Here is a 72,089-nt window from a genome sequence, read left to right on the forward strand (position 1 = left end):
ATACACTGAGGCAAGAAAATGTAAAATATAAAACATGAATATTATTCAGTCACATTTCAGTCGCCGGTTTACATGTTTTGTTTAACTGTTTTGGCTGCATACATGTTTCATCTTAGCTGAGTACTAACCACGGTATCAATGAGCCTCAGAGCACGATAGAAATATCATGTAAATATGTAAATAAAGATATTATATATATATATATATATAAAAAATACAGTATGAAGTTGAACACATGTATTAAAGTAAAATCTTAGTCAAAGTTTAAAAAGTCTTGCTTTACTGGTGATTTCAAATGCCAGTGCATATGAACACAAGAACATTATGTTACAAACATTTTGGAGTAATTAAATTATAACGCAAATAAAAAAAGGTATAGTAATGTCATATTTCCAAAACTTCGCATACAAATAGACATACATGTAATGTCTTATCAAAAAGTAAAACAGGTAGGGGTCGCATCCCAAAAATTTGAGATATAGCATGAAATAAGCTAAATTTAGGCCAATATTGGAGTTAATTTATTCTTAACTTCTATGAAATATAAGCTTAATATGCCAAAATATACCAATAGAAATACTACTTACTAAGTTCTGTAAAAATGTAATTTCTTTTAAACAATTTTATTCAACAAAGTTCATTTGCAATTGTTCAATACAAATATAATGCTAGAATTAATATGTGATGCAAAATTTTCAGACTAGCGGGGACCCAAAATGGCTACCCAAAACATAAGGAGCGATCTTCTTTAATACAATTGTGATGCATTTTTTCATAACCTGTTAGTAATGACCCTCATAGATCCTCATAGATACCTTAATAATTCAAAATAGAAACGAAAAATGATCTAGCAGACGATATCCTAGATAATAAAGCAAATACTTATTAAATAACGGGCGATCTCTAGTTCTTAGGAAAACTAAGTATGCATAATGAAAACATTAATTGTAAGGAAGTTTTTAAACTATAAAACACTGCTAGTAACGAAATAATCCTAGAAATTCAAAATACGAAACGATGGCTAACATAAGACTCTACAGGAAAAACTGGCAGCGGGATGTAAACAATATACCAAGCTTAAGGAATACATCGCTTTTACAAGTGCAGAAGACAACGAATCGCAAGGAATAAAGATGCATACATGTAGGTATAAATAACATGCATAATTTCCTCGCATACATTATGGAATTTACAATGTTATGGTTAAAAATGCAAACTGATGAAAACAAAAATACACGTGCTAAAATAGATTTTTGCAGATACTGTAAACATGGAAGAGATCAAACCCAATAAACTGTATTAGGTATGTAATGATGCAAAAATCATAAAATTCACCCACCCTTACCATTTATTAATTAGACCTATAGTCAATATACGTAAAATGATAAAATTATTCCTATCCCGGATCATTACATTATTTCGTTTGTTTCGGTGTAACTTTCTGTCATCACAGGAAGTTCTTTAAAATTGATATTTTTCAGGGTTTGTTTTCTTCAAATTGTAGATAGGATGAATAAATCAGTATCAAACCTTACACTTGTTCTTTATTCAATGTTTAAAAAAAAAGCATTTTATTTTCGGTGAGATATTACAAATATCTCAAGTTGCATTGAATTCCTTTATTCAGATTTTGTACTCACAAGATCTAATAAGTAGGGCAGGAAAAGACACTTTTATGGATGATAGACATTTGATTAAAGGTGTGTTTGATAGATGTCCTTTTGCCAACCGTCACTTCCTGTTCTCACCAGTACGTTTCAAACAAATGAAGTTTTTAAAAGTTTATTTTTTTTCCTTTTATTATTTAATTAACACAGATACAATAATATACAAATAGTAAATATTCTACAAATGCATACTATGAATTTCATTGATCACTTCCGTTTGACCGTGCCTAGACAAAAAACCTTGTCTCAAAACTTACCGAGACTTGAACAATAAAACTTGGAGGAAAGACAAACCTATGTTTGAAGATATCTTTGACATGTTCCGCTTGAATTGGCGTAAGTTCCAGTCATCACGTTCCAGTCATCACCGAAAGTACCTGAACATGGATTTTTTTCATATTCGTTGTTTTTCATGGAAGTTATATAAAAGCTCTACGATTTACGTGCATGTAACAATTTGTTGTTTACCCGTTGCCAAGTGTGTTGCTAACGCTAAGGGTAATAGAACGGATTATCAACTGCGCCTTAACCAATCAGAATTGAGTATTTTAACATGAAAGTATAATAAAAGAGTTTAACATCACAGTCTGTTAAATAGTTACATTTTCATGGCCACGAATACTAGTACACACTTATCCTAGTTTATCCTTATAAAGTCATAGAAGGATCCGCTCTCATGATAATATTGCCTGTACTAGCTGTTGTGATCAATAAAACAGACTTTAATCTGGGTTGGTAAATACTTATACCAAACTTAAAACAAATAGAAGGCAATGCGTTCCTTTACTTATACATGTTTACATAACAGTCCTCTCAAGTTAAGGTTTTTTAATGTTAAGATTTCCTGAACGGGTGTTTAGTTTAGTTTTAAAAGTTTAGAACCAACTCTAAAATACAATGTGTATAATACAAGGCACAAAGTTATATATAAATCATTTTACATTTTAACAAAGTCTACTATACATTCAACTCCGCCAGTTTTTCAAAACTTAAGCCCTGCAATTGATATTTTATGTCAAGTTTCAGAAATTATTAAAAACTAATTTTAGAGTGTATCCACAACTCCCTAAAAAGCTCCCATTAAAACATGCGCACGCATCAGGAATCCAGGTTTTATCCGGCGGCCGCGAGATAATTATGTGGCGGCCGCAAGAAAATTTTGTTTTCCCATGGACTGAAATGTCACATTTTCATTGGTTTAAACATAGCACGTGATTGCCTCATATATCTCAATATTTGTTCTGTGAGAAATAATATTAAGCAATATGGCCGTCATTGGTCGACGCTTCGCTTACTCATTTCGACATTTCATAGTATTTTATACATAAACTGCATGCTGTTAGTTCTTAAAGTATTTGGAGTTGTTGCCCTTTGAAATTCTTTAAAATTAGAGTAGTTGCCCTTAGAATATTGACGTCACATTGTTTTGTCTGGAGCAGAACAAAATGGCAGCGTCGAAATTTGCTCAAATCTCTGCAGAGGAAAGGGAGAAAACATTTGAAATTGAATAGCCACAAAACATTGTAAGTAAACATGGGTAAAGCAAAGATTTTGAAAGAGTATTTGAAAGGTGAGATGAAAATTTTGAAGAGTTTAAATGAGTTAAATTGGAAGAGATGTAAGGCATCTTGTACATGGCTTTGCGTAGATCATCGCTATTTGTGAATAAATATGTCGCTTGATAGTCCTCGAGAAAACAAAACACTTATTAGGTTAGTTACTGACTCACTACGGAAATATATTGGGTTGATCAATCTCATAGAAGGCTCGGCTTCGCCTCGCCATCTATGAGATTGATCAACCCAATATATTTCCGTAGTGAGTCAGTAACTAACCTAATAAGTAATAATATGGCGGCCGCCAGAAAAGTATGGCGGCCGCCAGATAATTAAGTTGCGGCAGCCAAATTATAATTATCTGGCGGCCGCCAGATAAAATATTTTTCTAAGTTGCACCAAAGGGCTTCCGTACAAGACAGTAACGATGCATTTTATATTAATGACCCTTAACATGTGAGGTTTACGTTTACAAATAGACAAACATTATATATTAATTACTTACACTGGTTACACTAATATTAATACTATTAAGTTCATCATTTCCGCCTTTGTCAAATAAAAAATAGCCATTATCTGACAAATCTAGAAAATTGGGCGCGCAAAAAAAACCCAAAAAAACAAACCTTGATAAGATCCAAGGAACAAACCAGGAGGTAAAAGGGTTTTTTTTTTTGTTTTTTATTTGACCATTTGGTGCCTTTTAGCAATAAATTTCATAGTTAGAACAGAAAAAGAAATCTCTGGGACAGAAGTTTAAAAAAATAGTAAAAAAAAAAAAAAAAAAAAATGTGCAAAATTGATTCATTTCAAGCAAAATCACATAGGATCCTATGTTAAAAATTAGTCAACTTTGAATTATTTCTGTAGAAAATCATGTAAAAAAATCATTACAAAATCTAGGGCAGAACAAATTAGACCCGGCCTCGTTAATTAATTTGATGGGTCTATAAATCAGTCATTTTGCTGGTCAACTCTTATGAGTTGGTCATTGCACAACTTGACTCGATGTCTACTACTTTTACCCAGTCCTCTATTCTTGTTGTAGGTAGTGGAAAGTCCCGAGGTTCACCGAAGACCAGGCTTGCACAATCGGAAGGCCTCGGGAACGAATTATTGACGTTTAGGCCCCAAGATGTTTCGGCCCAAGCAAAGACATTTAAGATCCAAGATGTTTAGGCCAGGGTTGGAAATTCACTAAAAATAGCAGCCAGCCACAGGGCTGGCTACTTTTAAAAGTTACCAGCCCTGCCGAAAATCTGCCAGCCCTGATAAAAACGTTCACTTTTATGAATGAACTACACACAAAGCGTAATATGTAAATCGTCACCTTTTACACAGTATTTGAAACTACATCTAAGCATAACTCAAAGAATGCTTATTATTAAGGTTTACATGTGTAAAAAATTAAACTATTCATCTACTTGTTTATAATTACAAACTTTTTTTTGGTAGGCAGCTAACAATGTCATTATCATGAACTTTCACAACAATTTCGACAATAAATAGATCCAAAACATTGAAAGGCAATAAAAAAACAACAGTTTTTGTTTAAGGTATTTTCCGCCGATGACCGGGCCTGTATTATTTTAAGTGATGAAAAACAACATGTAAAATGCCTGAGTTTCCCACTTTTGTAAAAATACGAGGTCACTTGATTTTTTATGCCCACTGTTTCGACAGGGGATGGAAATGCTCGTACTTTAATTTAAAACATGTGTAGTTTTGTTGTAAACAAACTTTCATGCCTTTGTCAGTTTGTGGATGGCTCTGTGTTTGTTACTAAATTGTTTTTGTTTTAAAAGTTGTAACGAGGGGTTTCCAAAGAAGTTTGTTTAAAATCAATCACCCACATCTAAATTTGCGTAATTTTGGTAAGAATAAATAGTAAAATTAATAGTGGTCACCCCGACATGGTTTACAATACAGCTTCCCATGTGTTTCGCCACTTGTCAGCCATTCAAATTCTACTTTCCATCCCGGAACTATTGGTCGGCGTGTTTTGTTTTTGTCGTACACTGGTTTTTTTTCTCGTATATACACATCCTGCGTCAATCAAGTAACGCTTTTTGGGAGTGACAACCTCAGAAACTTGCGCATCATCTAACAAGTTGCTTCACTTTGTAATATTGCCGAACAAAATTGTATTGCGAACGCTGGTTGGCTATAACAATCATTCAGACCAATGCGCGAATAGATTACAATTTCTAGATTTTACCTAATTCTCAACGATACCTAACAACCTGACGGCGTCTGTACTTTTTGTGAATGAGGTAATTAACTGTCGGTTTAAAAATAGAAACTGGATATTAAAAATAGCCCGACCGCCGGGCTGTCTTTTAAAGTTTTGCCCCCGCCCGCCTTAAAAACAGGCCGCCTCGGGCGGTCGGGCGGGCTATTATTTCCAACCCTGTTTAGGCACCAATTTCAAGATGTTTAGGCACCTGTTGTTTTTAATAAACTATTTAATTATGTATCTCTTGAGCAGTTTTAAGCAAATAAATGCATTTTTGTTAAATTTGGAGAAAATTAATTACATAAAAATTGCGATGTCAGAGCTGCCATTATGAGATTCATGACTAGAACATGAGTGTATGCATAGAGTATTCATATTTGAAAATTGGTTTGTTGCATACAAAGTTTGAATATTTAAAAAAACAATCTTTTATCATTGATATTCTTCACACAGCAGCAGATTTACCGATATATAACTACATGTAAGAATAAAATCCCTGCAGCAACTCTCTACTTAAACACAAGTTATTTCTCTAATCATTCCATTAGAAAGATATCTCGACAATTGTACAACTTGGCTGTTATAATTACGCTTATTCTAAATTATAGATGCAGGTGATGAATATATTTCTTAGGGATATTTTTGATATATTCTTTTGATGAAGTTTAATTAACAGGCATGCGAGTTTCAGCAAATACACATTAAATTCATGTTTCAGTTAATTTATTATTTTCAATGAAAAAACCCATACATGTATAGAATATATGATATTTATAACATATTTAGATAAATCATTGCTATTTAAGGAAATTTAAGACTTGTCTCTTCATAATTTACTTCTCTAGAGTGGTATGAAAACCCCATATTGTATTGCAGGATCTCTTCATTATCTCTCCTTATTAGCACCTATCCACAGAAGGAGCAGTATATTGGGGTGGAAGGTGGATGCTGTTTTAACAATTTATTTAATGGTAGTGGTGGTTTAACACATGGTAAAGAAATGCTCATTATTTTATCTTTGTTGATTAAAAATTATACAAATATTCAAATATTCTTTGAGTGGAATTATGATCTATGGCGGCATAGATCTGCCACCACTTGTCAGATAATTATATTAACTTCTCATATGATAATGTCGACTTGTCAGATATTTATGTCAACTTGTCAGATCTTTGTGTTGACTTGTCAGAAAATAACCATAGTGACTAGAAACTCAACATTTTGTTGTCAAAGCGTGTTAGTGCCACAAACTGCCATTTACTTGTCATCAAAATATCATATAAGTCGACATAAATATCTGACAAGTTTACATAATCATCTGACAAGTCGACATAAAGATCTGACAAGTTATCATAATTATCTGACAGAAAAAAATAATATGGCCACTAGTTTAAAGAAAATTATCATTCATAGTGTAAGTCGACTTGTCAGATAGTGATGTTGTCTTGTCAGATGATTTGTCGTCCTGTCAAATAATTATGTCGACTTGTCAGATAATTATGTCGACTTGTCAAATAATTATGTCGACTTAAAACATGATTATGTCGACTTGTGAAGTTGTCAGATCCCTGTGTCGACTTATGAGAAAATATTTTTTCAAATGGATGGCACAAATTGGGCATGGAAAGGTTAAAGTGTTGAATTCTTAAACACGTGAATAAGTGACAAGTCGACTTAAAGAACTGACAAGTGAACATAATTATCTGACAAGTCGACATCAAGATCTGACAAGTCGACATAATTATCTGACAAGTGGTGGCAGATCTATGCCACCATAATGATCAAATAAAATTAAGATTCTTAATTTGAAAATAATTTGATAATTAATTAAAGATAAGACACATAATATGGACTTTTAATGTAGATTTTATTTAATAAAAATTAAGTAAGGAAAACATCTTTTTAAATTTATATAAATACAATAAAAGATTTGTTAGAGATAAATCTCAGTCTCAGTCTATTAATTTAGTCAATAATGTTAAACAAAAAAAAAAGAGGTTGGTGCCTAAACATCTTAAGATAGGTGCCTAAACGTCTTGGGGACTAAACATCTTGGGGACCAAAAGTCCTGCTACCTCTGGAACCATGCTAGCCTAGCTTGACGCTTTGAATATTGTAAGTATCAGATACGAATTATGGTCATTCATTCATGTACTTTATCATATATTGTTGCAGAGATGGGATTTATTTTTGATAATTCTATGTGCACAATAATAAATCGCACCGAGCATAATTTCATTGTGAGTAAACAAAGAAATAGAAGGACCGAATTTCCTCTACATTTCAAAGAAAAGGAAGTGTCTGATTGGTCTGTCTGTTGCATAGGATTTCCTATAGAACCCGACATTCTTTCCTACATGCAGTGTTCTGGGTGAAATGAGTTAATATTTTTTTTAAATTAGACGGTAAATAATCACAAAGTAAGACTAAACGCTTACAAATAAAATGCTACGCATGTCGGCCAGTGGAACAATAAGTTTAAAAGTCAAAAGTGAATCGGTAAGATTTTGAAATATGATCTCCAGAGCAAATAGAAAGTATTGTTTCAGATGTAGTTTATACAATCATTTTTTGTTAAGAATTAGGAAGGAAAACATGTGTTGTAGAGCAGTGTGTACACATGACTATACTCCTGACTTGTCATCATATCAATTGCAAATAAAAAAAAAATGCAACACATTTTCGCAAAGTTTTGGCACTAAAAAAAGCAGGATATATGGCAACAAAATCCTGGGGTACATGTAGCTCAGTGGTAATTGGTAAAGCTCCTGACTAGAGTTACAGGGCCCAAGGCTCGAGCTTTTGATCCAGCTACCTATTTTCATTGTGTATTTGCTCATTCCTCCACCTCAGACTCACCCTTTACAATTAGGACTAAATCATATAAATAAAAAATAAACATGTCCAAAATTCAATCATGTTACTTATTGGAGGTGCAAAGTACTGTGACAATAAATTTGTTTCAATGATCATTTCTTTCATTTGTGAATAACCTAGTATTTAAATTATTAATAAATTTTGGGGTGTCAAGTAAACAGTCTTTATGAAAAATTTTCAAACTTATTGGCCAGCACTTACTGCAGGTCTGTAGCTCCCGTTCTGAAAAAATTTGAATGGACATCCAGGGTTAACCCAGGTTGTCGATGCAAATTTTTCAGACTGGGAGCCACACTCTGACCTACAGTTAGCAACATCAGTGAACTTTCTGATTGTACTTGCCCCTGAATAACTTTACTGGTCCCCTATTTTATATAGCACATGTGTCACATATATGGTAAGTGTTACGTTGAAAAAAGCCGCATCTTCTCTCAATTTGATCTGAAAAATGATAATTGATAAAACATGCATAAAGTTTAGATTAATAGACAATAAAAATATTATTAGAAACATTTCTGTGTGTGTGACTTTCAGAATATCTACAAGTCCATCCATCATCCTGATTGGTTATTTTCTCTGACCCAACCTCGAAATTTACTGACCTTGGTCTTCCGACTACTGGGTTTTCATGAAAACTGAGTAAATGTACCTTTTTTGAAAGAAAAGTGCATAATGTGCATCCGCTGAACATGCACAACTAGTATGTGTATATAAGTGTATTAGTATGTATATATTTTATTGACATTCCATATATCCAAAGCTGTTAGGGCTAACTTATTGGTTTTCAGCATTAACGTGTACAGCTATAAAAACTCAGATTTTTTTCTTTCCATTACAGCAATTAAGACCTTATTTCATTTCTGAGAGTCACATACCGATAACTTGATATCAACCAAGAATGCATACCACCAAGGTAATTAAAACTCGGACAATTGAGTTTAAAATGCATGCACTTTTGCACTTTCAATTAGTCCATGAATACTTAAAATAAATCAATCTTACATATATGTTTATCTCTCTTTAACAGATCGAGCCAAAATCATTTGTGGATTTTTTGGAGAATGCTTGGGAATCCAAATCCAGGTCCAAGGAATATAGATTCCGAAATTCAAAGTCCATATCTAGTCCTTCGCCATCTTCCAAGAATGCTCCAGAGTTGAATACCACCTGCTCTCCTGTTCTGTACAAATGCAAAATATGCAAGAGAGCATATCTGAAATTATTTAATTTAGAAAAGCATGAGAAATCCCATGATGATAAAAATGGGAAGAAATTGGACTCCAAAAAATCAAAGAAATCAAGACATGCATCAAAAGCTAAAGAGAAATTAGAGAAAGATGCAAAATCTAAACGAAATTCACACTCCAAAAAACACTCTCAGAAAGCAGCTGACGAAGTGAGGGAATCTTCCGTGCTTGGTGAGCCAACTCTGGCTACAAGTTTCCAGGACTTGCTTGATTCATCACCAAATACTTCATCCTATTCCACTGCCAATTTCCATAACATAGACGATCTCATATCACAGCCTCAGGGCATGCCAAGTTCTGGCGGCAATTTTCAAACTGGACTGCAGCAGCAGGAAATGACATCAAATCTTGTTAGATCTGAGCTAGAAAATACAACTTTATTAAATGCCACCTGTCCACAGAGTGGTGTAGAAAAGAACACCAAAAACACACTCTCTCTCCAGATTCAGTCGGACCTGCCTTGGGGTGAATCTGCCAAAAACCACATCAACTGGGACACAAGGACCAAATCTGTTGTGTTTTTTCAACCAATAGAGGATGCATTTCACACTGTCAATAAATCCACCATCCCTGCCCACACTGAGAGGGGTGTTTTTGAAACAACATCAACAGAGGAAGAGGTGCAATCTCAAGTGACCAGGATCTTAGATCTCCTGAATAAGGAAAAACCAACTGATGCTAATTCAGATGCACAGTCTGGTCATCATCCAGAAACTAATCTTCATGGTTTGACCCCCGTAGCTCTGAAAAAAGAGAGAGATAAATATAAGCAATCGCAAACAGTCACACAGATGGCTGGTGTAAATGATGAAAGTGATGACCATGACGATGACATGCATGATGCAGACTTCAGTGAAGACATCTCTGATTTGGATGAAGACGTCAGTTTGAAACCAGTAGAAAATGTCTGGGAAAGCATTATAGAGAAGAAAGAACCAGGGGCCATTGATAATGCTATTGAAGAAGACTTACCGGCCGCTGACAGTGATGAAACTGAAAAAAAGTCCAAGAGTCAATCAGGTTCCGTGGACAAGGATCAAGTTGACATCAGGAAAAGGCTCAAAATTAAGCTTGGAGGCAGTAACAGCAAGCATGAACATGACATTGAAGAAAGCTACAATCATGAACACGATGATAGTAAACAGGAACATCATGACAGTGATACTGAACAAGTTGACAGTGAACCTGAACAAGTTGACAGTGAGCAGGAACAAGTTGACAGTGAGTACAAACAAGATGGCAGCAAGCAAAAACACATTGACTGCAAAGAAGAACAAGACATCAATGGAGAGAAGAATGAAAGCAATCAAAAACATGCTGAGAATGATGACAATGGTCCATTGGTATGCTCAAAGTTGTATTGGTGCTCTATTTGCCATGAAGAATTTGATGATCGCAAAACTTACAGGGCGCACAGAAGAAAACATGTTAATCCAAAGCTACAAAAGAATACAGAAAGAGTGAAACCTGAACAACCTGCCTGTGACTTGTGTGGCAAAGTATTCAAGAGTATAACAGGTTTAAGTTTACACAGAAAAATTCATACCAAAAACACCCAGTGTGAGATATGTAAAAAGACATATAGCCATCCCTCCTCACTGAAAGTCCACCTAAATCATGTGCACGATGTTACTAGAAGAGAACACATCTGTGAAATTTGTGGAAAATATTATTTACGTGCCAATAGCTTGCAGGTTCACAGGTCTGCCATGCATGATGATGCTACCTTTGAGTGTAAAGAATGTGGGAAAGTTTTCCACCACCAGTCAAATTTGCGGAAGCACCTGCGCACACATTTTGGAGAAAAGTCGTTTGTGTGCGAATGCTGCGGGAAGGCGTTCAAATTATCTGGTCCTTTACATCGCCACATGAGGATTCACAAGAACGAGAAGCCGTTCGAATGTGTGACCTGTGGAAAATCCTTCCGAACAAGTTACAATTTGACGGTTCATATGAGAACGCACACCAGGGAAAGACCATACAAGTGTACCATTTGTGGAGAGGGGTTCAATCACAATGTTTCTCTCAAAGCACACATGCAGAAGTGTCATTCCTGAAAGAACAGCTATATATATCATGTATATATGGACATTGTGTAAATTTCCTCATGAAATTATGTTTATGTCTAAAATTCAGAATGATGTATATGAATTAGGACATGATTACTTTACAAAGTATGTGCCTTATGGCCGCTCTCTAAAAAAGTTGATTAATTGCCCTTTCTCTTGATTGAGTTATAAAAAATTATCAGAATCATGGCAGTGTTGCACTATATGATTATTTTTAGCATAATCTTTCCTGTTCTTAATTTTTTTTATTCTTTTAACAATAGAGCAGTTTGCAAATCTGTTTAAATTTTGAGAATGGTATGAAATCAAGTCCTCAACAGCTATATAAAAAATCATTTAAAAAAAATATTTTTAACACATGTCAAGAGAGGGGAAACAACTATATCTTAATTTTGTTGTAATGTTTTATTAATTGCAAGAGTAAAAATAATAAAGAATACACTTCAACTTTGTTTATTTATTTTGTTTGAGGGTTAATTAACATGTGCAGGGCTGTTACTGAAGTGTTTTATTCTTCCTCCTTACATGTAACTCACCATTCTTCAGTATTAGGAGGGAACATGCGCGGATCCAGAAAATTTTTCCAGGGGGGGGGGGGGGTCCGAAGGATAATTGTGTTTGCCAGGGGGGGGGTCCGAGGCATATTTTCGCGATAATTTTACTATGTAAATTTAATAAATTTTCATTTTCCAGGGGGGGGGGGTCGGGACCCCCCCGACCCCCCCTCTAGATCCGCGCATGAGGGAAGACATCGTTGTCATTAGGACTCCCAGATATTGCAAAAACCATAGAATTGATGAAAGAGTTCTAAAAATAAATCTCTAATATTGTTATTGAGGTACAGATTTTTTTTTTTTAAATACACATGCATGTATAAAAAAGTATATATATTTTTTTTAAATCTGCTTTATCATAATATGAATACAGTATAAATTTCTTCAATTTCTGACCAAAAAAGGTTTAAAAAAATAAAATTCAGTCTTTTTTCAATGAAATATATAGGGAAAAATTCAATTAATTGGCAAACTATGGGCAGATGAGTGTACATGTCTAAATAATGGAAAGGTTTTATCAAAATTGATTTATTCTGTAAATATTAAAAAAAGATAACTATGTTGTTTATCCCAATGAATTTCATTTCATAAACCTCTTGTCTCTTGCATATTTATGAAGAAACATATTCTGTTCAGTTCATTTATTCACTCAAAACCATTTCAAACATATGGTACATGAGGAAAATATAACATTATATAAATAGTGCCTGTTTGGAAGGGTATTTATTTTGTTATACTGAATGTCTTAATTTTAAAGAAAACTTAACTGCTTTTACATAGGAATAACGTGAATTCTACAGCGAACCGTACGCGCATTATTTTCGCGCATGTAACCATTTTTAATGTTACCTGTTGCTAAGTGCGTTGCTAACGCTGAGGGTAATAGAAAGGATTATGAACTGCGTCTAAAACAATCAGATTTCAGTATTTAACATGAAAGTATAACAATAAAATATACATATAAATTGGGTCAGAGGTACAAAAGTATAAACATATATAATAATATTATAAGGTTTATAAAGTTGGGAACATGCAGTTATATAAGTTGAAACTTATGGAGGACAGACTACCTCGTATATATATCTTTGTTATAAACATAATATGTATACAATTTTCTCAAAAATTTCATATTACATGTTGTCATAAGGTACGAAAATTTTAGCATAATTGAATCTGTGTATTTGAGATGTTGAGCCTAATAATTATGGTTGGTGCCAATCACCCAAATGGGATATGATAGCCCTTTGGGATATACATGTAATACCAAATGGGATATTTATTAAGAAGTTGAGTGAATAAGGCGTGTGAATTGTCAATATAAGGACGGATAAGATACTGCATGTTAACTTGAACATCAACAAATCTGATTTTTTTTTTATTAATTCATTCAAAACAGTACGTGTACAATTACCATAACATCGATTTGTAACCACTAATTATGTTCAATGCGTTAAACGAATTCCACCAAAATTGGGCCACCACGAAATCTAATGATACCACAGTATTTGCAATACATGTATATATGTTGATTTAAACTTACGTGTGTACATGTATATGATACATCCAAATACGTGTATGTAGTGTCATTTTTTAAAAAACTTAAGTGGCTTTTCTTATAGAGAATGGATCTGCATGTGCTTTATATTTTTGTCATAGTCAAAGTAAGGTCTAATGGAAGCAACCCGATTTCAATCATCAAAAACGTGGAGAGATGTAATTTTGTATCCCAACAATTGAACGTTTTAGAAAAATAATATATATAAGTCCGTAAATTCGTGGCCGAGGTCGCATGTACAGTACCGATAAGACCCAACCTAACAGAAAGTAAACCCCAACTACATGTAAACCCTGAGTTTACTCCGTGTGTATGGGTTTACTTTCTGGGTTTACGCTGGGTTTACTCCGTGTGTACGTACAAGAGTGAACCCTAAGTAAACCCAGAGTGGAAGCAGCTCGAGTAAACTCCGATCAGAAGTATATCTCTGAGAGAAGACGCTACATGTGTATATTCGGAATATACAAGGGGTAGGAATTACAGGCAGTAGGATGGTACATGTAAGATAAAAGACGGGTCTGCCTCACACTTCGGTGCGTACAGTTGACCCCAAAAGCAATTCCCGAGTAAACCCAAAGTAAATCCTGAGTAAACACAAAGTAAAGCCAATTAAAGTAAACCCCAAGTGGACCCAAATTTTTGAAAAAGCAGACCCAGAGTGAACCCCAAGTAAACCCCAAAGTTAACCGGGGGTTTAGTTTGGGTTTACATATGTACTCTGGTGTTATGTTGAGTCTGATCGGTACTGTACCAAAAAACTAGTTACTACGCACATTTTTGTGACTGAAATGATTCAGTGCATGGTTGAGGCTTATAGAATTAGGTTTTTTAGGTTGTGAGTTCGATTCCACAAAAACTTACGCAATCTGTTTTTTTTCAATTCTAATAGTTTGTTAAAAATATTCAATATGATTATAGTTTCAGTAAAAATGTCCTTTGCAAACTTGAATAATAATATTTATCAAAGACATTTAACTGGAAATAAATATAAGGATTGATGAAGTAATCCAAATATAGAATAAGTTTCTAAGTAAGTTTAACGCAAACATAAGAAAAAATAAAGTATGCATACATGTAACTTGGTATTCGATTTGACTCTCCGAAATCGAGGTACAAATCTTCTTCGAGCCCAACTGTCTGGGTGGCGAAAACGTAGGAACAAAACTTTAATCTTTATAGTGGTCAAAGAACGGTCTAAGTATAGTGTGATATTATTTTTCTTTTCTTTTTCTTTCATATAAGAATTTTGTTGTTGTTTTTTTTTTATTTATTTGGGTTTTTTCCAAACAATTTTACATTTTTTGTGTTAGCGACCTACTTTTACCATATCTGACTGAAAATCTGTATCTATTTCCGGTTGACATATCGTTTGACAAAATCGCAACATGAATGTTACTCTGGTATGTTATATGCAGATATCAGTCTATTAGATTTGTAAACATTTTTCGCACGCTTTGAAGGTTTTATGCAGCTTTCAGTAAAATGACAGTCGTTTATTCTAAATTACCCTTGATGTATACAAAGTACAAAGACTAACGTTAAATTTTGTGTTGGAAAGGCTGAATATACCCGAATATTCAGATAAGTAAAAACCATGTTATTGACAGTATCTTGCATATTATGATATTGAACATTTAATCAGTATGAACTGATAGGAATTTTTCAATGTGGATAATCACGGGTTCATCGATCTGAAGAACTGACTTAATGAAATCGGGGAATACTTGGAACAGATTAAGGGGGGGGGGGGGGTGTTGCAGAATCTTGTGATTTATATGTATAGTCTGTCCCAAGATATTTATGCAGCACATTTGGACGAATTTTAATAAAAATACACATACCTGTGAAAGAAGTGCAGTTGACATGCATGAAAGGGATAATTTCCAAGAAAATTTTATTGACACATTATCATCTTTCACTCGGAAAAATTCACAGGAACAAAAAAAGATTCCTGACAGAGATTTATAATGGGGAATGTTTACTTCTTTTCTCCATTCAGAATTCACTCTGAATACATCGCACAATTTTACAACGTTATCTTCCGGGCTTGCTGCAATACAAAATCCCTCTAGACCTCACATTTTTTAGCATTTTATTGAGACTTGATAAGCTAACAGGAGTGTTTTGACTGAGAAATCTTGGAAATTTTTCCTACTTTTGAATAAACATCGTTTGAACCCTGGGGTATTTATAAAAATCATACAATTAAGCAAAATGTGAATCCAGGATATCTTGGGACAGAGTAGAGTTCAATACCGACCAGACACAATCGAACACCAGAGCAAACCTCATAAGCTGATTTGGACTTCTTTTTTGTCTGCATGACGTCTGCTCAAATTTAATTATATTTACAAGCACATTAGATTTAAAACACTTCAGTAAATAAGCAAATTATGCATGAACTCGGGATTGAATGCCATATGGACATAAAGTGAATGCAAACAAAAGTTACATGGGCTCAGTTTCCAGTCTGGATTTAAGATGTAATAACAGTTTCTGGGTTTGGACAGTATGTAGATTCAACCAAATTTGGCCTTTAATAAATCATTTAGATATATATACATATAAGGTCACCGTGGTTATATACTGTAAATCCTTTATATTACGCAAGTACTTATTTCCGCAAATAAATACTGTAAATATGGTACATGTATTGAAATTAGAAATATAAATGTATTGCTATGCTTGAACTACATTAAATTTTAAATCACCCATCTGTCTCCTCAGGTTAAAAGAAGTGTCTTGAAATGAAACATTCATAAGGGATACTTGTTCATAGTTACATTAAAATGAAAAGGTGTTACAATAATTTATAATGTACAAAAAGTTTTGATTCTGATTTCCAATTTTGTCTTGAATATGTCAAATGTAAATCCCTACTAAGAAACTCAATTTCATTCTTGTCAACATGGTCAAATTAATTATAAATGACAGGTAATGGCAATGGTATGATAAACTCAAATGAACAAGTCCTTATTTTGATTTCATTTGCTTATTCATTATGACTGCTAGGTGATACTATATGTGTATATATTTTTTTAAATACTCAGAAGAGAAAACTCTGCCGTAACAGTGTATATTTTGTTTGACTATTAAAAAAAATGTAAAGAAGGCTACGTTATTGCAGCTATTACATGTAATAGTGATATTCTACTTTTGTATTCAATTAAAATTGAATTGTTGAGTTATAGCAGCTGCTAGAATTGTTACAAATTCTTCAGTTTTGTATGAAAATTCGATTTTTACGGTAATTTATTATGCCAAATCTAATTTGCAGTACATAACATAAAAAAAAATATTTAAAGAGGGCTACATTATTGCAGCTATAGCAATGCTCTACTTTAATTAAAATTGAATTGTTGAGTACTAGAATTGTACCAATACTTGTGTTTAATTTGTACAGTGATTTATTATGCCAAATCCAAGTTGAGGTACATGAAATGGATGTAATCCAGAAGAGCGGGGACATATCATTAGAGAGGGCTATCTGGACCTGTCATCATGACCACTGCTATGTGTTGCCTCCGGTTTCTGAGGTAAAATTAGTATGTGTTATTACATAAGGAATAAGGAATCATTCTTTGAGTATTATGAGGTGATAATTTTGGTCGGGGCATTATCGAATCCAATAAAGCCCGAAGGGCTTTATAATAGATTTGATTACGCCCTGACCGAAATTATCACCAAATAATATTCAAAGAATGATTCCTTATTACTTATATTTATATAATTTAAAGCCATCGTATGATTAAATATAAATAAGCAAACCCGGCTGGCGCCTCAATTTGGCGTCATTTGTATTATGAGTTATATATATAACCATCAATTTTCCTTTCTTGATTTTCTCAACATTAGAGTGTGATATCTTTTCATTTGAAACAAAGATTATTCTCAATGAAAGGCATATAGAGCTTGCATGCTGCATTAATTTCCAAATAGCTGAATTATGAAAATGCTTCTTGTGTTAGTAAATCATGTTGAGCTTGTGCTTCCAAGTTGCTTCAGCATACAACATGGACAGCAGATACATGTAGTGTTTGCATTTTGTTTCTTTTTTATAATTTCGAGAGAATTGTCTATCTTTTTTAGTTGTCTTAATAATACCGTGTTTTAAAAACAAGACTATGCATTTTGGACACATACAATGCGCATGAATTTCCAGAACTACTTTGCTGCGTGTTATGAAGAAATGGAGATTGAATAAATAACGCTTGCTGCTAAATTCAAGGCAGAAACTGTTGAACTTTTTTCTACTAGAGAGACATTTTTTTTTTTTAGCCGCTTACAAAAATTGATCGCTCTCTGATGCTTTGCCGACATTAATGATTATAAGCAGAGAGAGAGAGAGAGAGATTTTCAGTCTTTACTACACAATATGCATAAAGACACACCAAAAGAGCCCGGCTTTGAGTACTTCGGTACTTTGATTCTTCATAGTTCTTAGGAATACAATAAAAAGTCGAACATAACAAATGTTGATCAACCTTTCAAACAAATTATTAACCGGGTATGCTGGTCCAACAAAAAGAAATATTGTGGAATCATTAAAATTCATGGGGGCTAATTTTCTCGGATTGCTTAAATTTAACATCTTCGAGGGTATGTAATTTCGTGTATTTTCGTATACATACAAAAGGATTATGACTTTATAGCCCTAGTTTATTAGTTCGTTGGGGTATATATTCATGGATGAGAGGTAGCCACAAATTCCACGAAAGTTGAGCCACCATGAAATCTAATGATTTCACAGTATATGTTACACCACTTTCTCTCAATTAATATTTGTCGGATCTCATAAAAATGGAATTAAATGAAGGGCTGTGCAACATGAATGGCTGGCTGTTGCATAAGAAATTTGAAATTTAAGAAAAAAATAACTTGTTCTTGTTTAAAATATATATATTTATTTTGTTTCAGGCAGAAGAACCTTTAGAACTGAAGGTGGAAGAGATTGAAGATGATGGAATTGATTGGACAGAAAATTGCCCTGAGGTTGAAGAGGATGAAACTGGGAAAAGTGACAAAGAATTGGATGGAAGAACGAGTGATGATGAAGAATTTTCAAAAGATATGTTGTATAAATATTTTGAGAATTCAGAGGACACAGTTTCCAGTGAAGAAAATAATATGGATGAGGACAACTTAGGTATTGAAAATGAGAGAAATCCCCAGCAAAAATGTGAAAGTAGTAGTTTTTGTAAGAGCACAGAGGAGAGGAATAGTGCTCAAACCTCAAGTAAAGACTATGAAATTGAAGGAGCTATCTTTTGGGATAACTTGCAGCCAGTTGAATGTGAAATGTGTGAAGAGATTTTTCAAGGTCAAGATCAGTTGGAAAAGCATTTGGTAACTCACATAGGTTCTATTAGTTTTCAGTGCTCTTTTTGCAAACGAATCTTTCCAACAGTCAAATATTTGAAGAATCACAAAAAACGGTGTAAGCAGCAAGACCGTTTGGGAGGAATTCAGAGTACGGCTAATGAAGAGAAGTTTGACAGTGGTGATAGCCTACAAAAACGTGTAGAAATTGGTCCAATGAATAACATGAAATGTGATAAGTGTGAAAGAAAGTTTGATAATAAAAGTGACTATGAAGACCATATCTCAAAACAAGAATGTGTTGTACAAACTTTTGAGTCTCCAAAGGACAATTTGAAATCACATAGCAACATTCATGAACAAAAGAAAATACCCTGTCGGATTTGCAGCATAGAGTTTACTCCAGTGAAACTGATCGACCATCTCTTGGAACACAATACACAGTTGGTGGACACCATTTCTGTCCAAAACAAAAGATTCAAGAAGGGTAATGATATCAATGGAGACTCTTTGATGGATACAACTACTTACAATTGTGCTTTTTGCAATAATTCTGGTTTCAAGAAATTGCATTTGAAAGAGCATCTTAAGAGTCATGTGAAGAAATTACGCACAATGCATGTTCTGTATCCAAATAAAGAAAATAATGTCAGTATTCAGGATGAATTTGCTTGTACTATATGTTCTGGTCAATTTGCTTCTGAAACAAACACATTGATTCATATGGAAGAACACTGCAGCAAGCAGGTTTCTTCATATCCCAAACAAGAAAAAGGAGATCTAAATTTAGATTCGATAGACGAGGAAAAAGTAACTTTAAGGTTGAAGTCATATGCCTCATCAGCATCAAAGCCCACCATTCATGGGTATGTTGTTATAAGGCCTTCCAAGCTCTTACAGAACAATGGAAATGATGAGCAGAATGAAGGAGAGCCTATGTCATTTAAGCCTCTGATGAAGGCAAAGAGACAATATGTACTTTGTGCACCAATGCCTGGTACAGCTGATGCTGAATATCAATGCAAGAGTGGTGGTAAAAATCTACTTCAACAATTATATGCCGTGAAAACCAGTGACAGCAATGATCGGGATGGAGCCTCTGTGAAGTACACAGACTCGCTAGCTGATAGTGTTTCTGAAAACACAGTGACTTATAAATGCAATTTGTGTGAGGAGATCTTCAAGTGGAAGAGCTACCTCTTTAGTCACATCTTAAAGCATGAAAACTATGTGTGTTCATGTGGCGAAGTTTTTGGTCTTCTGACCCCCTTACACAAACATGTATACCACCACAGGATGAAACAGAGCTGCCAGTGCGAGATCTGTGGCAAGACGTTCAGGAGGATGAGCCAGCTGAAGCCACATCTTAAAGACCACTACGACAAGGAGCGAAAATACGAATGCGAAACGTGTGGGAGAACGTTCGTCAGACCGAACGAACTCCGTAAACATAGAATGAGACACAATGGAGAGAAACCCCACGTGTGTGACAAATGCGGGACAGCTTTCTTGGACTCGCATGCCTTGAAACGGCACATAAACACTCACACTGACAACAAGCCATTCCAGTGTAAAGTCTGCAAGAAAAATTTCAGGGTCAGGGATAATTTGCAAGTTCATATGCGTATCCATACTGGAGAAAAGCCGTTTAAATGTCCCAAGTGTCCACAGGCCTTTAATCACAACGTTTCTTTGAAAAATCATCAGAAAAGATTTCATTCTGAGGATGCATGAAATAGTGTTTTATTGTGATAGCCATTGCCCTCAACCTTTGGACTTGGGCAACTGCCAAGGGTTGCCAAGGCCTATTAGTTTTTGGTACTGTTTCCAATGTTGTAGGAAAATAATGGTTTTTGTATACATATACAATACTGTATGTTACTACACTATCAAAACTGCAAGGAACCTGTGGTACAATTTTTATGCTAAAACTTTTGACTTTTCATTACAAACTGACTTTAATATGAAGATGTACTGATCAGACAATTTTTTAAGAATATTGTGGTTGTGTTCTGTTATGTAGGTTTTGCGTTCTTTCAAAGATTTAATTTAAAGTTGTTAAAGTCTGAAAGTTGTTTTATTTTGTATATGTTTATTAATATCAGTTTAAAAAGTAAGACAACGTTTTGTTTTATTTTGTATAATAGCGTAAAAATATAATGCGATGAGTTGAGTTATAAACGTTATAAACAACGAATATGTAAGTCATCAGTTCGAATCTTTTATATTTTTTACCTTTCCAATAATTTAAAATACACTTGTAAAATTTAAGAATTCTAAAAACGGCAAAAGTATCTTGACGATAACGTACTTCGAATCTTTTATATTTTTACCTTTCCAAACATTTTAAACACACTTGTAAAATTTAAAACTTCAAAAAACGGCAAAAGTGTCTTGACGATAACGTTCTTTAGTCCACATTTGCATTGACAGATGTCATATGCCACCTCAAATCTAAAATGTTGTAAAGTTTAATAGGGCATGGTCACGATTTTGGTCAGATTCGATTTTTCTGTTTTTATTATTTACAATACTTTAGGAATGCATTTTTAATGATCATTGACAAATGAAATTTGAGGGCCAGTCGTAAAGTTGTAAGCAAGATCGAGAGCTCACAATTCTTTATCAGGTAAACAAGCTAGGCTCGTGCCCTGTTTTTGTTTACATAGATTTAATATACCAGTTAAAAATCTTTTAAAAGCCAATTTGTCTATCTTTTGTCTATCATATTCATTTTAAGCATGAATAAACAGTTCTTATAACGTTTATCACATTCATTTTAGGTCTAAACTAAAATTTTCACTTCAACATTCAAAATGTAAACAAAAGGTCTTTTTACATAGCAAAGAATTGTAAGCTCTGTAACTTGCTTATAACTCGACGAATAATACTCAAATCTTGGTTGCTCATTAAAACACCTTACTAAAGCATTCTAAACGTTAAAATCGAAAAAAAAACAAACAATTTTTGACCGAAATCGTGACCATGCCCCTTTAAAGTATTCTTTCATCAGAAAACATTTATTTTATTAATTCATGTATATATGAATGCGAATTCAAAAAGAAAAGAGAGAAATTAATGTTAAAAGCCAAATATTCAAGATGTGTTTGCTTTTCAGAATTGGAACTCGGCGTAGTTTAATTTGTATTTACTTATGTCTTTTGGTAAAATAAATAAATGATTGCAGGAATGTTTAGGAGATACAAAGATTTATTCCCACAGAGAAATCATATACCCCCTCGGGCGTTGCCATCGTGAAATACATTTTTTTCTTTGGTGAATAAATCATCAAATCCCCCTCAATATCTTACAGTAAATGTATATCGTCTATTATACATGTACCAAGTTCCACCCATATTTATCATTTTTATTCATTTAAAGGATAGAGTTACACGTTAGAATTTCACTATTACAGTATGTACAAAGGTGGGTTAACAAAGGAATGAACACTAGTAGATAAACTTTGTGAAGATTTTAAAGATTGAGCACGCCAAGGGTTTTGTAAACATTACCACAGGAACAATGATCGACGCATTTATTTGTAATTTTGCCGTACAATCAACCCGATGTAGTGTGCATTCGAATTCGTTCAAACAAAGACAGACCCATTCCCTGCAGTAGAAATTAAGGCACCGGTACCAAATGAAATTAAATATAAAAAGACCGGATGGAATTTAGGGATAACGAGCATTTTGAAAAATACAATGCTTAAATTTGTGATATTCTTGAAAAGCATCATGGTATACATGTAATATCGAAAACTCTAAATGCTTATGATCACCGGTCAATTGCAATACTGTGAAATAATATACATGTAGATTCGTTTTAGCATGCGAATAATGGACTCAATTTCCTGATTTCCTGATTATATATCCCGTTTCTTTTGCATTGTATGTTATTTATTGGAAAAATAGCCACCACGAATTTGTATTAATTATAAATGGGCTCAAGGAAAATTACTTAATAGAAAAAGAATTAAAAGAAAACAATCAAAAGAATATATATTTCTAGGTTTATGTAAGTTTTGGTATTGCCATAAATAAATATAACATGTAAGAAAAAAACATAAAAAGACAATTAAGAACTCGTGTGGGATGTTGCATATTATGCAATCTTTTGTTTTGTTACATCTTTCATTTACAAAACCTACATATGAAATAAAAGGAACAATATCTGGGATTATGACACGGTTTATTTACAAAATCACAATCTATAAATACATATATAAACATGTAAACAGACAAGTATTATTATGAAACCTGTTTGGTCATGTAATACTGGATTTCCTTCACTTCATGCTCCATTGTGCCGCGGCCATCAGCCACAAAGAGGTTGTCTTCGCTGTCCACACAATCACCAATCAGACGATGCAATTTGCAATTGTCAATGTAACAGAGGAACTGTCCATCCTGATGCATGTTTAACAGAGCGAGCGCTCGCCAAAATTCCCTATACCTGAAACACGAGCGAACACTTTTGGCGAGCGCTCGCTCTGTTGAACACGCCTCTGATCTATAATGTGATTACAGTGATTATCACTGTCTGCTATCAATATCCGGCCATAACTGTCGGTAGTGATTCTGCGTCGATCAAATTCTTCTTTAAAAGTTGAAGAGGAATTTTTCTAGGACAGCCCGGGATGTGGATTGAAGTATATCAGCATTAGCTTTTAGATTCTTGACAATGACGTCTATTTCCCTATGCTAGTCTTTTTCTTTTTTATCAAGCATTCTTTTCAAGTTTTTGGACTTTAATCAACGTCTTCTGTTCTATGGTGATTGATACCCTTAAAATCAGGCATGACCCGTTCTTGAATGAAATTAGGTGTATTGTACAAAATCTATATATAACGTAAACCCTTTTTTACATTTACATGTAATATTGTATCTCCTTCAATTCTCTTCTGCTGCTTTGAGCGACAAAGAGGTTGTCTTTTGTGTCCATACATAAACCCATTGGACGATCTAATTTGCAGTTGATAATATAGCGGAGGAATTGTCCGTTCTGATCTATAATGTGGATACGATGGTAATTACAGTGTGAAATCGAGATTTGAATTTGACTGTCTGTTGTTATTCCATATGGAAAAATCCTTCTGTAAAAGACGTAGGAGGTCCCATTTATCTAAACCGAAATTTCCCAGGCTGATTGACCACAATTACTGCACAAGCCATATTATCTGAAACACATGTGTCCTAATTTTTGTTTTCAGTGATGTGAAAAGTTCACCCTCGTTGTCGAATTGAATACTTTGTTTCTCTACAGAGCTAGAGTAACGCATAACTTTTGTTTGTTCATCATCATCACTATCCATGATAACCATGAGTTCACCAGAGGAGGTACTACAAACACCAGAAGGTCTCCAGCCCCGTAGCCTTATCAGGACCTCTATTTGTGTGCTCTGCACTTTATTTACAGTTTTACCGCTGTAATCAGTATAAATCAGATCATCACTTTTTGTAACTGTTATGTCCTGTGGCAATTTCCTTGACTTGGTATGGATTGATTTCAATAGATCTCCATGAAGATTATATAGCCTAATGATGTTGTCCATACCAGATGTCCATATCTCCTCATCACTGAGGCAGGATACATTGCATGATCCATACCCAGTATCGATATATGTGATCATTAGAGGTTCATTCATAAGCTGTTTCTTTTTGGGAGTTGGCTCGGAACAAGGTGAATTCATGCTGTACCCACCGTCTTGACTGATAACAATTGATGACAGAGATCGAAAGCGTTGATGAATAGGTTGTTGTTGTTTTTTTATCTTATACGGGTAAATTTGAGGTAAAGGAAATATTAGTTTTTTAAGCAGTCTTCTGAATTTCGCATTTCTAGATTCGTACGTAGAAATTACATACACGTCATTAATATTTAGTAAATTCCTTATGTTAGCAAGTTCTACTGGATGTCAACAATGCTGTGCCTGATTTTATCTTCCTGTTCATCTAGAACAGCCAGGATATTGGAATCAAGTCTATCAGATTTAGCTTTAAGATTTTTAATAATTGTGTCTATTTCTCTGTGCCAATATTTTGCTTGTGTTTTAAGTACACTTTTCATTTTTTGGAATTGTTATCCAGGTCAGCTCTTTGAACTTTACGGATTGATATAGTCTCTTGTTATTTAGGATAAATTGGTTTTTCAAACTCTTTTATGTCTTTCTGTAATTTTTTTCCTTTCTAAATCGATCGAAACGTCAACTCTTTTGTGTTGTTCATGTTCACAAGACGATATACAATGAGCACATATAGGGATTTCACATTATTCACAATGAAGTTCACATTGCTTCGAGAAATGTTTTGGACATAGTCGTAGATTCTTTCTTTTTGAAAAGTATCGCTTTGTGTTCTTTCAAATCGTCTGAGAGATGTTCTCCCAAACTAAGTTTGCCAAGATTAACTTGACAAATGTCACAGTACATATGGGACACAAGAGTCTCACAAATATGACATCATAAAACATCTTGAAGGCTGAACTCCGGATCCATTGTTAGACAATTATCATTTTTATTACCATTTCAATCTTGAGAAATAAAACAAAAAATAAAGTTGCATGTACCTGTAATGTTATTTTTGTAATGTTCTATAAAACAACAAGTCTTATAAGTAAAATATGTAAAGTGTATCGTTTTGCAGTTATTTTAAACTAATATTCTAAATAAAGCATAAGATATTACCTGAGAATCTTCGTGTGCACATGTATTTCTGTTTTGATGTATAAAACAGCAAAAGCTTCAATCCTACAAGGCAATATCAAATAAGATCCTTCTGGTCTAGCTGCATGCACCAACCTGTGATAGAATACATTTCACCTACGATTTAAATAATTGACATGCTATAAATTAAATCTACTTTTATTCAAACCTCGGGCAACATCCTAACCGTTTTATTTGTTGATTTATTTATTTATGTGAATCTGCTTAGTATTTAAATGCACTCGATTGACGGTAAGATTATTAATTAGATGTTTGGTGTTAAAATAGTTTTACTGAAATACTTGCTGTTTATAATAACAAAGAAACGCAGGCTGGGGTTCAGAGCATCTCCAAATGCATTTTGTATATCAAGAAATCGCCAACAATAAGAGGCGCCCCAAATCTCAGACCCTTTACTTTCAATAAATCCAGTGAGACTATATTATTATCGCAATAAATTTATCGTTTTGATTATTTCAAAATTAATATACAAGACTTGGACATAAATACATTATGAAAATTCCTTAAAAAGTCATTAAAGCCTTAGTTGGTATCGCAAAAGTATATCATTATACAGAGATGACCTAAGGCATAACATCTTACTTATACAGCATATTTAAAAAATCTTCCCTACTACGGAAAATTGGGATACTACCTGTGATCTTTTAAGGGTTCAGAAAATCAGAAAATTGATCATTCGCTGATCGTTTTATAATTCTTGAGCGAAAAAGTTTGTAAGTTTTCAACTGACACACTTTCAGAGTGCATTATTTTGGAAATCAAAGACCCTTAAAATACCTGGTATTTGTATGACCAAAGATGTCTTATATATGCATACAAAGCAAGCACACATCCTCTCATGAACTGATAGGAAATTTGTAAGCTCATATGACCATGTCAAACTAATATATGATGGGCGCTAGACCATGGCTTTTTAAAAGAATTCCGAAAAATCTAATTTTATATTCCAAATCAAAGGTTATATTACATTATATAGTTTAGAAGCGCGGGTTCGTTTGTACAAAAAAAGGTTAGATACTTAATTTACAGTTATGTATTTTTTTTTACAAATGCTAAGACAAAAATGTGAAAGTAATGCACAATGGACAGGGAAAATTTTTCGGATGGAGGTGAAAACGTAGCTTAATTCTACCACCATTAACGTAGTTTAATCTAGACCCTAATGGTCCTCGACACCCGTTGACTTTTAATTGTAATAACAGTATGTCAAACATGGCAATATCAGACAATTCTTTGTAAAACTGTTGCTTAAAAATAAATAAAAAAGATGAAAATAAAAACAAAACATCAATCGACATCTAATATTATGTATTAGTTTTAGTCCATAGTTATCAGTGCTATCTTTTTTCGTCTTAGTACAATGCTCTCAAAATGAAGTAATATTTGTTTTCGCATATCAATCTTATTCAAGTTTATAAAGATCATTTGTCTGATCGATGTCATAATAGAAATGTGATATATTGATAAAATGAGCTAAGTTTACAAAAAGTACGTTTTTTTAATTAAAAAGGAAATATTTCTATTAGTTTTATCAATTTTATTTTTGCATAACCAACTCAAAATTAACAACAGGAAAAAATGCAGAGGTCATTGGTAATGAATTCATCATGGATTACCGCAACTGACATATCGTAGGGAACTTCTCTGGAATTTCTGGAATAAATTCTTTATAATTTTTATGTCTGTAATGGGACTACAAATCAAATTATGTTGCTATGTTTGATACATCGTTGGCAGCCAGAAATGGACGTGTTCAACAGCATAACGTGTCTTTGCACTGGCAGTACTCGAAAAAGAAATTGATATTTGTAAAATGACGTACGCTGTTTGGACAAGGGCGATGATTGCATAATAAGACATCTGACAGAATATAAATATTTATTAATTAGTAGTGAGTATTAATGAATATGTATCTGCGTAACCTATTAAAAAGCCACCATAAATTCAATTGATTCAACGTTAGAGGACCCTCATAATAAGTAGACAATTTAATAAAAAATGAATAGGATAAAATCTTTCAACGATTACTTGTATAAATTTGAATTACAAGTTTTACAAATAAAAATGCAAAAAGCATACACATTCAATCAAGAACTTGTACTCTTGTGAGCGATGTGGCACATGGGCCTTTTGTTATGTTTGAATATCATTTACTACTGAATTCCATTGTCATTTTTCAATATCATCAAAGTATAATTTGAGGAACGTTGTGGTGACATATTCTTTTCTTCACGACCACTAACAATGTATGTTAGGAAACATTTTCAGCCTTTGCACCTTTAGAATATGAAATACTTTAAAAATTTAAATCAATGACACGATTTATTTAAAAAGGTAGTTTATCAGCAATTAGGAGTATGTATATCATTACGAGAGTCTATTAATGTGATACTGAATTTCCTTTATTTTACTTCTGTCGTAATCCGACAACATCTGGTTGTCTTTGCTGTCCATACGTCAATTAATTGAGTGGTGTAATTCGCAGTTGTTGGTGTAGCAGAGGAACTGACCGATCTGATGTATAATGTTTATACAATGGTTATCATTATCTTCCAGCAAAATCTTATATACATGTATCTAAATCTGATTTTTTCCGCTTTTATTGATCACAACAACTGCAACTATAGCATCAATCACACATATGTAGTTATATTTTCAGTATTGAAAAAACCCACATAATCATGTGAATGGCAATCAGGAGGTCAAAAGGGAGGTACAGCAAGCGTTGTTTACAGTCCTATCCCAGCTATCAGTATATAGACCCCTACTCTGTCACTGCTTTGTCCTTTGGTGTGTTCCTTGACCTGGTTTGGATTGACTTCACTAGATCTCCATCGACATCGAAAAGTATCATGATTATCATCCAATAATGAACCAGACGTACATATTTCTTCATCATTCAGACGGGACACATTGCCTGATGCAGGCCTCGTTTCTATGTATAAAACGATTTAAGGTAACTATATTCATAACCGGTCTATTCATAAACGGTCTGATTGTGAACGTCGGTTTGACACAAGGAGAATCCAAGATGAACCCAACTCAGATAGAAAAGAAAAGTGTTGATAAACTGGTTATTTTTTATTTTATATGGGTAGATTCTAGGTAAGGTAATATTTACTTTATCAGACAACCTCGTAAATTCATCTTATATTTGTAAGTAGAAACAGCGTCAACATTATTGAGCTCTAGTGATTTTCTACAATGTATCATTCACAATGTTCCGGTAAATTACTGTAATAATGCGTTTGTTTTTATTTATGTATTTTCATTAAGATCAGCTATGAAATTGAAATTAAGTCGATCAGCATTACCCTGTAGATTTTTGAAAACGTTCACTAGCTCATGAACAACCTTAATGAACATTAAATTGTGATGAGCAATTAGTTTATATATCTAAAATTGTATGTAAGCCATACCACATAACCATGCGGTGTCCACCACTGGGATAGACTTCATAATGTCTACATATTAATTTCATAATAGACGGCACACACATACATGTATTCCGAAATGTCAATTGCTTGTATTGTTGGCTAGTTACATGCATGCATTGTCATGGTATAAACCGATTTATATATCATAGTCCTGGACACTAGAATGTTTTACTCATGATAAATGCAATTGAACATAGACAATTTTATTGAGAGTTTAGACAGATCATTGATACACGTGCAGGACGTCGTTTAAAGCAAATATTAATATAAAATATGGATCGGCAAAAGTCTATACGTAGATGAAAATATGTACAAAAAAGTTCTTTCACGTGTATATCAAGAGGATAAGACGTTTATAAAGATGTTATAGAAATATGCAATAAATACCGGTATAAAACTCTCAAGAGCAAACGTTTTTGAAACGCCACAATCAGACTTATTTATGTGTCTCCAAACAATTATTTTTTAAACAAGCTGAAGTGTAAAAATCAATGTAATTATGCTAATATAAAAATACTAAAAATATGGTCTTCGTACTATCCTCATCTATAAAGATTGATTGGTGGTTCTTTGTTTGATAAGACCAATTGCTCGTATAATGTTGTTTTTTTTGCCTAATTGGGTCTCAACCCCGCCACTGCAGTCCAAAAACAAAGAGAAACGCAATGGCGGAGGTGGGAACCAGACCATATCTTGCTTTTATACAGGACACACCTACTATCATAATCTAAATCTAGTGGTCTATATAGCTGTGTTATATTAAGATATAACATTTCTTGTGGTACGAGTATTTAGGAAATAATCTTGTAACCACACTTTATACATTTACACATAATAAAAACACCCTCTTATTTCATTGCAGTGCACTAACCAGACTGACACCAGGTTTAATTCTCAATCACACAAAGAATACCTTTGAACAAAACACTTATATTAGAGTAACAAAAATATACAGTATAAGCATTCATAATACTATATATGATAACATGATTGAAGCCTCATCCGCCGCCCATGAAAAATCAGAGTTAAAGAAAAACAAACTAGTATTTAAAAATCCTATGGAAACTTGCGTATCGGCAACCAAATGCGGAGTCAGCAAAGATCACTCGTATTTAGATTATTTCAAATATTTTATAGAACCAACAACCCATGAATAAATTCAATCACTTTAACACAGTACTAAAGTGTCATTGGTTGAATCCTACGAAACGTAGTAACATAACATTTTCATAATAGCGAGCGCAGCTCGCCGGCGCGCAGCGCCGGCGAGCGAAGCGAGCTCTAAGAACCAGTGTGCGCGGGAAAAAGAACGAGCTAAACCTACAGTTCATCAAACAAAATTTTTTGTCTATGTCCTATAATGCTCTCTAATGTTTTCACCCGTGGTGCTATGCCAAAAATGGCCGACTTTCAACTCGTAATTTATGGTGTCTAAAGGTTTGAAGACACGTTTAGAGTACCGCATATGCTTTGGCGAGACTCAAGAGATTTGTTTCATGCTTCCATACCATCGTATATTGAGTCAAGATACGTAAACAAAGACGAACAAATCATGGATGACGTCACCGTGCTCTCGCGCTATATTTCCCGCGATAAATTTAGAGGTGGATCAAACATATGTAATGCGTTTACTAGCTATTTCAGTATAGACTGCGATTCCTGCCTCATTGACATGATTTGTTTTTATTTCTTTTCAATATATAGATTATCTAAATAAATACTAGCAAGAGTCATACTTTACTCCATTTTTAAGCTAATTGTGCATGCATGTACAGTAGGCAGGTATATGAGTAGGGAGGAAATAAACAATAGGACATTTTGAATAAAAAGGAATAAAGAGAAAAAATAAACAGTTAAAAAAATTATGTAGATATTGCATTTAGTCAAACAGTTAAATAGCATATAGTCAAATAGTTAAATTTAAAGGTGGGAAATTACACACCTACAAACAGGGACCGGACTCTCTCTCTCTCTCTCTCTCTCTCTCTCTCTCTCTCTCTCTCTCATTTGGCATACTTATTGTAGAGCAATACTCTCTCAAAAATTCTTTGACGTTCGTTGATACTTAAATAACAATAGGTTGACAATGATGCAAGGTATGTGTAATTCTTGCTGCGCTTGCCAGAACGGTAGCACCGTAAAACATATTAGTTTACATGTCGTCAGGACAATTATTTTTCGCTATGGTTCTTTAAGCGAAAATATTTTCTGCAACATTTTCTTTACACTGCTTTTAGAAATGTTTTGGACTTTTGGGAGTGAAATCTGTCTTTTTAGATAATACACCTTTTGTGTTATTTCAATTTATGAAGAGGCGTTCTCCTATACAACTTCACTAGTTAAACAATGATTTCTTTGTCACTGTAAAACATCTGACATACTCTATATAGGGTCAATTCCTATTCTGCATTTATTTTCTTTTAAAAGTCCTTAAACAAAATTATTTTTCCACCTTTAGTGTCATTACTCTTCCAGTCTTGCTACATATACATGTAGCTACCAATGTATTGACACGTTTACTCAGGTGGAGCTACGCACTGATTTATATGTCAGACACCTGGAATCAGCTTATCTCTACAAATCAGAGAGGATTTTACAAAACATATCGGACGTGGTTATTGACGATAACTTTAAATTAAATGTATTGATATTGGAATTAAAACTGTTTTTTTTACCATAGACTACATCAAAGACACGATTCATTATATGAAAATTAAAACATTGTACATACATGCATTTATATGATTTTTATCTATTCTATTTGCACATAATTGTCAGATTTAAATTTAAAAGTATGATATAAATTGTTTTTAAACCGTCGAATTTTCAAATTATGGAGTCAAATTTGTCAACTCGATCATCGACTTCTCCCTGCTATTCCTCTTCTCGGCGAGACTGGCAATTAGAACACGCTACGCCACTGGCATGTAATACTCGATTACATTTACTTGACAAGTACCGTCATCAGCTACAAAGACGTTGTCTTCAGTGTTTATACATAAAGCAATCGGGCGATATAATCCGCAGTTGTCAATGTAGCGGAGGAACTGTCCGTCCTGATCAATAATGTGGATACGACGGTTTTCACAGTCTGATATCAAGATCCGACACAGACTGTCTGTAGTGATGCCGCGTGGATCAAAAGATTCTTCAAAACCTAAAGAAGACGGACCGGTGTATCTAAAGCGGAGTTTTCCGGCCTGATTAACGACAACTACTGCTCGAGCAATATTATCAGTCACACATATGTCCAGATTTCTATTTTCAGTGATATGGAAGAAATGATAACAAAGTGAGTAAAGGTCTTCACCCTCGTTGTCATACTGAATATTTTGTATCTTCTTAGAGCCAGAGTACCGCACAACCTTTGTTTGTTCACCATCATCACTGTCCATGACAACCAGGAGATCATCAGAGGAGGTACTACATACACCATGAGGTCTCCACCCCTTTAGTCTGATCAATGTCTGTATTTCTGTATCTTTCATCATGTTTACAGTTTTATCTTTGTGATCAGTATAAACTAGATCACCATTTCTTGTCACTGCTAAGCATGATGGCACATTCCCTGACTCGGTTTGGATTGACTTCAATAGATCTCCATCGAGGTTGTAGAGTCTCATGATGTTGTCCGTACCAGACATCCATACTTCTTCATCACTGAGACGTGACACATTGTATGTTCTATACCCAGTTTCTATATACGATATTAAACCAGGTTTATCCATATATTTTTCTTTGGTTGTTGACATGCTACAAGGAGAATCCATTCCAAATCCGCCACCGTTAAAGACCATTTTTGTGGTAAAAGAACTATAATTTTGAAGAACGGATTCTCTTCTAATTTTACAAGGGTAGATACTTGGCAAAGAAATAAACAGACTTTCAGGCAATCTTCTGAATCCATTATTTCTTGATTTATATGCCGAAGACACGTACGCATCGTTTGAATGTATTACTTTTTTAATATCCACAATGGTTTGTTTAATTTCATCAATACTGTGTTTAATTTTACCTTCATGTTCATCGAAGAAAGCTGACATGCGTGATTCTTCGCTATCAGCATCGGCTCTTAGACTCTTAACAATTGTGTCTATATCTCTGTGCCAGTCTCTTTCCTGTTTGTCAATTGTTCTTTTCAGTTTTTTGTAGGTTTTATCAACATTAGCTCTTTGAACTGAAACAATCGATGCAATCTCTTGGTATTTAGGATAAATAGTATTCTCTAATTCTTGTAAATCTTTCTTCAATGCTTTTTTCTTTCTTTCTAGATTTATCAACGCGTCGATTTTTTTGTGCTGTTCATGTTTTGCAGAAGAAACACACTTCAAACATATAGGAATGTTGCATTGTTCACAGTAAAGTTCACATTGCTTTGAGGAATGTGTCGGACATTTGGGCGTAGATCTCCTCTTTTGAATTGGCACCACTTTGTGTTCTTTCGATTCATCTGAGATATGTTCTCCCACACAAGGCTTACAGAGATTAATTTGACAAATGTCACAGTACATCTGAGAAACATGTGTCTCACAGAGATGACATCGTAAAACATCTTGAAGGTTAAACTCTGGATCCATGATTAAAAAGTGATCACATTTTTGCTATGGAGAATTTCTGGAAGAAAATGGCGTATATAATGTTACCTGTTGTAAATAACGTGTGCATGTCCTTTACATGTATAAAACGTAATATTTCTTTAACTAGAATGTTTTTCAGAGAGAGGTCTTGTGAATAAAAAGATAACTTATTCTTTTATATTATCATTTGCATTTCTTTCCTATTAGATGTTAACAAACATCAATCTTTTTTTCCTAACAAAACAATGTCAGATATTATTAGTCTTCCTGGTCTGGTTTGTACAGCTATACCTCATTTACAAACACTAGCCCACTTAATATTGATTTATACGTCAAACATCTGGAAATGGCTTATCTCTACCCTTTATAAGAGTATAGTGCATATAAGCTATGTCATAATGGTCATATATTTAGCGAATCACATTCCCATGAACATTTTGAAATATTGAATATTCATTAAAATTTTGCTCTAAGAAATCACGTGGATTTGATTCCTAGATAAACTTTTATTTTTCGATGAAATTATATTTTGTTTATTTACTGTAAGACATGCTTTTAACCATATCTTCAGAGATTCATTTGACAAATATCACAATATATGTGGCACACAGGAGTCTCAAAGAGATGACACTGTAAAACATTTTGGAGGTTGTACTCAGGAAGGTCCATGCCATATTAGTTAGACACTGCATGACAAACTTTAAAAGAAAGACTTATAAAGGAAAGGCAAAGACGCTTGTATTGAATGTTTGGGCATGCTCTATATATGAATTTTCACTTATATATACCCTACAAATTATATGTTCTGATTACTAGTACGCTTAAGGTGTTGTTTTAAATAAAGTTGTTTATAGACTAAAATTACCTATCATTAAAAACAAAGGATATCCGAATACTACCTTAGGTGTATCTATTTCCTTTAAGATATTAACACACAACAGTCTGTTCCACCACATAAGGCAACGTTTGATATTTACTCTTCCTGGTCTAGCTACTTGCTATCTAGCTACCTGATAGAACACGTTTACACTACATATTGATTAAAATTCTAGTCATGGTTCATCGTATTTTATTATCAATTCGATTATTTCTTTCTGAAAATCTATTAAAATGCATTCAATTTACAGATATGAAATATTTAAAATCAATTACAGAGACTTCTGTACGTTAGTTTTGGAATCAATTTGTCCCCGATAATCACATTTTAAAAAAAACGCCTACCTCGATTTAAATGGAGACAACATATGATATTCATCTTGCATATATCCCGTTGGAGTGAGTTTCTAATGATTCTTCAGATAATGGATAGGGATATCGTTGGAATAAAAAGGGGGGTCTTATTAAAAGGTTCTACATTTCCACAAGATTTATAAATATGCCAATAAGCCATCCCGACAATAAGATATTTTCCTAACATCCCATTTTAGGCTGGCTCCTTGATACATTCAATACATGTATATGATTTCAACTCAACTCCCTTTTATGCAGTGAGCTACATTCGTAGTACTCGTCTATCTGATAGTGGTCAATGCTTCACAGACGCAACTTAGTTTGAACTATTTTTCAGAATGTGTGAAATGTGCGTAGGAATCCCTTATGAACTGTTTTTTGGCAGTTTTCTTTTTAATTACTGTGGAATCATTAGATTTCGTGGTGGCTCAATTTTCGTGGAATTCGTGGGTACCTCTCATCAACGAATTAACATCCTCCACGAATTAATAAATTTGAGTAATAAAGTCATATTTCCTCTGTATGTTTGAGAGAATACACGAAATTACGTCCCCACGAAGCTGTTAAATTTAAGCAATCCACGAAAATTGGCCCCCACGAAAATTAATGATTCCACAGTAATGGTATTCCTCTAGGAAACAGTACTAGTAGTACTGAAATTGCTTTGCACAATTGCTGTCGGTATTTACATGAAAGCTTCTAATGTTCTTCTTCTAATGAAAAATTTAAATTGTTAAATGTTTTTCAAACCATTCCCATCAGACCATTTCTATGGTCCCAAGAGGGTTTCAAAATTTAAATATACAGTGTATAGGGAAAAATGTTAAATATGATCATAAGTTGTAGTAACGAAGTTGTTGAGAAGAAGATTTTTTAACATTTCTCCCTATACACTTAGATCTAAATTTTGAAACCCTGTTGGGGCTCCAGAAATTTTCACTAGTTACGGGGTAAGCTGAAATCCGTGTAAAATAACCCCGCGCGTATGGTTAAAAACTCAAAACTTAAGTGTGGTAAATCACGCATCTGTGAATTTATCACCCACGCGTGTTGTTTGACGAGAGAAAACGCGTACTTAACCACCAGCGTAAATAACCACTTTTACAGTAGAGTAGATTCTAGTTCAAACTCAGACTCCTTGACCTAAGCATGCTAAGGAGGGGTTCAAATTTTAACACAGAAACAAAATTGAATGTTTAAAAAACATTCCTCAAGAAATTTATAATGCCACAAGTTGTAATATTTCTAAGTAAGCATCCTCGGATGGCCAGTGTAAATTCTAAATTGTTTAACCGGTATAACTTATAGATATATGGGAGAAAACGTTCAAAGGTTTTCTTCACAAGTTTTGCAATTTGTCATCATAATTTATCACCCTGAGATATATAATCAAAATTTCTACCTATCATGATAGTTATTTTTGGTCTTAAAAAGGGTCATCTTTATCTACTGGTATCTGTTTCTTATCCCCAGGCCAGTACCGGTGTTATATAGTGCCTTTTCCCCCTAGCCATCTTTCCCCCCGGAAAAATGGCTATATAGCAGTTCTTCCCCCCCCCCCCCCCGGAAAAATGGCTATATAGCAGTTTTTCCCCCAGGGAAAGCTGACTATATAGTGGGCTTTCCCCCTTTTTATAGCCAGATTACCCCCACGGAAAACCTACTGTATAGTGGATTTTCCCCCTTTTTTACATTCCGGCCATATATATGGTGGACCATTCGTGGCAATAATTTGCAATAATTGATATGATATTAATTTCTCATAAAAAAGGATAATTATGGCATTTATTAATACATAGAATAAAATAGTATTTCATGGGTTTTTAACCCCAAATATGAACTAAGGCACGCGCCTCCATAACACTCACGTGTCATCATTGTTTATTTACACCTTTTTGGAACACCTTTTACACGGATTTCGGAATACCTCGAATCTTTTTCGTCTAATGAATTGAATTGAACATATTTTATTGAATAAATCAAAAGGATAAGACACAAGTTCTAAAACTTAGATAGTCTTCTCCTAGTAATGAAATTTTATAAATATTGCCATACATTGAATATATTGAAATATTGAATATATTGAATACACATAAATATACTTGAATAAACAATCTACTGCATATATAATATCACCTTATAAATTCAAAAAATTTTTGAAAAACGATCACATTCACTCAAAAAAATTTGTACCGTCTTGAAAATTTCAGTGTTTTGTATATTTGTCAACGAATCATCCTTCCATAATAATAAATGTGCATCTATAATGTGTACATAACATAATGTCAATAGCTTATTCATTAGAGAATTCCGTGCTCTTGTATACTTTTTACAGACAAAAAACAAATGGTATGCATCTTCTGATAAGCCACACGAACAGTTTGGACTGGCTATTAAGTAACAGCGGAATAAGTCAGAATTTAAAATACAATTGTGTCTCAAACGTGTATGTGTTATGTTTAAAAATCTTTTTCCAAATGAAAGATGTTTCTGAGGCTTTACCGTATCATTGTATAAACATTTTTTGAATATTTTAATAGAGGTTGCCTCCATTGTATTAAGACTTAGGGCATTCCATCTTCTGACAGTATCAGGAATAAATGATTTATTAAATAGTTCTAATCTAAATTTTGGAACAGAATAATCAAGAGAGTTTCTAATCGATGCTTATCTACAGTTTCGACTTCGACGTTAAGAACACGTGAGAACACGTTTGAGTAAAAATACGCTGGTTTGGAACTTTAATTTTCCAATGTATTACCATCTCTGTATAAGCTTTTCCGAGGGAACTAACTGTACAATCTTGACTTAATTTTGAAGAGGAAGGGAATAAAAAGTGGAAATGTATTACTCCCTTCCTCCAAAAGGCTATCAATTTTAAATTAATACCGTTCGAATTCACGATCTCAAAAACAATTATATATCTCTTCTTCTAAATATCAAACGGGAGACAGGGTGCAATGATATGATGAAAACTGAAATGTTTTAGTTTTATTTTGATTGATGGGGTTCTAAATCATGGGTAAGGGGTATTTTAATTGATTATATATTAAACGCATGTGAAAAGTTAGTGTTTACAATTTTGTTTTAAAGTTACGCATATTCATATTTTTTAGCACATTTTTTACGAAACGCGAGATTTTATGATGTAAACATTTTGTTTAAAAAAAGGAAATGTCTTCACTACCAGAACAATGTCGGTATCTTTGCTGGTTACTTTTGAAAATATGAAATGGAGCCTGAACCTACCTTATGTATATATTTACACTCAGTATTTGCTAATTTTCCACTTTTAAGTTTGCAACGTGATTTATAAATATACAATTTTGAAAACGATGCCATATAAATCAAGATATACGATTCACTTACTTAAAAATCGTATATTACTATTTGTTTCATATTTTTGCAATAAAGATTTACTTGTGTACCATATTATTTCTTCGAACAATGAAACAAGGGTAATTTAAAAAAAAACCAAACCCCCCAAAAACCAACACATCTATTGTGATGAGCTGACTTTTTTTTTTAAATATAAGCTTGGTCTTATAATCAACTAACAAGTTAAAAAGTCGTATACATGTATGCGCTTAGGTTGGTTATTTATTTTTGATTTTCGGTTGCTCCTTTTATGAATAAAAGTTTGTTGATTTATTTATCTAGTTATTTATTATAGCATTGGTCATCTTATGAATTGATTAACTGTTTTGAAGAATAATGAATTTACCTGCGTACCTTTTTAAAAAAAATTGTTCGTAAACTTTGGACTATATATGATATTGGCGCCTTAGATGGCCCCCTAAAATGAATATCGTCGTTTTACTTCAATTCTTGTTTTTCTTTGTACAGATATATTTGTGATGTTTATACATAATGTTCATTTTGATTCAAGTGCTCACATTTAAGAAATATGACATCGTAAAGACAACCTTTTCCCGCCATTTTTGCAATTTTAGCATAAAACAGCTTGTTTTCAAGCAGTTTTTCTTTCAGAAAACATAGAGCGCATGCTTGAACAAACAAAATATTTTAATCAGAGATGTATATAGCCAAGACTAATAAGTAACAAAAAAATATCTTTGTTCAAGCATGCGCTGTATATTTCCCATTCGTAAACGGATAAGAAAAATGTCAATTTTTGACCGATTTTGATTGAATTGTAGTAATAGCGTTACTTCTGACGTCAAATACTGCAAGTGAATGCAAATAAATCAAATGAATAGGTTAAAAAATATATTTTAAATCAACTCTTCTAAAAATTAACATAACATTTTACTGTACCCGGAACACTTTAAAAAATTGCGAATTATGGGGGCCAAATTTAAATCATATTATATATACATGTAGTTCTTAAAAAAGAAAAGCAGAATCGTAATTTTCAATCATTTTGATAAGGAAATATATGAGCGATTGTGTATTTTTAAATGATGTTTTTACTTTTAAATGACCGTAAAATATGTTCATGTGGTCATCTTTAGTTTTTGAGATATGGGGCCCTAAAAAATACATTTTCTTTATAATTGGATTTCAAACATCGGGCTCGAAAACAACAAAGGCCCCTACCCTGCATGGGGGCTAACATTTTCAGTGTCATCTACTAGTGGTATAACACTATCACTGTGAAAATATGGTTAAGTGGTCATCTCTAGAATATGAGATTCGGATCCCCACTTATAGAACACTATTCAATCATTAAAATTGGGAGTTTAAACATCGGGCCATGAAACATCAATGGCCCCTACCCTGAGGGCTAAAATTTTCAGAGTCATCTACAAGTGGTAAACCACTGCCACTATGAAAATATGGTGATATGGTCATCTCTAGTTTATGAGACATTGGACCCTTAAGAATATGCACTATAATCATTATAATAGGATTTTAAAAATCGGGCTCTGAAACATTTGAAACAAAATCTCTTTAAAACAGAGGTTAAGCCTGGATGAAATTTTCAAAAACAGACAGACAGTCTGATAGATTTATCAAAAAATTCTTAAAACATTCTCGCTTAGTACAATTTCAGAACACAGAAGTATGCATATAAGTGTATAACTTGTAAAACCAAGTATTTTTTTTCCATTAATTACCTAAATTTAGTTTTATGTGTAATTTCATTACTCACATGTTCAATTTTCAGCATAGTCTATAAAAATAATAAATCGGCAAAACGAAACTTAGCCTTTATAGATGACTGCAGTTGTACATGTAAGCAACCTGGGAGTGTAGAAACATTAATTTTAATCCTTACTGGATTTCCATCAATATTTTTTATAAAATCTGAACCAAAAACGTGAGGGAGAAACCCTACTATGGGGGAAAAGCTACTATATATTAGCTTTTCCCCCCAGGGGGAAAGGCTACTATATAGTAGGTTTTCCGGGGGGGGGGGGGGGGGGGAGAAGCTACTATGGGGGAAAAACTGCTATACAACACCGGTCCTAGGAGGGAGTTAAATCGAAAAGAAATACATAGGGACAATATTGTTTCAAAATCTTTTCTTCATGAAATATAATGCTATAATCTATGATATATTACATTGCAAGCATCTTTATATCCTTGTGTGAAGGTAAAGTGACCTACTTTGGGTATTTTAAAATAATTTGTTGTCAAATTCTTTATATAACGAGGCACATGATCATTTTGGTTAGATCATGGTGCATGTATATATTACAATCTCTTTATATGGTTATTCAAAAGAACGTCATAGTAAGCTTCTCTTCCGTTTTAATTATTTATGATTTTCTATGCATTTTTTTTTATATATTTGATATGCTGATCATATCGAGGCCCTTTTAATTACAATTTTACGGTGGTATATAGGTTAACTGATAATACCTATTCTTTCCTACTTTCCTAACGAAAGTTTTGAAGGAAATATTTTACTTTCAACGTCAGAAAAGTTTTTTACTATTTTATTTTTGTAAACTAAGTTCCTGTTATTCCTCTTTCTCCATGCTGGTCCTCTTGATTACTTTCCCTGCGATCAGGCGCAGATTTACACGTACGTGAATAGTTTATAAATAAGAACACTTTCGTTTCCCCATACATAAAAAACAGAACATTTAATTCATAAAATGAAAAGGCCTTGTGCAATCGTAACAGTGTTTTCTTTTATACAGATAATCACACTGACAAAGTTTAAGTCGGATTTTCGTCTTAGCAACAGCGCTAAAACAGCATATACTCAGTTTACCTTTAAAAGGGCATGGTCACGATTTTGGTCAAATTCTTTTTTCTGTTTTTATTATTTACAATGTTTTACGAATGCATTTTTAATGATTAAATGAAATTTGAGAGTTAGTCGTTGAGTTATAAGCAAGATGCAGGGCTAACTATTGTTTGTTATGTAACAAGACTCGTGCCCCGTCTTTGTTTACATAGGTTCAATATACAACCAAAAAATGATTTATATATTCTTTTATTCATTCTAAGCATAAAGAAACAGTATCTAACGTTTGATACAATCATTTTAGGTCTTAAACTGGAATTTTCACTTTAACATTCAAAATGTAAACAAAAGCTTTGTTTAAATAGTCAAGAATTGTACATAATAATAACAATAGTGTTGTGTTGTGCATGTACTATGCTGGCCAATAATGTAAATGATTTTGAAATTCATTAAATAAGATAACTTTTGCAGAAAATCGAAATTGTCAAAGAAATTCAAAACACCAGAAAAGGGGGACAATTCCCATCAAATTACCCCCTTGCAAGGTAAGAAAGTAGTCATGAAAATCATATATGTTGTAGAGGACATTTTAATATTAATGTGATAAAAACTATTTATTGACAAATAATTCTACACTGCAACGTACTGTTCCCCTTTAACATAGATGTGAATAACGTATTAGACTTACACCGAAAAACGGAACAAATATGCAAACATTTGGGAATTTGCTAACTTTATGCCAAAATGTTATGATTCTTTAATAGATAAAAACTTTGCAATACCCCAAACAACCAGTTGGAAACAACTGTATAATCTTTTTTTTAATTAAATAGCATTTGGAATTTTACATGTAAAGTATTTTTTAACAAGGAAAGTAACTTTAAGTATCTTGCAGACATTGTAAACTGTATGAAAACCAGTACAAAATACATTTTTTCAGACTATGAATAAATAATTTACAAAACAAAATTACTTCCTTTCTACACGTGATATGCAAATTTATTAAATCAAAGATATGTATTTTTGTATTAGAATTTTGTACCCAAATAGTTTTGTAAATCGCATTATCGTACGGCTATAAACATTGAATTTAATGTTGATTCTCTGGAATGGAAATACATTTGCAAATAATAATACTTATGCGATCCCTGTAAAATTTTCAAGATGTTTTACGCATAGATCTTCATTATATCAAAAATTGACCGGCACTGCAGGTACCCTATAAGATACGTTTGATATTTGAACATTATTCTTTATAATATTTTTTTTGAGTAAACGCATGGTTACTGCAATATATGAAACAACAAATTTAAAATATGTTTTCCTGAGGATTTTAATGTCAAAATATTGAACGCATTCTTCTATAAAATAGATATAGAATCATATTTTTATATTATATTTTTATTCACATAATTGACAAAAGAAAGATGATATCCATAAATGCACTCATTTCATATGTGACATACAAGATTTATAAATATAGAAAGTATTGTCGTGTAAGTTTGTTAGATGAAACAACTTACAATGTTCTTGATCATGTCAAATGTATTATATTCTATGGTTTGATTTGGCTCAATTTCAGTACAGATTACAGGATTTTCGATAATTTATAATTTCAGTTTAGTTGCAATAATTAACATTTTGAATTCCTACTTTGTTGGTGCTATATATAATTATTGTCTAAATTTGTGATGTAAAACGGTTTGAATTTGAATAAATAAATAAATAAATATTAAATAAAAAAAATTAAAGGATTTGAAACTAAGATGTAGGTAAAAAGTAAGCTAATGCTTCATTTTAGTGACACGACGTGTGATTTTAAAAGGCAAATATTATATTACTAATTGCATCCGTTTTTATACACAAAGCATCCAGACATATTATTTAAACCTTTCAAAATGAGGAATTACTAGACGCTCGTTGCTAGCAACGAAAGGTCTACCGTTTGAATGTACCATAAAGTAGAATAAAGGGATAGTTGTTCTTTTTTATCATTTTCAAACACGTCATCAAATTCATTTAACCCTCTATAAAAATTTCAAAAGACATATAATTATACTTTAATTCTACTTTAAAAAGTCGTTATTATTATGATTTTTGATAAAATTAAATTGGAAATAAGTAAAATCCATCATTTACAATATAAAATCATAAATCGTACCACAATTAAGGAAGAAAAAACATATGGAACTCGGGAAATGAACCCAGATCGCCTGGGCTCAAGTCCACCACTCTAGCGACTGAGCTACGCGGACTCTCGCTTCAATACTTTGAAGCCCAAAATCTCGAGAATGCGTGGATCGATTTTAAAACAAATTTCATATCAAGAAGTTTGAGAGCGTCTCTATCAATTAAAAAGATTAAAACAATTTTAAGTCAAATATTTTTAAAATTAGGGTTTTTCATTCCCTGCCAGTGACGACCGGAAATGACGGCGGACGGGGACTCTATACCATCTCTGAAAATTTGAAAGTTTTCTCCTAAATAGTTTTGGAGAAAATTAAGGCACAAGCAAAAACATAAAATCTTTAATATCTGGGGACCGGAATGATGACCAAAAAAGGTTCCTGAAAGTTTCTTACAAAATTTGTTATGAACAAGATCTGAAAGTTTCATGAAAATCGGCCAAAGCGTTTTTGAGAAAACGTTACAGAAAAAAAAATACAATAATTATAAAAGAGGAAAAGAAACAAAGCAATAACAATAAGGTCTTCCGTTGAAAACGGGAGACCTCAATAATAATGGTGAAAAATAGAGAAAACGAAATCTAACAAAAACAAGAGGGTGTTCCAACCGATGGGCCCTAAAAAGAACCAAAGCAATATCAGTAAGGTCTTACGTTGGAAACGGAAATCCTTAATTATCCGAGGGATGGGACCTTTACTAGTACTTTTAATCCCTAAAATGATGATATTAGAATCTTTAAAATTCTACAGAAAAATAACCAGGTAATGTTTTACAAAATAATGTAAATTTAAATGTTAAATATTGTCAGTAACATCATGAATCATTCTTTGAGTATAATGAGGCGATACATTTGTTCGGGTCGGTAATAAAAACCAATAAAAGCCGAAGAGCTTTAAGATAGATTTGATCACGCCCCGACCGAAATTATTACCTCATATTATTCAACGATTGATTCCTAATTACTTATATTTTTAATTTCAGTAATTGTACGATTAAATTTTTAATATAAGTTAGCAAACCCCGATCGTATCCCAGTTATTCGCCATTCAAATTTATTACAAAATTGATAAGTATGTAGTGTTTTTGTTTTATGTATTCTTGTTTTATAAATAACAACTGTTTAGTAATTTATTTTATAATTGGTGCCCTAATTATGGTGCCCTAATTTTAGTGCCCTGATAGTGCAGTAGGCTCTGATACTGGAGCCTGCTGCCCTAATGCCCTAACATCGAAAGGTCTCTGGGCAGTGTATAAAAGGGGAGGGAGAGAATGTGAGAGGGGAGCCAGAGCCAGAAGAAAGAGAGCTAGGAGAGAGAGGCAGTTGATGAACATTTACAACTTGTTCGTATAATACACTTGATTCAACAGAAACCTGTGTTCGTCTTCAATTGATTTATTAAGATATACTTGTTCTTAAAAAACAACACAGAACCCACACAAATTTGTGACGTTGGAGCAAGGAGATCCCTTAGCGTGGACTCTGGGAGCCTTAAGAGAAAAACGTCGCAAGTAGTATTATCACATGCAAAGACACTGTAAAATGTAAATATGAAGATATAAATGACATTTTTACAAAGTCAGACAAAATAACTATATGATATCATCAGCTTATTCAGATTTGACCATATTGGGTTTTCCAGCAAGGTCAGGTCAAGGTCATCATCTTTTCCCGAAACTTTAAGTGTGAAATATGATAGAATATTGTAGTTACTCACGTGACACTGATAACTATTACAAGACATTAAATTTCTACTCTACAATGTAATGCAAACAATTTTAATCAGTTTATACTTATATTTAGACTAAAATTGATATTGATTAGCTTGCATTTCATCTATTTTTTTTAATTTGAAGATAGTTTACTTACTTTTCTGTGCTTCCAGTGTTGAAACATTTCGGATTTTTACATATTATGAAGAGTTTATATCGAGATATAAATTGACAGAAAATGTAATCTATTGACCATTAAGTACGAGAGAAAATTCATTATAAGGGTTGTTTTTTTTTTACACAAATTTATCGATAATTATTTATAGAAAATTCGCTTAAAAGCTTATAAAGGCGTTTTATGCTTGGAATATCATTTTTTTAAATACACATTTAAAACCAAAATTTCTTCTTATTAAATCACATTACTTGCAAAATCTGGTATTGTTATTGCTGTTAAATTAAAATTTGCAACTAACGTTCATAAATCTGTAATTAAAATTTTGAATAACAAAAACATGCGATATTTTCCTACGCAAGCGTTCCAAAAGAAAATGTGTCTTCATTTTTTTTACATTTGATTTGAAAGATACTAAATTGATCTAAATATACTGTTGATATTTTGATAACTTTTTTAAAGTAAAAAACAAGACAAGATTCCTTCCGTTTTATTTTTGTGAATAAAATGTGCGTCATTGTTACCTGAAAGTCAAAGTAATGTCAAAGTCTCTCACAATCACTGTACATGTACATATTTTAGAACCATTAACATCAAAACGTGTGTATTAGAGTACTTGTAATTTAGTCCCACTATTTTGAATCTGGTTAAACAATTAGTAAAATACTCGATACTGTAACGCCTCTACCATAGTTTTTTTTATTGTTTTATTTAGATGATAGACAGTGGTAATAACTACAACAAAACAAAGACGAACATAAGCACATAAGACAATGACATCAAATGTTTTCTTTTAAAGATTATAAAAATAGTCAAAATTTATAGGCTTAAAACAATCAAAATGTACAATTGTGAATTTTCATTATTATTAAACTCATTAAAGTTTATTAACTTACTCCATTGTGGTCTATAACATGAAAAAGATTGACAGTCACTGATGTTTCTACTGTGCTTTCCTCACGAACCGCTAGAGACACACTGAGTTACACAAATCACAACACGCGGATATAAACGGAAGATACACTTTCACAACACGAACAAAAACGGATAAACACACAAAATAAGCCGTGTAACGGCACAGATACACTTAAGTTCTAGATCCCTTTCCACCGTGTAGTGTTCGTTTGAGCAGTTGCTTGATCTTCCAAGATCCTTGCAAATTTGATATATGTTCGTTACCGTTTGATGTCAACACTTATAAGTGTCATAAAAATTTGTATGCATAAAAAGCAAAATTGACTTACAATATTTGATTTTTTAGCCGGGCTCTGCTGAAAGCAGAGTCCTGGCTATAGGCAGGCAAATCGCCAATGTTACTATAAATAGCACAAGTAAACAAAAAACCAAACAGCATCAAGGTAAAGCTTCCGCTATACCAAATAGTTACACAAAGAGCCACGTTTTGTCAAAAGTGTTGGCATTTTGTTTCTTTTTTTAAATTTCGAATGAATTATCTATCTTTTGTAGTTTTAATATTAATAACGTGTTTTTAAAACATTACTATGCATTTTGGACACATACAATGCGCATGAATTTCCATGAACTACTTTGCTGCGCGATGAAGAAATGGGGATTGAACATATAATGCTTGTTGCAAAATTCAAGGCAGCAACTGTTGAACTTTTTAACTTCTACTAGACAGACATATTTTTTGTTTATAGCCGCTTACAAAGTTTGGTCGCTCTCTGATGCTTTGCCGACATTAAAAGCTAGAGAGAGAGAGAGAGAGAGAGAGAGAGAGAGAGAGAGAGAGAGAGAGAGAGAGAGAGAGAGAGAGATTGTCAGTCTTTACTACACAATATGCATAAAGACACACCAAAAGAGCCCGGCTTTCAGTACTTCAGTACTTCAGTACTTTGATTTTATCATGTAAAGGCAATGTACCCACAATGTGCAAGTAGCAGTCTACGTTTTTTGCGCCGACAATCGACTTATTTGTGTACCGTTTAAGGGGGCTTGCTTGTCGTGGGAATTTTTGACTATAGCAATCTCCTTCAAAAGATGAGTTCTGTATAGAGATAAAGAAACATTTTCTTTACCAAGTAATACTTTATGGCTACAGAAATCTAAAATTTTAAGCTATATCTGATTGGTGGTCTTTTGACCACATAGCCTGCTTAAACAAAATAAGAGGCCCATGGGCCACATCGCTCACCTGAGGAACAATAGGTATGATAAAATCAGCTTAATGGAGTCATGATACAAAGTATCTGGACAATGTACAATAATACATGTAGATCCTGTATAAATAAAATCCATTTTTCCCTTGGATATTCTTTTGTTTATAATCATTAGTCCCTTTTTTAACAGGATTTTATCATATCATATCATATCATATGTTGAGTATTGCAGTTCTCAAAAAGATCCTTAACAATAGTTTATATATGGGATATAAACCTACATCAAACACTGAACCTTCTTGTGAGGCCAAAGAATTGTCCTGGGGCCAAAGTCTTAACAATTATAAAGAATCATCTAGCTGATTAGTTTCTGAGAAGAGGATTTTTAAAGGTTTACTGTAATATTCATATGTTAAACTTCGACCCCCATTGTGGCCCCACCCTACCCCCACGGGTCATGATTTTCACAACAGTGTATCTACACTACCTGAGGATGCTTTCACACAAGTTTCAGCTTTTCTGGCTGATTAGTTTCTGAGAAAAAGATTTTTAAAGATTAACTCTATATATTCCTATGTAAAACTTCGACCCCCATTGTGGCCCCACCCTAAAACCATGGGTCATGATTTTCACAACTTTGAATCTACACTACCTGAAGATGCTTCCACACAAGTTTTAGCTTTCCTGGCTGATTAGTTTCTGAGAAGAAGATTTTTAAAGATTTACTCTATATATTTCTATGTAAAACTTCGACCACCCCCCCCCATTGTGGCCCCACCCTAAACCCATGGGTCATGATTTTCACAACTTTGAATCTACACTACCTGAGGATGCTTCCACACAAGTTTCAGCTTTCCTGGCTGATTAGCTTCTGAGAAGAAGATTTTTAAATATTTACTCTAAATATTCCTATGTAAACTTTCGACCCCCCCCCCCCATTGTGGCCTCACCCTATCCCAAGGGGTCATGATTTTCACAACTTTGAATCTACACTACCTGAGGATGCTTTCACACAAGTTTCAGCTTTCCTGGCTAATTAGTTTCTGAGAAGAAGATTTTTAAAGATTTACTCTATATATTCCTATGTAAAACTTTGACCCCCTATTGTGGACCCATCCTACCCTTTGGGGTCATGATTTTCACAACTTTGAATCTGCACTACCTGAGGATGCTTCCACACAAGTGTCAGCTTTCCTGGCTGATTAGTTTATGAGAAGAAGATTTTTAAAGATTTACTCTATATATTCCTATGTAATACTTTGACCCCCCATTGTGGCCCAACCCTACCCTTTGGGGTCATGATTTTCACAACTTTGTATCTACACTACCTGAGGATGCTTTCACACAAGTTTCAGCTTTCCTGGCTGATTAGTTTCTTAGAAGAAGATTTTTAAATATTTACTCTATATATTCATATGTTTAACTTTGACCCCTCATTGTGGCCCCACCCTACCCCCGGGGGTCATGATTTTCTCAACTTTGCATCTACACGACCTGAGAATGCTTTCACACAAGTTTCAGCTTTCCTGGTCTTATGGTTCATGAGAAGAAAATTCTTGAAAATATGTCGAAAATTTTCATAAATTCCTAATTATCTCCCTTTCCAAAAGGGTGTGGTCCTTCATTTTCACAGCTTTGAATTCCCTTAGGCTAAGGATGCTTTGTGCCAAATTTGGTTGAAATTAGCCCAGTGGTTCTTGAGAAGATGTTGAAAATGTGAAAAGTTTACAGACAGACGGACAGACAGACGGACGACAGACAAAATGTGATCAGAATAGCTCACTTGAGCTTTCAGCTAAAAAATCATCATTTTTAAATGTAACTTTTGACTGTTTTTGTTCCACGTTTATGTTAATTATCACTTATTATGCCAATTCCTTCATTTAGAAAGTAAAGTATATAATTTGTCTAAATCAAAAGTATTTTAATTAATACCACTGTGACTCTCGCATATAGGAAAAGAAAAACGTCATGAAACACAGTAATATAAAAAAAACTATAAATAAAACTATAAAAGCCCTAAAATAAAATTGCTTGTCTTTCTTGCTTTCCTGTTTTTCAACGTCTATTGTCTGTTCTTTAATTTGCCAGTTTTTACATCTGGACCCTGATCTCCTTTCTTCAAGTGGCACCAATTTGGGTTTTGGGGTTTTTATGGATTTATCTGAGAGATGTTTTCCCTCACAATCGTTACACAATTTTTGTTTGCAAATTTCGCAGTACAATAGGGGGTCCGGGGTCTCACAGAGATGACACCGTACCAGATCCTGAAGGTTGCACTCTTGTTTCATGCTAGTATTTGTACCCTGTTACTATCATTCAAAGAATTTCTAAAAAAAAAAAAGAAAAAAAAAAAAAGAAAGAAAGAAAAAAAAAAGAATATATAGGGTACAAAGAGACAGTTCCAATTAAGTTGCCTGTCAATATTTTTCGTAAAATTTAGAATTGATGTACTAGAAGGACTATGAGTGTTACTAAAATTTATAAAATAATCTTAATGATTAATAATAGTTAGAGTTATGCAATATGTAGTGTAGGTCCTTTAAAATTTAAGGTAGTACATAGGAATCAGAAGTAAAACTCTTGTACTGACCTTATACAATGAAACTGAAAAGTTACAGACACAGGTTAAATAACACGAAAAGTAGGAGGACTCTGGCAAGTTTCTGACTTCAAAAGGTGCAGCATGTACATGGAACGGATTGTCAATCCTTTGCAGCAAATAAGCTGGTTGATGTCTACAAAGTTAAATATGAAAGGGTCGAAATTTCAGGGGAAAAAAACACTGTGTAGAACACTTTAAAAGTTCTGCATGACTAGTAATTTTCCTCAAAAATTAGTAATAGACTTTATCATAAGAAGTGAATCAAAGGTATTTGTGCCGAATGGGACAGAGGAAATTTTAGTAACAGAGTTCCGAAGAGACACATCCCTTGCTATAGCGAATTTTATATAATAAAGGGTTTTACATGCCCTACACATAAAACGAAACTTGTAATTGAATTACCAACATTTTCTTCAGAAGTCTAGGATATTATTAGAAAACACTTTAAGAAAATAAGAATTAAAAATTAAAACACAAAAGTAAATGATTTATGAACGCTACCTTTTATGCATTAATGTCCTTTTAGATGTTGGCAAATAATCAAGACCACGTACTAAATACACAACTCTTCTTCATGCGTAGCTCCCTAACATATGTAGTATACGTGTACACCTTTTATGCAATTATATATCGAAGACATGCTATACATTTCACGTTTCATTGTATTGAACTATCAATTGGTTCTTCCATACATTCCAAAGCCCATTGAAATGCATCCAACTGACATAATACAGTTTAAACACTGATTAAAAGTTTTGTAAGTTAGCCAAAACCAAGTTTGAAATTAATTTGTCACCGATAATCTTAGATAAAAATCAACGCATTTGTCAATTAAATGGATGCAGCATACTTGATATTTATTCCATTTTGTATCTGGTTGGGGCGAATTTATTATATTTCTTCATAAAATATATTAATCATTGGTATATAATAGGCAGCCATATAAGGTTCTACACTTAAGCTTGTAGTACAATATTTATATATGTGCCGATAAATCATGAATGACAATAACAAAGTTTCCTGACAACACATTTTGGGCTCCTTGACACACCCGACATTTGCAATTCAATTTACTGTTATGCATTGATCTTGATTTTTAGTGGTCAGTTTATATGGCCGTGGTCAGTGCCTTTGATTGGCAACTTTGTTTGAAATAAATCTATAAATGTCTGAAGTGTGTTGTAAGAATCCCACTGAAATTTTGTTCTCAAATAAATGGTATTTAACACGGAATCAATAGCGCAGAGATTGCATTGCAAATATCACTGCACCAGAAATGTCAATAGTCAAATAAAAGCGTCTTAGTATAGTGAAGATTTTAAAGTGTTCAAAATTTTTCAAACCGTGACCAGCGGACCAATTCTGGGGCCCGAAGACGGTTTCAAAGTTCATAAATATACACGAAAAATGCTCAAAAATCTTCCTCTCAAGAACTGCGCTACTACAATTTGTGATATTACAAAACAAGATTCCTGGAATAGTGTAAATTCTAAGTTGTCCTAACCTAGACCCCTGGAACAATACTGGGGCATATAAGCATGCTAGGGAGATGATCAAATTTTAACATAGAAATATATTTGAATCAAAGTACTGAAGTACTGACGGGAGTTGATTTTATCGATTATCACTTATTTTAAAATCAACTTGTCTTGCATGGCAATTAGTTTCTAGTCTGTATATGAATTACGCACTTTTTTATAATATGGATATTTAGACTTTTCTGACAAGAATTTCGAGAAATCTTATATGAATCATGTTGTGTGATATTTAAAGATGGATTTTAAACTATGTATTAGTAATCGAAACAATACAAAAAATGGTAAAGCACTATTGATATCGAACTCTCGTCTCGTTCAACCAGACGTTCGGCTGTCTCCGTTAATCTCCGACAAGCAAGAAAGCCTCTTTGCTAGTCGGAGATTTAAGTAGACAGCCGAGCGTTTGGTTGAACGAGACAATATCAAACTCTGGCGTAGGAATACATGGACTACAAAAATATCTAACTTGTTCGTATTATATAAAATCTGACTATATTCAAAGTGTTTATAGATAAGTTTCCTTGAAAAACAATGCTTCAATATACATTACGTCGAATTTTTCTTTTATTTCCAAGAACTAAGTCTTGTCAGCGGTGGTAATTTGTGCTTAGGTCCAAACACTGTTTCACTTTCGGTTTGCCAGAGTAACTGCATAGGAAAGTTGATTAAAATCAACTCCCAAAAATGATCATAAAACTTTTCCCCAAAAACTATAATGCTTCAATTTGTGGTATATCTAAGCAAGCATACATGTACATGCACTGATAGTGTAAACTCTGAATTGTTTAACCCGTACCCACTAGCCAAAATTTGGGCCCAAAGAGGGTTTGGTTTAAATTTCAACTTATAAATATATAGTGGAAAATGTTAAAATATTTTCTTCACAAGATCTATGATTTGTGATATTAGTTTATCATCCTGAGAATTTATATAATCTAAATTGTTTCAAACGTGACCCCCGGACCAATATATACTGGGGCCCAAGGAAGGGGTCAAAATCAACATAGAAATATATACAATAAGTGAAAATTAATTAAAACTATTTTCCTTAAGAAATACAATGATATAATCTGTGATATTACATTACAAGCATTATCATTTCTTCATATCCTTATATTAAGGTCACAGTGGCCTACATTTGGTATTTCACAATCATTTATTGTCAATTCCTTGATATAATTAAGCCTATAATTATAAAACTTTTTAGATGGTGTTTATACATGTAACCTCATTATACATCTTGTATATTCAAAACCTACTTTTTTGGTTTTACTCAATAATCATTTCCATGCAATTTTGTTATCTTTGATATGTTGAGGCCCCGGATAATAAGATTGGTCAGTTGATGTATTTTAGAACTTTGAATACACATGATGTCCCGAAAGTAGGTTTCAATTAACTTCTTTTTAAGATATTGTTTTTCTTTTTAAGATATTGTTTTTATAAAATCAATGTATTATCAAATTCACACATTTTATTTTTTTACTCCGAATATATATTTCTATCAATCAAAAAAAGAGACATAATTCTGCCGGTGTAAATAAGTGAAAGTCTATAATTTTCTAAGATAATTGGTTAATTTTATGGAAAAATATCAAGTTAATACTGTACATAAGTCTCAAATTTGAATTTATTGGCATAAAAAGTAAGAATTTCCTATCCTGGTGACAATTAATAGGCTTTAGTTAATTACTAAGATATATATAAGAATAAATACCTAAACAGTTTTAACCATTTAATTCAATTTGCAGCAATTTTGCTGTCAGATTCTATGAAATAACATCAAGCAACCTGACATATAAAACTCAATTTTTGTAAAGATAAAAATATTTTTCTTTCAAATGTAGTTTACATGTAGACAACTGCAGTTATAATAGTATACAAAATTTCTGAAAAAAAAAACCCAAAAAAAAACAAACCCAAGTTATTGCTCCTTCTTGTCCAAAGGTGATATTTTAGCTGTATTTATATACATTGTTGAAAATTCTCCCCCCCCCCTTTCCATTCTTTCCATTAACTGTCTCCATTAACAATGAAATATATGTAAATGTAAATTTGACCTTAAAATAACATATGCTATGATTACTACTTTTAAAATGAACAAAAAGCAAAATCTCTTTATCCTTTTATTGTAATATATATCAAACAAAAATGTAGAAACTCATGTAAAGTTTGAACATTTCTCATGAAATTCTTATTGGTCTCCAGTTACCCTGGTGTGTGTTTTTTTAAATTTAAGGCAGGCATTACTCTTGTAGATCTTACTGTTTTAGTATGGTTTATAAAAGGAGACTAAAAACCATTAAAGATATAAAGATATTCACTAAATATGATTGTTAGCTTCCTTTTTCATGGAAACAAGAAATCACATGCATGATGGCATGTCTATAAATTTATGAATAACAATGCTACAAGAGTAAAACCCAACTAAACCCTGGGTTTACTTTTGGGGTTTACTTTGGGTTTACTCAGGGTTTACCTTTTGAAAATTTGGGTCCACTCGGGGTTTACTTTGTGTTTACTCGGGGTTTACTTTGGGTTTACTTGGAAATCGCTTTTGAGGTCAACTGTACGGACTTAAGTGTGAAGCAGACCCGTCTTTTATCTTAGCATCCTACTGCCTGTTATTCTTTCCCCATTTATATTCTGAATACACGGTTTGCGTCTGTTTTCAGGGGTATTCTTCTGACTAGGTTTACTCTCTGTGTCCACTCTGGGTTTACTCTGGGTCCACTCTAGTAAACCCGGAGTAAACCCAGAAAGTAAACCCAGGGTTTAGTTGGGGTTTACTTTGGTAGGATGGGTCCGATCGGTACTGTATGAACAGGGGCGTATAGTTAGTATATACGTCCCTAAGGTATGAAGCATTTGAATAGGTTTCTTATTAAGGGAGGTATAACATCAATTAACCTCTAATAGATTAAGTAAATGTGTTTTATTGAAGGAGAGCCCTATGAATTGATCTGTGTTAAATAGGGGAGAGTGGAAATGGTGGGTTCACTTAAGGAGGCCGACTTTAGTTTGCATTGCGCATGTTTTTGCGCATTCTAATATAATACAGTTGATTTATACTTCTTATGAATTTTTTTCGATATCATTTATAAAATTGAAAACAAAATACAGATGAAAATATTTAGATTTTTACAGGAAATTTTTATTTTTTAACACGATTTTTACGTTGTGCGGTAGGGGAGCATTGCCATTGCGCTTTTATGACGTTATGATAAAATGAAGCTTTGTAGGAGTACGTTATAAGAAATAACATAAAAGAAAAAGGAAAAATTGCACGCTGTTGAAATTTTATATACTGGATGATGCTATCCCTGAGGACATTTTCCTCATTTTTGGAATGAATCCATTATACCAATCATCATTCGTGATGATCCAAATATATAGCAAAATTTGGTGCATTTTAATATTTTGAGATGGCCCCCACTAAAAACCAGACGGTAGAATTTTGTGTTTTTTTACATATAAGGTAGGAAATGATATTGCTAATCATATATAACAATTTGAGAAAAAAAAGCTATAGTAGTATTTTTTTCAAACTGCTTTGATGTGCGGAAAATGACAGTTTCCTTTATATTCCTATAGTAAATGTACCTCTATTTTGAGATGGTCCCTAAAAAGAACCAGACGGTCGATTTTCATGAACCTTCGCAAATAAACTAGAGTTGGTTTAAATTACATAAGGTTAAAAAATAAAGAGTTATGCTATTGTAGTTTTTCCGCAAAAAAACCCAAATCGGCCTCCTTAAATGGTCATTGCGTGGACCCTGAGGTCCACGCAGAAAATATATAAGCGAGGTTAACCCGGATGCTATGGGCTATGCGCATGAGCTAGTCTGGTTCCTGTGCGTAATGGGTTGCTCAGGGAACCAGGCTAGCACATGAATCAGGATTAGGATTCTATGCTATATGCACACATAAGTTCAAAGGCGCTGTAATTGTAAAGATGTCGGTAAACAGTACAGAAACAAAAAATTCCTTTTAAAGAAATGATCGGCATATGATATAAACTGTCAGTATTATGAAATAATTTAATGTTATGCCGAAACTAGAACAGGTATCAAATAGCATAATTTGCAATGTTTTGTTGTTTTCCGAAAACTTCCCGATTAAGAATTTTTAAGCATTTAAGTATGATTGAATAATTATGTGACTGTATATAATAGATAACTGAATAATTCTGTCACTGTATAAAAGTTAAAATCTCAAGAAAATTACATCAAAATATGAAATTAATTTACACAAAAGCTGTCACTGCATAGTTAACAAAGTAGTGCAAAGCGTAATGTTTGCGCAAATAGTAGAATTCGCCGAATACCTGATACTATACATGCAGTCTTCATTAATAAAGATCATAATTATTTTAGAGGTATGAACCTAAACTCTGAGATGAAAAGTCAGGGCTATACATATATAATACAACGTACAAATTTAGTGGTGAAAAGTAGGCGGCTAGAGTCGGAGGAATCTCAGATAATCTTTAAAAGACTTTCACGTTTTCGTTGGAAACACATGCATATGGTCCACGTATTGCAGTCCTTTTTTAAAACATATCTTAAACCTCAATGGAAATGACAATATAATGCTTACTTCTCTCAGAATTGCATATTAAGCTTTCAAATAAATTTTAAGACAAGATATCTTTTTATAGAATGTTAGTGTAAGTTAAAGGTAATAGCTTCGGATTATAACTCCCTCTTAATTGATTTGTAGTAGGAAAGGAGGAATGAGTATATAAATACAGCGAAAACATATGGCTGAACCGGGAATCGAACCCGGGACCCCTGCAACTCTAGTCAGGAGCTCTACCACTGAGCTACCCAGGCTGATTTCCACGGAACATATAGCCCCAACTACTACAGATTTAATAAAAAAGATTTTTTGTGTTTAAAAAATAAAATATGTTTAAAAATAATAAATGTTTCTCTTGAGTTGAGATCTTTAACTCATTTTAAAAAAGTATTTGTCACATGGGTACTTCATAGTTAAAACATTTTTGTCCCATGCTTTTTTAAATGAAAAAAGTCATTGTCCCATGCCTGTTTGTACCGGTGTTGTATAGCAGTTTTTCCCCCATTGTAGCTTTTCCCCCCGGAAAACCTACTATATAGTAGACTTTCCCCCCGGGGGGGGAAATCTACTATATAGTAGCTTTTCCCCCATAGTAGGGTTTCTCCCTCACGTTTTTGGTTCAGATTTTATAACAAATATTTATGGAAATCCAGTAAGGATTAAAATCAATGTATCTACACTCCCAGGTTGCATACTAGTACATGTATATGCATTCATCTGTACAGGTTAAGTTTCGTTTTGCCGATTTATTATTTTTTATAGACAATGCTGAAAGTTTAACATGTGTGTAATGGAACTACACATAGAACTTAATTTAGGTAATTTATTGAAAAAAGTTTTACAAGTTATACACTTATATGCATAATTCTGTGTTCTGAAATTGTATTAAACGAGAATGTTTTTAGAATTTCTTGATAAATTTATCAGACTGTTTGTCTGTTTGTGAAAATTTCATCCAGGGTAAACCTCTGTTTTAGAGAAATTTTGTTTCCGATGTTTCAGAGCCCGATCCTATAAAATCCTATTATAATAATTCTAGTGCATATTGTTTAGGGTCAAATGTCTCATAAACTAGAGATGACCATATCACCATATTTTTATAGTGGCAGTGGTTTACCACTTGAAGATGATTCTGAAAATTTCAGCCCTCAGGGTAGGGGCCCTTGATGTTTCAGGGCCCGATGTTTAAAACCCCATTATAATGATTGAATAGTGTTCTATAAGTGGGGACCCGAATCTCAAATTCTAGAGATGACCAATTAATCATATTTTCACAGTGATAGTGGTATACCACTAGTAGATGACAATGAAAATTTAAGCCCCCATGCACGTTAGGAGCCTTTGTTGTTTTTGAGCCCGATGTTTGAAATCCAATTATAAAGAATATGTATTTTTCAGGGCCCCATATCTCAAAAACTATAGATGACCACATGAACATATTTTTACGGTCATTTAAAAGTAAAAACATCATTAAAAAATACACAATCACTCATATATATCTTTATCAAAATGATTGAAAATTACGTTTTAATTCTGCTGCTTTTTTTTAATTTACAAACAATTTTTTTTAAAAAGGTACGCGCGTAAAATTCATTATTTTTCAAAACATTTAATCAACTCATAAGATGACTAATGATATAATGAATAATTAGATAAATAAATCAATGAACTTTTATTCATAAAAGGAGAAACCGAAAATCAAAAATAAATAACCAACCTAAGCGCATATACGACTTTTTTACTTGTTGGTTGATAAGCAGAACAAGCTTATATTTAAAAAAAAGTCAGCTCATCACAATGTATGTGTTGGTTGTTTTTTTGGTTTGTTTTTTTTTTTGGTTTTTTTTTAATTACCCTTGTTTAATTGTTCGAAGAAATAATATGATACACAAGTAAATCTTTATTGCAAAAATATGAAACAAATAGTATAAATTTTTTAGGTAATGGAATCGTATATATCTTGATTTATATAGCATCGTTTTCAAAATTGTATATTTATAAATCACGTTGCAAACTTAAAAAGGGAAAAATTAGCAAATAGTGAGTGACAATATAAACATAAAGTTAGTTCAGATTCCATTTCACATTTTCCAAAGTAACCAGTAAAGATACCGACATTGTTCTGGTTGTGAAGACATTTCATTGTTTTTTAAAATGTTTACATCATAATATCTCGCGTTTCGTACATGTAGAAATGTGCTTAAAATATGAATATACGTAACTTTAAAACTAAATGGTGAACACTAACTTTACACATGCTTTTAATGCATAATTAAAATACCCCTTAACCATGATTTAGAACCCCATCAATCAAAGTAAAACTAAAACATTTCAGTTTCTCATCATATCATTGCATCCTGTCTCCCGTTTGATATTTAGAAGAAGAAATATATACTAGTAATTGTTTTTAAGATCGTCAATTCTAGCGGTATTAATTTAAAATTGATGGCCTTTTGGACGAAGGGAGTGATACATTTCCACTTTTTATTCCCTTCCTCTACAAAATTAAGTCAAGATTGGTCAGTTAGTTCCCTGGGAGAAGCTTATACATTAATGGTAATACATTTCCAAACCGGCGTATTTTCACTCAAATGTGTTCTTACATGTTCATAACGTCGAAGTCAAAACTGTAGATAAGCATCGATTAGATGAAAAAGATTCAAGGTATTCCGAAATCCGTGTAAAAGGTGTTGCAAAAAGGGGTGAGAACAGGTGAAATAAACGATGATGACACATGCATGTTATGAAGGCGCATGCCTTAGTTCATATTTGGGGTTGAAAAACCATGTATTTTATTCTAGGTATTAATAAATGGCATAATTATCCTTTTTTGTGAGAAATTACTATCATATCAGTTATTGCAAATTATTGTCACGAATGGTCCGCAATAAACATGGCCGGAAAGTAAAAATGGGGGAAAATCCACTATATAGTAGGTTTTCCGTGGGGGTAATCTGGCTATAAAAAGGGGGAAAGCCCACTATATAGTCAGCTTTCCGTGGGGGAAAAACTGCTATATAGCCATTTTTCCGGGGGGAAGAACTGCTATATAGCCATTTTTCCGGGGGGAAAGATGGCTAGGGGGAAAAGGCACTATATAACACCGGTCCCATTATAGTGATAAATTTTGCCTGGTCCCTAAGCTTTGCCTGGTACATAACATATGTACATGTAACTGCATGACAGTAACTGTGCCTTTTCAATGCCGACGAATAAGCCGTAACAAATCCCAAGTGAATATTTGAATTTAAAAAAGACACTCTTGTCTATACGATTTATGTGAAAACAATTTGACTCGCTTTAAAAACAACAATCCGGAAATAATTATTTTGTCTATTATACATTGTTTCGCTTTTGTTATTATTATGCAAACTTTCATATCCGGTGTAGAGCTTGATTTTTTTTTCTGATCACAACGACTTCAAAGCTGTTCAACTCTTTCAATTAGACCAAGCTCTTTGGATTAATTTGCTAAAACAAACCCATGCATAGTTTACCGGGAAGTTCGTTGTTCAAAGGCAGTACGACAGGGCGCCTGGAGACGTGCCAAAGGCCGTTACAAGGAAAGGAAGAGTTGACTGTTAGAAAAGAAGAAATTGTAAGGAGAGAAAATCAACAGAAACGACATTACTTTTACCAAAATGAACTCCAAAACATGGCTAGAGAGCTACCGGGGTAAACCAAAATATAAGCCTTTATGAAAGGCTTCTCGTGAATTTTTGAAAATTTTAAGAAATCTTGAGTTACTTAAGCTAATTTCTCTTAAAACAAAGAGAGTTGTTCAAACCTTTGAATTGTCATATTTATAGTCAATATTTATATTCTTATACTATTTGTGTCTTACATTTTACCATTTTATCTTTTCGGAAGAAAATAAATCGTTGCTTTCATCGCTCATTTGCATTGAATTAATCCAACATTTAGGATGTACTGTTTTGAATATGCCTCTATATTCAAAGTAGATTTTTTTTTTAAAAAATTGGCTTTCATTATAAGAAGATTTTGGTTTCCTTCTGCAGTAAATACCAGCAGCGGCTGCCTTATGACCTTCTGTCTAGTCTAGCTAACTCCCTGCTAGATGGGACGGTGTTTGAGATTGTGCGCAGTCTACAAGAAGTTCAGCAGTTCATATATGGCAAGAAATTAGGACTTTGTTTTGAGGTGATACTTTTGTACCCTAGGGTACACCTCCTATATTATATAGAAGAAAGGGGTTACAAAAAGGGTACAGTACAAAACCATAGGAAAATGAAAGTAGAAAATTACCCAGGATACTCTAGGGTCACGTGATACAGAGGGTACAATGGTTACACAATAATCGATTCTCATTGGCTAATGGAAAGTCAAGTACACTCCCACTAGATACCTCACCTGTCAATAACCTCATCTAGCCTACCTGTCACTTTGTCTTAGATGATAGTTCCTACTGAATGCTACCTGTTGTTTTAAGCTGCTAACTGTTGTTTATATTGTGATTTAACTGGATTTGTATCAGAATGGGTAAGTTTGCTTAGATATGAGTTTGCTAGCCATTTCAATTTAATTTATTTAATTGATTTATTGTGTTGAAGCTTGCTGGAGGTTTATAACAGTTGCAGTTTAAAGACTATTGAACAAATAGCAATATTAAAGTATAATTCATATTGTTAATTTTAAAATCAATATGAACTGTATTTTTTAGACTGTTATCTTGCTGCAAAATATGCTAAGTCTCACATGCAAATAAGACTTGAAACATTCATAAATTTTTGTCAGAAAAAAATTAGATTTCTCTTCTCAGCATTGATCAAAATGATTTGATTAGTTTGAAAAAAGATTTTTTGATAAAAATAAATAGTGCTTAATTATGGAAATCGTTAATTTTATCCTTATATACATGTTGTAATTATTTTTCCAACAAAATAGAAATTATTTATAAAAATAACCCTTTCTAGTTTTTATTACTAATTTTACAAGCAATTAATAATCAAAAAATTGATTTTTGTGGAAACAAGCAATTAATAATCAAAATTTGATTTTAGGGGAAAGATGAAATTATGCTGTACAAACTAAGTTTAACCTTATAATGCTTGTGTACTTTGTTTTAGTTATGACCACTAAGTTTAACCTTATAATGCTTGTGTACTTTGTTTTACTTATGACCAGGGACGTATATACGTCCATGTTATGACCATATTATATTTAGATTTGTAAGGTTTTGTATAGATCAATTTAATTCAAAAAATAGTGTACTGAAACTTAAAGCAATATATAAGCTGTATTCTCTAGAAATTTATTTTGCTGCAAAAACCACTAGTATGTTTAGTCTGTATGTAATTTATACTTGTATGATAAATAAGATTTGAAAAAAATCATTAATTTTTGTCTGAAGAATGATTAATCTTCTAAGGAATTTATAGCAGTTAAATTTTTGTACAGGACAACAATAATTCAATTATGCTTCAAGTAAGGCTTCTTAACGGCTTTTCCCACAAACGCTAACAGAAACTTAAAATCCGGCCATGATATTTTTGTCATTTCAGTAGAAATTTTTGTAAAAAAAAAAATTCAGCCTGAAAATTGCAGCTCATATTGCTTTAAATGAATTAAAGGTAACAGAACTGCAACTCTCCTAAATTAAGTATTAAACATTTGGTTTCTAATTAAATTCATACCCCATTCACAAGGACATACAATATTGGAATGAAAATTTCATTATATTTCAAAGAGTAATAGCACTTATATTACAATTAGATTCAAATTCTAATCAAAACAGTTTGCTCTAATTGTATCAGTACAGAGGGAAGATTTCGCAATAGATAGATAAAAAATTTAATTGGAATCGTTTGCTGCTACTTGTGTTAGACAGTTTTTTGTTGATATTTATATTAATCCTACTGCAATAGATCTAAGAAAGTATTATATGGGCTAGGTGACTTTGTTGGGGGAGATTGATGCATAAAAAGTATATGTAATCTATGTTAAAAATAAGGAATTCTTTTCTGAAAAAAAAAAATGACTACCACAAATTTAATTCATTTAATTTTAACAAAATCCTTAGAGGGCTAACTCGATCTGTTGATGATCAGAACACAGTCTATAAGGAACCCTGAGCATTTCATTAAAAAAAATGGTTTGACATTAGTAATTTCATAAAGCATTAATTTGTCATCTAGTAATGTTGCGTCATCAAAAAATTATAACAAAGCATTTAAATGTTGTGGGCTACCTTAATTATTCTCTAAAGTTTAATTAATTTGTCTCTAAAAAAAATCAAATATCAAAAAAAAAAATGCATTGTAGATTTCTTGGTTCTTTGCTTATCTACACCAGAGGGTAATTGAAATAATCTATCTGCAGGTGAAGGTGTAAACAATATGTCTTTGAAGTTTGTATAACAAAGAAAGGTGTAAAACTTTGAGCCTTGCAAATAACATAAAAATATAAGAATAATACAGGTAGACCATACACATGAGAAAATAGCCCAACATTTTCCTTTGAAGCATGTCTCCTCTTAAAATACACACACATTATACATATGCAGGTGTTGTCTACAGAATGTCTTTGATGTTTGTATAACAAAGAAAGGTGTGAAACTTTGAGCCTTGCAAATAACATATCAGAATATATAAGAATTATACAGGTAGACCATACACATGAGAAAATAGCCCAAAATTTTCCTTTGAAGCATGTCTCCTCTTAAAATACACACACATTATACATATGCAGGTGTTGTCCAAGTATGTCTTTGAAGTTTGTATAACAAAGAAAGGTGTGAAACTTTGAGCCTTGCAAATAACATATTAGAATATATAAGAATTATACAGGTAGACCATACACATGAGAAATTAGACAAAAGACTGTCTTTGAGGAAGGAATCTTTTGAGCATATATGAGAGCTGTAAAATATGTCTAACACCTTGCAATTTACACAGTAAATACAATGTACATCTATTAATTGCTTGTTCCTGGTTTTGAACAAATTAAAAAAATTGAATCTTTTTTAGATGAATAAGATTGAGAGAAAAAATACAATTGTCAAACAATGTAATATCCTATCATATCATCATTTAAATACAAATTTGATTATTTACATTTTCTCCATTTTTATAAAAAATAATTTTTGTGTTTCATGGGTTCTGAAGAGTGTTTATAAAGATAACATTGCAGAAGAAATACTAATATAATTAACTTGCTGTGTAAAAATAGTATTTTACCAAAGAAAAATGGTATTTAAACTATTTAGGATGTCCATTATATTACAAAGTTTCGGTAAATTAAAATGCATATGAATTTTTTATTCTTCTATTAAGATAAATTATACAATATACATTCATTTACAGAGAATAGGAACTGGATGATAGATTTCAATCCCACAGATATGTTCTATAGTTTCCTCTTCTCTGTGACAAAAAGTACATATTTTCGATTTGAATATTAAATGTCTGTTGCTAAAATCTTAATATTAATTATTATTCTGTATTGGAAACATTGAAGCTTATACAGCTTTTTGTTGATGTGAAAGGTAGTTTATGGATAATTATCCACTTCATGTCCAGAGACAATGCAGTAACCTAATTTGCACAAGACATACATCTTATGGCATAGGTTATTACATATAAATAATAGCACTATTGAAATAATGGTACATGTACATGTAAAGTACATTGACAATGTATATAAAATAAAATTTTACTAACAGGCGAAAAAACCAGAGAAATTTTTCTTAATTATCATGAATATTGAAAGCTAGATGGAGATACTTCCCGAAATTACACAGTTCTTTAAAATTTTGAACACTTAATAATTGTATAAATTTGTATACAGAAGGTTTTTTCCAATAATATTTCTTAATATATTTTACTCGGATTTCACATGTCAAAACAAAATGGAATTCATCTTCAATATCTGAACAAAATTTACATAAGCGTCTTTCTTTTGGTACTATTAAGTGTGTCGTCCACTTTCAATTGAACGTCTATAAAATGACAATCTAATTCTTGTAATTTGTTTCTTATATGTAGAAGGTATTGATTTTGTTAAATAATATTGTAATGAAAACTGGTCTTTAATATGATTGTAAAAATAACATCGAGATGAGGAATTAATCTGTTCTACAAGTTGTTGAGTAAAGTGATCAATGATTCTTTGCTTAATTAAAGGAAAATAGGTTTCACAATGTATATACTTCTGTTCAAACCATATATGTCCTAGACCTATTTCAAAAAGTTTATTCTTAATTACAGTAACCCAATTTTCAGCAGGTGCCAAAGACGATTCACACTCATTATACAGCATTTTGTAACAGGACTGCAAAATACAATTCTGACTTTGTAACAATTTGAACCAAAATTTGAATATTCTAAACATTCGTATAGTTTTCATAGGTAGCCTCCCAGTTTCAAAATATACAAGTGCAGTGTTTGAATTCTTCTTCACACTAACACAAATTTTATATATTCTAAATGCACTTTTTCTATATCATTTGCAGCATGCATGCCCCATATCTCACAGCCATAATTTAATATACTAGCAATATAAATATCAAAAATTGACAGCATTGTTTCTGTATTCAGATACAATTGACTTGTTTTTGACTTTAAAGAAAACATGGCTTTTTTCCCTTGGCTCGCCAACTGTTTTTGTGTATTGTTAAACTTTCCATTAATTGTAACAAAAGGCCCTGGTATATAAAGCTATCGATAACCTCAATTGGCTCGCCATTTAAAGGTCACCTTTCATTATTGTGAATTTTACCACCATTTCTAAAAATGACAATTTTGGTTTTTTGTACATTTACAGTAAGATCCCAGACAGATGTATAAGAATACAATGTATTTAACTTTTCTTGAAGATCATGTGCAATTTCGGAGAAAATTACCATGTCATCTGCGTACATTAAAACAAAAAGATTTAACTCTTGAATTTGTATCAATGGTATGTTACCTTTGCACAAAAATTCCATTTCAAAATCATCCACATATAATGAAAACAATATTGGAGATAGCACTTCTCCCTGCAAAAGTCCTGTGTTATTTTTAAAAAAAACTCAGATAACTTTCCTGCTGAATTAACACATGATTTCATATTATTATACATACTACGAATAAAATTCAACAATTTTCCTCTAATACCATGCAACGTTAGACAATTTTTCCCATAATTTCAATCTTTCAATTGTCTCAATTGCTTTCTTAAAGTCAACAATACAATCTTCTTTTTCTTTCTTATTGACATATTAATAATATTTGAAAGGCTAAATATAGCCTCAGCTGTGCCTCGTTAAATGGGTTGAAATCCAAACTGCATCAGTGATTACATCATTTGCGACAGACCATGTTAACAATCTTTGATTCAAAATAGATGTGAATAATTTACCAAAGCAACTGAAAAGACTAATGCCTCTATAATTATTGGGGTCTAATGCATCACCCTTTGTATATTATAGTAGATATATGATAATAATATTTGAAATCTGCAAATTCATTAAGTGGCGGTTGAAATTAATCCCTATAAAACAGTTACCGGTAATTTAGATTTTGGTAGAAGGAGTGTTTACTTAGTAATCCCAAAGTTAAATTTGGTACTGATGGGCCTGCTATTGAAAATGTTGAAACACATACTCATCTAGATATAAAATTCCAGCAGGGTGGTAGTTGGAGGACACATATTCTTGATATTCATTCTAAAGCCTGTACTTGTTTAAATATCTTAAAAATGTTGAAACACACCCTTAAAAGGGATGCCTTGATAAAAATTTACTTTGCCTTTGTTGCCCAGTTCTTGAATATTCTGACATTGTATGGGATAATTGTTCTGATAGAGATGCTAAACTACTTGAAGATTTTGCAGTTGCAGCAGCTATAATTATTTTAGGATTAAAGTCAAATTGAACTTGGTTGGGATACACTCGAAGTTTGACGTAAAATACATGAGCTTGTGTTATTTTTATAAGATAGTTTATGGATTAGCAACTCGAATATTTAGTTGATCTGATTGGACAATGATTACCTAAAATCCTATCCCCTAAGAAATCAGAACAACCTTACAATTCAAGTCCCCCTAGCTAAAACAACCTATTACAATGTACATGCATGAAAAGTCTTTCAACACTGTCATCTTTTACCCATGCCATAAAAAATATGTATTGTTCCAAATCCAAGAAGTACTTTAACTATGGTGTTCGAAAGGAAAATATAATCCATTGTCAACTTCGTAACTCAGCTAGTAATTTATTTGCTGATTTATATTATCATTTTCTGAGTGACAACCCAAGTTGTGACATATGTGGAAACAATTATGAAACATGTTCTCACTTTTTTTATTGAATGTCCAAAATACTGCATGTGATCAAAGACTTTTACTAATCCAAAAACATAGATTCCTTAAGACTGCCAATACCTTTTTCAGTACAACTCATTCTAAATGGTGACATTAGTCTTACTTATGATAAAAATATTGCAATATTTAAATATTTTCATGAATATATTCAATCAACAAAGAGAAATTATTATACAATAATCTATTTAGTCCTTCTTATTGTCCTATACCACAGAATCTGAACCTGTGTATAAAACCTTTTGTTTGTATTTTTATACCCCCTTCGATGAAGGGAGGGCATATTGCTTGGCTGCTGTCCGTCTGTCTGTCCGTCCACCAATAGTTTCCATTCATTTTCTTCACAGAGGTTGCAAGTATTGAAATAAAATTTGGTATACACAATTAATATAAAAATATCTAGGTCAAATTGGACTTTGGGTATGATCGAGCAATTTTCAATAGAGTTATGCCCCTTGGACTTAGTAAAATTCCACTTATTTGCAGTTTTTGTTCATTTTCTTCACAAAAGTTGCAGGTATTGAAATGAAACACATTTATTATAATAATACCTAGGTCAAGTTCAATTTTGGGTATATTCGAGCTATTTTCAACAGAGTTGTGCCCCTTTGACTTAAAAAAATTCAATTATTTGCAGTTTCTGTTCATTTTCTTGGTAGATGTTTCCAAGGGAGGGGGGGTATAAGTGTTTCACAAACATCTCGTTTCTTTTTTTTTTCTAATTATTACTAGTTACTATAAATGTATAAATAATATTATAATGATTATTATTATACCTATTGTAATTTTACCTAGCTATTATAATTTCCGGTCATATATTTCAAATATACATACAACATCAACATCAACAATACTCAACCATGTTCTATTTGTAAGCAACTATTTGGCAAAGAGATCTAGTCATTTATGGGGGTTTTCCTTCAATATCTATAAAAGTGCAAATTAAAGGATTTGTCTCATCACAAAAATGTTCAAAAATTGCATAATTTACTTCTATTCCTTCACTAGAAAACCTGCACAAATTGATATTGATTTCAAAAAGACCCTTTATGAATGTTGTGTAATACATGTTATGATCGAAATATTAATACTAAAATTACAGCACTATTATTGTATTAAATATATGACATATTTTTAAAGCATGATGATCGGGGCTTATAAGACACATAATAATTACAAAAGAAAAATTCAATTTTCTATTGGTTTTGACTTCTGTCATTTTGTCAATCATTTCAAATGACCTTATTTTACTTTCAATGCCTAATATTAAACTAAAGGTAAAAGTACGGGTAACCTCTTTCTGTTCCTTTCAGTCACCTAATAATTTGATCAAAAGAAATTAACACATTGAAAAAGTTTGAAATGACTCTTCCTTTAAAACTCATGTACCGGTACTGATATTACACCTTTTATTATTTCTATTTAGATACCCCTCGGAAACGGCGCACCCTTAAAGATGTGGGCACAAGAACTCCTTCAAAGACTAAAAGACTTTTAAACAAAGATCCAGACACACCATCCAAAAGAATAGAGGTGCTGATCAACCAAAAGGAGGAAGCAGACAAACTTGTGGCAAACATCCATAGATTGAAAATGGACGCAGAAGAACATCTAAACATTCTACCCTTGGAGAATGAGGAGGACACTGTAAACCTTCTTTCCCTGTGCCTATCCGTTGCCCAGATGGCTACCCTCTGTGCAGTCGTCAACCACGTGCCAGAGAATTTTCCAGACAGGAATGTCATCATAAGGAACATTTGCAAGGCCTCTCCACTCTTTGCATCAACAAAGCCGGAATCTTTGTTGCACTTTCTGCGAATTCTTCCGTGTTGCCCAAATCTGATGACCTTCCACAAGGACAACCCAGCAGACATTTCATCACTGTTGTGGCAAGCTACCTGGCTCCACAAGGAACCCTATTTAGCTTTCATCAACCCCCCAGTGACTGAATGTCTGCAGTGTGAAGAGACTCTGTATTCCTTTGCCAGAGTTGCAGTCACCCTGTACACCTTGAGTGGACCCATTCCAGGCCAAAGAGGTGTTTTAAAATGCAAATCGTGTCAAATGTATTACCATGTGGATGGATACTCTTCACCAAATCGAGGAAAAGCATTTTATTCGCTACCAAGTGCCAGCCAGTGGAAAAGTGCAAGTAACAGAGTCTTTTGGAGCAAGGACCTGCACGAGTTCCTATGTGAATCTAGGTAATTAGAATTCTATGATAATAAATTTTGCATTTTAAAATTTAATTGTGGGTTTATGAGTCTCACAGATTTTGATCGGGTGTCATGGGGTTACTATACAGACAGATTGTAATAGTTATTCTAGTCAGCAAAAATTACTTGTAATGAAAGAAAGCCTTATGCATTAAAGTATAGAAGTCCAATATAGGCAAAAAAGAAAGCAATGTGGGGGGGGGGGGATAATATGATTTTTAGAATTTAATTCAGTAAATATGAACAAAAGCCCCAAGTGGATTTTAAGTTTGTGATCTTTGGTTAACATATGCAGGTATATATAAAGGCTTAAATTATTCATTTAAATTAGCTATTGTGATATTAAACAATATTGACTGAGACATATTACATTCACCATCTTGTGACCCTCTGTGTTGGGATATTTTGAGATTCCTGAATTCATAATTTTGCTTTCCTAAACTTATGTTCATTTTTGTACAAATAAACTACTTCACTGATTAGATATAATTTAAATATACACGAGAAGTGAGTAGGGAAATGTGAAGAAAAAAAATAAGGTGAAATGAAAAAAAAATAAAAATAAAAACAGGAATAACCAAAAGAAATCGATATAGATATACCGGTACATGCATACAGTCATATCTCATATACTTGACTGCTTGTGGTCTTGAAGAAAATAAGATTTAATCAATTGATAGGAGGACTGCATGTAAACCCCTTTTAGTGATAATGATAACATTTCACCCACAGGAAGCAGATTCCAATGAATTATTGTGAAAAGTATTATAAACATATTAACCAGACAATTAAAGATATAATACAGATATATGATAAGGAAAAATAGTGTAGTAAAGTGACTGCTAGGAATTTCAAGAAAACTGTTACATCTCAAATCATAGGTTTTCATTAAAACTATATTTACATTCACCAACTATGATTCCTTTTTTTTCTTATGGAATTTTACTTATTGTAACTCATCTACACACATCGTTTATTGATAATCTTAATTAACTTTATCGACCTAAGAAAAACCACACTGCACAAAAAAATATTGATTGGGGATATCAAACAAATTCACATACTAATGTACGTCAACAGTAATTTAGTTAATTTTACTTGATTTATACGGGTTATGACGGTAGTGATGATTGCACAAAAACAATTAAACTCAGGTTATATATTTTTTTTTCGCCTGCAATCAATGCTGCGCCACCTTAATATCCCGCATGAGTAACAAAAGAATTTCATGTTTCTATATTCCAATACTACAACATCCCGAAACATATTGTTGCTTATGGACTGAATGTAAATGCATCATACTTTAAAATATTTCATCATTGTATTCTTATTGTAGCAACCATGGATTTGTTTCGCACCAAGCCTTTGCAGAAATCTTCAATGCTGTTTACTCGGAAAACCATCCCAGAACTCAAAAGTTTCATGCTTGGAGAGACTACATGTTGACATCTGAGAAGACTGATTTAAAGACTTCAGGTATTGATATGCAATATGCATTTAAAATTGATTTGCATAATTCCTTTTGTCTGAGAACTGGGAAGAGATACATATTTATTTGCAGCCATAAAATGGGGAATTCATTTCAATAATTTTACAAGATTTTGTATTCCTATTTTTATTCTCTTAACTGCAAATATTTTAAACTGAATAAAATGAAGCTAATATTTATGTGCAGAATACGTATAGTCTTAGATGATATATCGCACAAGAGCGGGAATTAACCTATTATGATGATACAATGCTTAATACCGTATATATAAAGAACCATACTTTTGGTTAATTTTTTATGCTTGTATACTCAGTGTCCAAATTTTTTTGTAATAGCTTGTTTAATACATTTTTACTGAAATAAAAACCAACTACCAGGGCTAGTTGGTACTTAAACTTTATACAACAATGATATATCTATTTCAGGCACCAACTTTTCCAATGATGACAACATAGATGATCAAACCATTGCTGATTGTGAAATGACAGATTCAATCACTGAATCGCAGTCATCTCATGGTAAGAAATGCACTCATAATGCTCTGCTAAATATATTAAGATTGTATGAGTTATCTCCCTTTAGTGCCACCTTTAAATGTATGTAACTTTTGCAGCATAATAATGAAAAAATTTCACATGCACAAACTTTTTAGATGGCTAGGTTGTTGTGTAAAATAAGAGTATGATAAATATAACATTTTTAAAGGTAAATTATCTTGTTTCTTTTCCTTGCTTAAAAAAATGCACGGGTGGTTTCTGAATTAAGTTAATTAAATTGGTTTGACATTGTTGGATTTACTGAAGCATTACTCTAAAGAGGCATTGCCTTTATAAGCCTTCTCCATCCAATACAGCATAAAATGCAATACACGTAATGTGATTACAAATGCACCTTGACGTGAGGAAACATTATTAGGTTATTCACTTGAAAAAGTTCCATTGAAATATCTGAGAAGGATGTTGCTTGGAAATAAACTCCCAAATTAGGACAGAATGTCAGGCCAATTTTTACAATTGATTTTTTATTAATTAGAATAAATTTAACGCCCGCAGTATCAAATTGCTCCGTAGTGGTAAGTGCGGTGTGAATCTGAAACATTACAATCCAAATAGTAACAGAATTTCAAAATTAATTTTATAGATCCTGAAGAAGAAAGCTGTCTCCAAGTAAATATGACGAGGAAAAATGCTGCAGCCGTGTACTTCACAGGAGAACTTGAAAACGAAATACAAGAGCGTGGACTTCAGCATATTTTCCTCAGTAAGACCAGGACAAGGGAAGATGTGATGAAAGAAATTGACTGTCTGCGGAAAAGTGAACTGTATGAGCACAAGGAAGAAGACTGCTCGCCTTTATGTAAGAGCAAGGGTTGCAGCAATCTGCGTGTTATAGACAGTTGTTGGAAAGTGTGCATGTGTCATTGCATGTTTGCTGTGCCCATGGAAATTGATGGCTACCCCTTGTTGACATTTCCAAATGTGTGCACCCAAGAACCAAAGGCCGGATCAGTATTCTGTGGAGAACATCACCAGCTGTTGGAAAGACACCAGATCCCCACCAAAAAAGAAGACTTTCTGAAATTCCTAGGATGTGCAGGTAATTGTATGCAAATATTGGTGAAACTGCAAATAATGTAACCAAAAAAAGAAATAATTAAAAAAAAGTTTCATGTATACTTGTATTCTTACATATTCATGTTAACAAAATTAGTTTCAGAGTGTTTACAAAGAAAATAATAAATGCTCAAATAGTAAAAGGTCTTTAATGTAGAATATCACTTAGAATTTTGTACTGTTTATTGCAGTTCACCCAAAGTCTGCCAGTGACATCAAAAAGGTTGATGAAAAGTTGCTGGAATTTGCATCCCAGTTATATGAAAGCGATTCCACTGGGAAGGCACTGGGGTTGTCAGCTTTGAATTACCAAGGTAAACAAATTTA

The 72,089-nt window shown here is 32.9% G+C and overlaps 3 protein-coding genes and 1 pseudogene across 3 annotated transcripts in view; 2 read left to right on the top strand and 2 right to left on the bottom strand.

Annotated features, from left to right (window-relative positions):
- Positions 1–8,804: 8,804 nt before the first annotated feature.
- LOC128185115 (zinc finger protein 729-like) lies at positions 8,805–20,834 on the top strand. The gene is made up of 6 exons (XM_052854793.1): positions 8,805–9,036; positions 9,175–9,249; positions 9,364–11,629; positions 15,152–15,161; positions 17,165–17,297; positions 18,679–20,834. Exons 2-6 carry the CDS (start codon positions 9,235–9,237, stop codon positions 20,812–20,814), a joined length of 4,560 nt encoding a protein of 1,519 aa, XP_052710753.1. The 5' UTR covers positions 8,805–9,036; positions 9,175–9,234; the 3' UTR covers positions 20,815–20,834.
- Positions 20,835–23,949: 3,115 nt separating this feature from the next.
- LOC128185116 (protein lin-41-like) lies at positions 23,950–24,772 on the bottom strand (annotated as a pseudogene).
- A 6,073-nt stretch (positions 24,773–30,845) lies between these two features.
- LOC128183840 (uncharacterized) lies at positions 30,846–34,818 on the bottom strand. Its single transcript, XM_052853013.1, has 2 exons — positions 34,718–34,818; positions 30,846–33,855 (listed from the first exon to the last, which is right to left on the bottom strand). Exon 2 carries the CDS (start codon positions 33,816–33,818, stop codon positions 32,154–32,156), a length of 1,665 nt encoding a protein of 554 aa, XP_052708973.1. The 5' UTR covers positions 33,819–33,855; positions 34,718–34,818; the 3' UTR covers positions 30,846–32,153.
- A 24,793-nt stretch (positions 34,819–59,611) lies between these two features.
- Positions 59,612–72,089, top strand: part of LOC128185117 (uncharacterized) — a 14,186-nt gene continuing 1,708 nt past the window's right edge. Inside the window, exons 1-7 of the mRNA XM_052854794.1 lie at positions 59,612–59,802; positions 60,147–60,262; positions 67,871–68,648; positions 69,997–70,136; positions 70,575–70,667; positions 71,290–71,745; positions 71,954–72,076. Of these exons, the coding sequence (XP_052710754.1) occupies positions 59,612–59,802; positions 60,147–60,262; positions 67,871–68,648; positions 69,997–70,136; positions 70,575–70,667; positions 71,290–71,745; positions 71,954–72,076 (1,897 nt within the window). The remainder of the gene's footprint in view (positions 59,803–60,146; positions 60,263–67,870; positions 68,649–69,996; positions 70,137–70,574; positions 70,668–71,289; positions 71,746–71,953; positions 72,077–72,089) is intronic.

This window comes from Crassostrea angulata, chromosome 5, assembly GCF_025612915.1.
Source record: "Crassostrea angulata isolate pt1a10 chromosome 5, ASM2561291v2, whole genome shotgun sequence".
Taxonomy (NCBI): Eukaryota; Metazoa; Mollusca; class Bivalvia; order Ostreida; family Ostreidae; genus Magallana; species Magallana angulata.

Excerpts from the sequence above, each read along its gene's own strand:
- LOC128183840 (XM_052853013.1), bottom strand. The coding sequence starts at position 33,818 with ATGGATCCAGAGTTTAACCTTCAAGATGTTTTACGATGTCATCTCTGT.
- LOC128185115 (XM_052854793.1), top strand. Across the intron at positions 17,298-18,678 it reads TGTTGCCTCCGGTTTCTGAG|GCAGAAGAACCTTTAGAACT; the intron begins GTAAAATTAGTA and ends ATTTTGTTTCAG.